General features: G+C 42.3%; 2 protein-coding genes across 2 annotated transcripts in view; both read left to right on the plus strand.

Annotated features, from left to right (window-relative positions):
- LOC147237278 (desmoglein-2.1-like) overlaps nt 1–5344 on the plus strand; it is a 13891-nt gene extending 8547 nt beyond the window's left edge. The window contains exons 9-14 of the mRNA XM_086146371.1: nt 1–46; nt 435–656; nt 744–968; nt 1363–1493; nt 2987–3286; nt 4058–5344. The exon at nt 1–46 is cut by the window's left edge and continues 97 nt beyond it. Of these exons, the coding sequence (XP_086002497.1) occupies nt 1–46; nt 435–656; nt 744–968; nt 1363–1493; nt 2987–3286; nt 4058–5191 (2058 nt within the window). The 3' untranslated portion in view covers nt 5192–5344. The remainder of the gene's footprint in view (nt 47–434; nt 657–743; nt 969–1362; nt 1494–2986; nt 3287–4057) is intronic.
- Nucleotides 5345–37927: 32583 nt separating this feature from the next.
- LOC147237279 (desmoglein-2.1-like) lies at nt 37928–57343 on the plus strand. Its single transcript, XM_086146386.1, has 14 exons — nt 37928–38053; nt 40351–40482; nt 42123–42281; nt 42479–42620; nt 47074–47234; nt 48386–48520; nt 49319–49504; nt 50230–50639; nt 50745–50887; nt 52248–52469; nt 52562–52786; nt 53775–53905; nt 54049–54354; nt 54519–57343. The coding sequence occupies exons 1-14, from the start codon at nt 38009–38011 to the stop codon at nt 55653–55655; spliced, it is 3534 nt and encodes a 1177-aa protein (XP_086002512.1). The 5' UTR covers nt 37928–38008; the 3' UTR covers nt 55656–57343.
- Nucleotides 57344–62220: the final 4877 nt, after the last annotated feature.

Raw genomic sequence — 62220 nt, forward strand, 5'->3', positions numbered from 1 at the left:
TTGGTTAATGGGACATACTTTGCAAAAGTACTCTGCATTACAGAAGGTACTGTCTTCTTTTTTTTTGTTCAAGATGCCATACATTTCAAAATAGCAGTCAGGGGAAGATTAAAACAATTAACAAAAAATGTTAATGTTGTCCACATAGGGCTGTTTAGCATAAAACGTAATTATGGTTAGAATATCCTCTGTGGAATGTAAAGTAACTCGGTGGTTGTCTGACTGGATAGAAGATATTCCTCTGAAAAAGAAAAAATCCACATAAAACCAAAACTTTATAGACTTTTTGTGTAAAATTGAGTTTTATTTATTGTTATTAAGTTGTTAGTAATTATTAATCTTGCGTTCTCAAGACTTTCAGTTCTTGGAAATAGGTTCATGAAATTAAAGAAATAATGGATCATCTTTCCTTCTGGTGTGCCTTCCAAATCCAGACATGCCCTCTAAAACAGCAACTGGCACCATAGCTATCCAGGTTAAAGATTTTAATGACCAATGTCCCACTCTGACGGATTCCATCCAGACCATGTGCAGTCATGATGGAGCTGTTATTGTAACTGCAACGGATGACGATGCATTCCCAAACGGCCCTCCTTTCACCTTTGACATCATAACAGAGGGCACACAAGGGAAATGGCAGCTGGAACACCTAAATGGTTAGGAGAACAGCAAGATGTTTCTAAACTGGATTGTGAAGAAATTCATTTGATATTACACTAAACCACATTTACAATTCTGGCTAGATACTTCAGTCATCTTAAGAGCCAAGGAGTATATGTGGTCCGGTCCCCGTGAAGTGAAATTATCGGTGAAAGACCAGCAGGGACAAGCATGTCCTGAACCTCAGAAAGTCAAGATACAGGTCTGTTCTTGTGAGGATGGAGAACAGTGTTCAATTGAAGATGTCAAAAGTCAGCTTGGACCTGCAGGAATTGGGCTGCTATTCCTTGGCCTGCTCATGCTGCTTTGTAAGTATACTGACCCTTAGTTTTATTAAGTTCCCTTATTTTTTCTTAGAAAATTAATGGGTGATGTCATGTATAAAAGTAATTAAAACTAACATTCTAAATATTGGTATATATATATATATATATATATATATGTGTGTGTGTGTGTGTGTGTGTGTGTATATATATATATGTGTGTGTGTGTATATATATATATATATATATATATGTGTGTGTGTGTGTGTGTGTATATATGTATATATACACACACACACACACACTGTCATCTACAATGTACTGAAGGAGTCATCAATTTTTGTATTAACTGGTTGCCATTTTAAACAAGCACCAAGAAAATATTCATCCAGAAGATGAAGATTTAAGTATGTTACTACAAATTTTTGATGTTTTACAGTCATCCCTCTGCTGCTGCTCTTTTGCGTATGTGGTGGATTTGTTGGGCTGCCAGGTGGGGTTACTGAGATACCATGTACCAAATCATCATTCCTCAGTAAAACGCTCCCAGAAGGACCAGGAGAGGATACGGTCAGACTACTTACATCGACTAGGCTTATCAAGACAGATAAATTGTCACGGATAGTTTTATCTGCTATTGATATCATGACATCATGTCAGTGTGAAAGCTGTTAGAAGTCACATGGTTAGCTATGGGCATCCAGGCGGAATGGTGGGGCAGTGGCCTCTATACAGAAATCAGTTCCCAGGTTCCAATACAATAGACACACAATAGTGCCCCCACCTGTCCGCATCTTCCTGGTTATCCTGTTTCTTCCCACAGTACATAAACATTCTGTTGATACATTCCTAAACCGCCTAAATGTGTGAGAGTGAGTGGAAGTGTCAGGGTCTCACAGCTGGGATCAGTTCGTAATCGGCGCCAGCTGCAGCAGCGGCCGCTAATCAAGATCCCTATAAAGGGCAGCGGCATGCTCTGCCTGGCGCCGGGGGATTGCGGTTGCCCAACGACCCCTGTCACGACCGGACCTAGCCGTGGTTCCTGGACTCCCCCCTTTGCCATGTTTATCCCCACGACCCCCTTGTGGCCCAGGCCTCCTCAGGACCTTCGGACCCTGACCCCGTAAGATCCAGCCTTGACCCTGTCCGAAGATCCGACCTTGACCCTGTCTGCCACCCTGCCTGGGGCCCGTCCTGCCTTGAAGGTGTGGTTCCCTGCCCGAGTCTGCCCCCGTGACCCGTGACCGAATCCCCCGGCCACCATGGACTCGGGGAACCACAGCCCCCCAGGCCGGCTCCCTGGGGCGCCAGGAGGCGCCCATTGAGGGGGGGGTACTGTCAGGGTCTCACAGCTGGGTTCAGTTCGTAATCGGCGCCAGCTGCAGCAGCGGCATGCTCTGCCTGGCGCCCGGGGAATTGCGGTTGCCCAACGACCCCTGTCATGACCGGACCTAGCCGTGGTTCCTGGACTCCCCCCTTTGCCATGTTTATCCCCACGACCCCCTTGTGGCCCAGGCCTCCTCAGGACCTTCGGACCCTGACCCCTTAAGATCCAGCCTTGACCCTGTCCGAAGATCCGGCCTTGACCCTGTCTGCCACCCTGCCTGGGGCCCGTCCTGCCTTGAAGGTGTGGTTCCCTGCCCGAGTCCCTGCCCGAGGTTGTATGTCTCTACATGAGACCCTGTGGTCAACTGGCAACCAGACCAGAGGGTAGCTTACCTCTCACCCAGTGACAACTGGGATAGGCCACAGCTCTCTGCAATCCTGAATGCAGGATAAGTGGAATAGATGATAAATCAATTCATAAACTAAGGGCATTCTGTATATCCCATTTACAGGCTGTTTTAATAGTATAAAATAAAAAATAAAAAATCAGCAAGGTTTGGATGAAAAACTAATTATCTATCTCATCTAGAGATAAGGCAAATGGCAACTGACCAGTGCAGGTTTATCAGCTATGGTTTAAATCCTTTGTTGTTATGTGTCCTAAAAGCCTATATCCTTTCACAGGCATTATTCTTTTGACTAGACTAATCTAACATTGGAATACTTTTTTGTCACAGGTGGTGCCCCTTATCAACATGGCGTCACAAATCGATGCACAGCCTGTAAAAATGGCTGGCGTAATGGGTACTGCCATGGGCTTGAGTGGAAGCATAGCTAACATGAATTCAAACAGAAAAAATGTTGCAATTTACAATTCATATGGCAACAGTTATTTGCACCAAACACAAGAGTCAATTTGGAATGGTGCCTCCACTGTGTTAAACAGAAGCATGGAAGAGGCAGGAGGAGGTGGAGCAAGAGGAGTTTATGATGGGATTGCTCTGCCACACTACTTCCTTGGACAATACTACTCTCAGGTGAGGATTAGGCCTCCCAGTCAGTCTTCCAGCTGCCAATTTTGCTGCAAAAGAAATAAAAAAAGTGCATTGTCATGAGATAAAAAGTCAGTTTTTGTTTTTTTAACATACAATTTTTATATTTAGATGAAGGGATACACTTTAATCAAATGGTTCATTGATTAATCACACTTCAGCCAACTTTAGTACAGATGTGTAAAATGCAAGCTAACAGTCATGGTTAAAGCTAAGTCGACACGAACCATCTGACTTTTTATGCTCAAATAAAATGTGCCTTGATTTTAACCTAACGTGGCGACACTGTTAACTGTGCTAATACTTTTGTTTTAACAAAAAACAAAACAGGAAACATAAGTTAGTGATAAACAATATTGAATTATTAAAATATTAAATATTATTGGGGCAGCATGGTACAGGAGGTAGAGCAATGGTCTTTGGAACCAACCATTCCTGGATTGATTTCCGGCTCTTCCTTGTGTGTTGAAGCGTTGTTGAGCAAGACACTGAATCCCTAACTGCTCCCCTGACGGATGGGAGCCTACTGCTCATCGTTCATCAATGATGGGTTAATTGCAGAGAAGTGCTTTCCCCACGTGGATTAATAAAGGATCAATTATAATTATTATAAATTGTATAATTACTGTGCACAAGACAAATTTAGCCAGCAACTGTGGTGATTAATCTGTTATTTCCATTTCCTCCCAACTGCAGAGTACGGCCCATGCACATTCAAACTCAGGAATTCAGACACACATTTTTTTTTTTCAACAGAGGGTGGCTGGTGAAACCATGGGCTTTCCAGAAAAGGATTCTCTCTTTTCGTATGGCTCTGAGGGCCAGGGCTCCCCAGCTGGTTCAGTGGGCTGTTGTAGCCTCCTGGAGTCTGAAAATGATCTTCAGTTCCTCAGTGACCTTGGACCAAAATTCAAGACCCTGGCAGAGGTGTGTGGTGGCAAAACCATTTCACCTGAATCAGCTCATCATTTAACTCCTTTACTAGATGTGTCCAACATCACTCAAAACAGCAAAACAATGTCCAGTCAGGTCAAACCAATCCCTGCCTCTGTGGCTAGTAGTTCCATCAACGCGTACACCTCAGTATCAAATGCTATGAGTGCTCAGCCAAACATAGAGGAAACCGCAATATCAGTAGGTTCCCAGCAGTTGAGGGAAAGTGCAGATATGATTAGAGAGGAAATGGCCACAGTACAGGACGGGATGACAAATCATGGTCAAATATACCTGGTACAGCAGCAACAGCCTGTTTACTACACCACAACCCCTGTGCTACAGTCAATGCAATATGTAGTCCAGCCACAAGTTCAGAACACTGTGCTGCTGGCCGAGGCACCTGTTACCAACCTACAAGGAATGATGTTAGTCAACGGTGCCCAGACTGCACAAGGGGTCATAGTTCAAGGCCAGTCAGTGATGTCATCTGGTCAAACACAAGGCCTTTTGCTGGTGGAGAATAACGTAGATCAGGAAAGTAATGCAAGCGTAATCAGTGCTGGAAATCTTTCTGGTGCCCAGACAGTAATGGTTTTTGAGGGCACTGCCCCCGCAGGATCACTGAAAAGAATGACAGAGAGTCAAACGCTGATCAAAAATGGCAGTGTGTTTCAACAGGAGGATATCTCAGCATCTCAGGGAGTCCTGATGGTTGAAGGGGCATCAGGTAGAAGAGACCGGGTGGCCCGAGAGGTTAGCGGTCTTTCTCAAAAGAGTAAGGGCTTGGGTTCTCAGAGAGTTATTCACAGTCAAGGCAACACCTCCACTGTCTCCCAAAGCAGAGTAGTGAGTTCATCTGAGATCAAACTCCCCACCCATCACAAGGAGAAGGTGCAGAAGAAAGTTGTGAAAGTTTTTCAGGACAGTAGTAAACTTAATCATGGATTTCAATGAGACTATTTCCCCTCATCTAGACTATTTCCCCTAATCTAGAAATCATAATATTTTTTTAGACTTAATGGAGATTCAGCTAATGTAGAACAGTCAATGGTAGAGGGTTTCTATTGTCTTCAGGGCGGAAATACTTGAGACATGTCAGCGTTATTAGGTGGCTGTTAATTTGATTAGAGCAAGATTAACCATGGGGATTATACATACACACCCCACCAGAGCCAGTGTGATGTTTTCGGATGTTTTAAAACTACATACATAGCTGTAGTAGTTGTTACAATGTGGATTGTACATTTTAAACCTATAATAACAGTTTAATCAACTTGTGTGTCTACTTGTGTCAACTTGTAATACTTAAATCCAAATAATCAAGATGCATGAAGTGAAGCTGATAAATACTGTCAATATCTTGCAGCAAGTACATTTTTCAAATCCTATACACCTACATACTGTACAAGAAATATACCCATTTTCTTTCAGTGCTATGTTTTTCATGAAAATTTTGAAATTGTTTCGTAATCCAAATAAGCCAGCTCCCATCAAAACCCTTGATCCAAAGCAGGTGTATGGAGTAACTGATCTTGAAAGGGAGAGAAAATGAATGATTATAATACCTTTCTTTTTTCTGCTATAGTATATATACTGTCTCTGTGTACTCTACTGATAGAAGAAACATGTTTATAAAATGTTAAATGTCTGCAGGTTCTCGGTCATCCAGGTCATGGTGAATTCTTGTTGAAATCTTCTTGTCATGGCAACTGGACTTGAATTTCTTCAATTCTGAACTGAAGAAGCTGAGAGGTGAAATGTCTTCAAGTGAAGAAATTCAACTCCAGTTGCCACAACAAGAGGATTTCACCTAAATGTTTAATGCTTTTCACTCACATATCACTAAGTCTGTTTGTGACTCTGCAAAATATATGCAGATAATAGAATGTTTTGCAAGGAAAGCTGGGATAGGCCTGTTTTTATTTGTTGTCCTACACCTATTTTTAGTTCATTATCTGGATCCACACAGCATATTTGGTAGGTATTGTTGCTTTGAACCAATCTAAAGTCTGGACTCTGTACAGCGGTAATTGTATTTAACACTCAAAATATAATTCCTGTTTTTCCCCAGCTTTCCCTAGTTGAAGAATGTTGAAAAACACATTTCTTCCTGTTACATACTGTATATTAACATAAATACTAAATAAGAGATTCAGGTATTAATAAACTGAATTCACCCTTTGAAATATCCTACAAAGTTAGAATAAAGAAACACAAAGAAAGGCTAATCGCTTATCCTCCATTCTCCATATAATATCCATATAATTTTAAAAATGTACAATACCTTTTAGTGTAAAAGCAGTGGTTGCAAGGCAGCAAAATGAAAAAAGAAACATTCTCTATAAATGCAATTTGTGTTTTTTTTTGTTTGTTTTTTACTCCTAACATGATGGAAAATAAAAGGTCAAGGAAAAAAATGGGTCTTCATCCTTTTTGACAGACTAAACACTACTATAACCGGGAGGTGACATCTGTATTGCTTAATTCCATTAGTAAGTTAGTAAGTTCCTTTGCTTGCTTGTTTCTGTGTTAGTCATATGCAAGGTACAGTGAATAGGCTGATAGTACTATTGCCCTTTATTAGCATACATTCTATACTGATACCAACATCAAAATCAACATTGTCAATTGTTTTCTGCCTCCATATAGCCATTCGGTACAAAAAGTTGGATTCACATTCACGATTCAAGATTCAAACATTCATAGCGTTCATTATTATATGTACAATGTGGACACTTCTCTTTCCTGTACAATGAAATTCTTACTTTGTTGTCCACAGTGCATTTGGATTTGTATTGACAATAAATAGGTTGTGTAGACATTATTATAAATAGGAACGATGTTGGCAGTGTAAGCAAAGTAACCTTTGTTGAGGACTTCTGCTATAAAATATTCTGTGACATCAACATCTAGATGAGATATTGCGTTTTTGGGAAGGGCACTGGTCTTTTAGATATTCACCAACAAGAAAAGGATGCTTTAGTGCAGACATCCTGTCTCAATTGAAGCCAGACAATTTAAGTTCTGATCGCAGAAGAGCCAGGGTTTGAAGGTTAAAGCAGTGTTTCCCAACCACTGTGCCATAGCACATTAGTAGTCATCAGGTGTACCATGGAAAAATGCCCACTTTTTACCAGATTGGTCCAAAAATTATTTATTCAACTACCGGTATATGTAAATAACGTGTCGTCATATGTCAATCCATGTGGGCAGCATGCAGTGACGGGTATAACAATTAAATGGTCTTCCACTAGATGGCAACAGGTCATGAATCAACCTGTGCACCTGTATAATTTTGTGTGTCATGTAATTTTTCTCATTGGCCGTGGCCAAAAAAAGGTTGGGAAACACTGGGTTAAAGCATCCACTTGTGCTTTCTGTGCAAATCCCTTCATTGTTTTTAGGAGCATATTCAAGGTTATCTTGTCATGAAAATATCTGTCAACAATTGTTTTTCCATTTTACCACAGCACAGGTGAGTGCAACATGAGTGTACAAGTACAACACACTTAGATTAGCACTTGGGCTTACAATTTGCAAAGTTTGTAAAGCTGCTTGTCCCTCCCACTTGCCTATAATAATAGTAGTTGGAATATGAAATCATACTGTTACATACTATAATTCTGCTTCCTGTCCATCTCTGGATGCCTAAATCAAACGCAGAGTAAGGAAGAAATCTGTTCACGAAAAGAAGTGCTCAGGGTAAAGGGTGCACTGCTGGAGTCAGGGACTGTAGCAGTGGGTGAAGGATTTAGGGTTCAATGCCAAACTAAACTGGCTTACAAACCATGGAACAAAGAACCAACTGGCATTGCATGCTGTGTTTATTGTAAACAATGATTCACTGGGAACAAGACTAACGAGAATTGGTTGACCATTGGCAAGTTATGGCAGACACACCTGAATGCTTTGGTAAGGAGAGAAACAACACATAACTTTCCATCAGGCTAAGATTTTCTGATTTACTGCATATATAACGGGAATGGCGGGCCCTTTCATTTTTAGGTACTGTATTTTCCGGACTATAAGTCGCGTTTTTTTTTTCATAGTTTGGTGGGGGGTGCGACTTATACTCTGGAGCGACTTATGTGTGAAATTTTTAACACATTATTACCGGTACCGGTATATAATTTCACATGTTATTTTCACATCAAACCACAAGAGGGCGCTATAGGCCTGTGGTAATAATTTCAACATTAGCGAAGAACTTAACAAAAACGGCACAGAAAAGGAAATCGTATTCTGCTGATTACAAGCTGCAAGTAGTAAAATATGCAGCCGAAAACAGTAATCGAGCTGCAGAGAGAAAGTTTGGATTTAGCGAGTAGCTTGTAAGAGACTGGTGAAAAGCGGAGGTAACTCTAACTGAAATGAAGACAACAAAAAAAGCCAATCGCGGGCTAAAAGCTAGGTGGCCACAGCTAGAGAAACGAATGCGCCGTGCAACTTTCGTGGAAGTTATTGAATGGATCGAAAAAGCATGGGCTTCGGTGACAACCGAAACCATTCTGGCAGGATTCAGAAAGGCTGGAATAGTTGGAACTGGAAGTGACGATGAGTCTGACGTAAGTGACGTAGAAGAGGAAGCGCCACATCTTCTACCTCCGAGGTTAGCGGAGTTGATGAGAAGTGACACCGAGGATGAGGATTTCATGGGATTTTAGTTACCGGGTATTTGGAGTGACACGGATGGTTTTGGTAAATTTCTTATCATGTTATTTATGCTAGAGTTATCGGAATAACTGTTATAACTGTATGTTATATTAACATACCACGCACTTTCTCAGTTGTGTCATGTAATGTAAGCATATCGTTCAGCCTGTTGTTGCCTCTCTTCTATTTTTATTCTAAATTGTTCGTCATTAAAATTTTAAATGACATGTCTGTTCTTGTTGTTGTATTTTATTAAATAAATCCCCCCCCCCCCCCAAAATGCGACTTATACTCCAGTGCGACTTATGTATGTTTTTTTCGTTCTTTATTATGCATTTTTGGCTGGTGCGACGTATTATCTGGAGCGACGTATAGTCCGAAAATTACGGTAGTCTTATGGTCATGTGACATGACGTGACACCGGTAGCTAACCTCACAGGATTCCTTTTGTTTTTTTACAATGCATTCTCACGGCAAAACGCCGAACGGCAACCTCCTGCACAACTTAGCGGTGCCGACGGTGAGAAAACAGCACGCCTAGATGGAGTTTTCTTCTTGGATTTTAGCAACTGAAATTCAGTTTAATGTGAAACAGAGGGAAAATGGCAATTTAGAACAACATTACTGAGGGACTGAATTTACAGAGGTCACTAACCATTTCCTCACGCTGACCTGGACAGAAAGCTGTGGCAAACTACAGAAGTCAAGACAGTTCTTGTAACCACTGTATTTTTCCCACCATTATTTTGAGGTTATAACACTTAAAACCCTCAACCTAGTGATGTTTAGTATGTGTTAATCTCTTGGCCATCAATTGCTCGCTATTCTGTTCTGTAGCTCCAACTATATTGTGAAACCACCTCCACTTCATTATTGTGTTTAATTCTACATTTACTCTGGTCTATTCTGTGGCTCCCGCTTGCCATTGTTGTGTAGTGAGTAACCCCTGGGAGTTAGTTCCTGTTGCTGTGCAGTGAATAACACTTGCCATTGTTATCTGGCTACGTTTTCTGTGGAGTGAATTCTCTCAAAGGTTGCTTGTTTATGGTTGGGATGTAAGAGAAAAGAATGCAGAAAAAGCATTTTCTTACTGGACATCCACACAGCCAGCCTGTACCACTCCGTTTGAAAAGATCGAGTCTTCCGTCTCCTAGTCTGAAGCAAATCCGTTAGCACCAGCGTCGGGCTCCCTTATTTATTATCTCCTGCTTTGACTGATAGTCCAGTTTAGAAAATTCTTCCAGTTTAGAAAATTCTTCCATCCTCCATTTTGGAAATAAAGCCAAGCAAGACGAAAAAGTAACTGGAATGCTGCACTTGACAGTAGCTTGCTATTGCTATTAGCTATTATTAATAGCTATTGCTATTGAAAATTCTATTATTCTTTAGCCAAGTAGTAAAAAGGCTCCCTTGGACCACCAGTGCCCCCTACCATGAGGCCCCGTCACTGCGTGCCTCACTTAGTGTGTCTTCCCTGCCGCTTCAGAGCTTTGTCTACATTGCCGATTGGATGTTGGACTTGTTTTCAGTGTGAGTTTGACTCAGGCTGGCTTTTGTCACTGAAGCTGTTCATAATTTATGGACAGAATTTGTAGGCGCCGCCAGGATGTCGAGGGGATTCGGTTTGGTAACCACATGATCGAATCGCTACTTTTTGTGACCTATGGTCATGAGCGGTGGGTAGTGACAAAAAAAACAAGATTGTGGATACAAGCAGATGAAATGAGTTTTCTCCTCAGGGTGGTTGAACTCTCCCTTAGAGATAGTGTGAGAAGTTTGGTCATCCGGGAGGAGCTTGGAGTATAGTCGCTCCTCCGCCACATAGAGAGGAGTCTGATGTGGTGGCTCGGGCATCTGGTCAGGATGCCTCCTTGGAGTGGTACTCCAGGTATGTCCATCTGGGAGGAGGCCACGGGGAAGACTTGGGGTCCCCTCAGAGAAGCTGTACCATATGGCAGGGGGGTCTGGACCTCACTGTTCCAGCTGTTCCCCCACAACCCAACTCTGGATAAGCACGGGAAGATGGATAGATGGATTAACGCATTATTCTTCATTAATTATTGTGGAAAATTCCTCTGCATCTAACCCATCATGGATGACGTTGTGTCGGCCCTGACACATTTTTTTCTTTCTTATAAAGTTTTACCACAGAGATATCTTACTTCTTCTTCTTCTTCTTCTTCTTCTTCTTCTTCTTTCGGCTTTTCCCGTTAGGGGTCGCCACAGCGAGTCAACCTTCTCCATCTAACCCTATTCTCTTTATCTTCCCCTCTCACACCAGCTACCTTCATATCCTCTCTCACTACGTCCATAAATCTTCTCTTTGGTCTTCCTCGAGACCTCTTGCCTGGCAGCTCCAATTCCAGCATCCGTCTACCAATATATTCACTATCTCTTCTCTGTACATGACCGAACCATCTCAGTCTGGCTTCTCTGACCTTCTCTCCAAAACATCGAACATGTGCCGTCCCTCTGATAGATTCATTCCTGATCCTATCCATCCTGGTCACTCCCAAAGAGAACCTCAACATCTTCATCTCTGCAACCTCAAGTTCTGCCTGCTGTCTTTTGGTCATTGTAACAGTTTCTAGTCCATACATCATCGCTGGTCTCACCACTGTCTTGTACACCTTTCCTTTTATTCTGGCCGATAGTCTTCTATCACATAGTACCCCTGACACTTTTCTCCACCCATTCCAACCTGCTTGGACCCGTCTCTTCACCTCTTTTCCGCACTCTCCGTTGCTCTGGACTGTTGACCCTAAGTACCTGAAATCCTCCAGCTTCTTGATCTCCATTCCCTGTAGCCTCACTGCTCCACCCGAGTTCCTCTCGTTCACACACATATATTCTGTCTTGCTGCGACTAACTTTCATTCCTCTCCTTTCCAGAGCATACCTCCACCTCTCTAGATTTTCCTCTACCTGTTGTCTGCTCTCACTACAGATCACAATGTCATCCGCAAACATCATGGTCCATGGGGATTCCTGTCTAACCTCATCTGTCAGTCTATCCATCACCATTGCGAACGAGAAGGGGCTCAGAGCTGATCCCTGATGGAGTCCCACCTCCACCTTGAACTTCTCTGTTACCCCTACAGCACACCGTACCAGTGTCTCACAGCTAGCATACATGTCCTGCACCAGTCTAACATACTTCTCTGCCACTCCAGACTTCCTCATACAATACCAGAGCTCGTCTCTTGGCACCCTGTCATATGCTTTTTCTAGGTCTACGAAAACGCAATGCAGCTCCCTCTGGCCTTCTCTGTACTTTTCTATTAGCATTCTCAACGCAAATACTGCATCTGTAGTACTCTTTCTAGGCATGTAGCCATACTGCTGTTCACAAATGCTGACTTCTGCTCTCTTCTAGTTTCCACTACTCTTTCCCATAACTTCATTGTATGGCTCATCAACTTTATCCCTCTGTAGTTGCTACAATTCTGCACATCCCCTTTATTCTTAAAAATAGGTACCATCACACTTTGTCTCCTTTCTTCAGGCATCTTCTCACTCTCTAAGATCCTGTTGAATAATCTAGTCAGAAAATCTACCGCTGCCTCTCCTAGACACTTCCACACCTCCACAGGTATATCATCAGGACCAACTGCTTTTCCACTCTTCATCCTCTTCAATGCCTTCCTCACTTCACTTTTACTAATTTTTGCTACTTTGTGGTCTACAATAATCACCTCTTCTACCCTTGCCTCTCTTTCATTTTCCACATTCATCAGCTCTTCAAAGTACTCTTTCCATCTTCCCATCACTCTTCTAGCATCTGTTAATACATTTCCCTCTCTGTCCTTAATCACCCGGACCTGTTGTACATCCTTTCCATCTTTATCTCTCTGTTTCGCCAACGTGTATAGATCATTCTCACCCTCCTTACTATCCAACAGAGCATACAAGTCATCATAAGCCCTTTGTTTTGCCTTTGCTACCTCTATCTTTACCTTTCGCCGCATCTCCCTGAACTCCTGTCTGTTCTCTTCAGTCCTCTCAGTATCCCACTTCTTCTTCGCTAACCGCTTTCTCTGTATACACTCCTGCACTTCCTCTCTCCTTATCTACTTTCCTTCCAGATGACACACCAAGTACTCTTCTACCTGTCTCCCTGATAACACTAGCTGTTGTTGTCCAATCATCTGGAAGCTCTCCCTTTCTCAACTCCTCCCTGAAAACCATGCAATACTCCTCCCTTTTCAGCTTCCACCATTTTGTCCTCTGCTCTGACTTTGTCCTCTTCATCTTCCTTGTCACCAGAGTCATCCTACAAACCACCATCCTATGCTGTCTGGCTACACTCTCACCTACAACTACTTTGCAGTCACTGATCTCTTTCAGGTTACCTCGTCTATACAAGATGTAGTCTACCTGCGTGCTCCTACCTCCGCTTTTATAAGTTACCCTATGTTCCTGTTTTTTCTGGAAAAAGGTGTTCACTACAGCCATTTCCATCCTTTTTGCAAAATCTACCACCATCTGTCCCTCTGCATTCCTATCCTGGATACCAAATCTGCCCATCACTTCTTCATCCCCTCTATTGCCTTCACCAACATGTCCATTGAAGTCTGCACCAATGACCACTCTCTCATTTCTGGGGAATATTCTGCATCACTTCATCTAACTCATTCCAGAACTTCTCCTTCTCCTCAGATTCACATCCCACCTGTGGGGCATAGCCACTAACAACATTGAGCATCACACCTTCAATTTCCAGTTTCAGACTCATAAGTCTATCTGACATTCTTTTCACCTCGAGGACGTTCCTAACAAACTCCTCCTTCAAGATAACTCCGACTCCATTTCTCTTCTTGTCAGTACCATAATAGTACAACTTAAAGCCTGCTCCTAAGCTTCTAGCCTTACTACCTTTCCACCTGGTCTCCTGGACACACAGTATATCCACCTTCCTTCTCTGCATCATGTCGACCAACTCTCTTCCTTTTCCTGTCATAGTCCCAACATTCAAAGTCCCTACTCTCAGTTCCAGACTCTTTCCTTTCCTCCTCTCTCTCTGTTTCCGAACACGCACTCCTCCTCTTCTTCTTGTTCTTGTTCTTCGACCCACAGTAGCCCAATTTCCATTAGTACCCTGTAGGTCATCAGTACCAATGGCAGTCGTTGTTAACCCGGTCCGCGACCGATCCGGTATGGTATAGTTTTGGTTGACTCGCATATTTGGTTTTGGCAAAAGTTTTACGCTGGATGCCCTTCCTGACGCAACCCTTTGCATTTATCCGGGCTTGGGACCGGCACAGGGAGACACTGCTCCGTGTCCCCCCAAGGCAGGCTTGGAGAGACACGGGCCAGTGCCGCCCTGAGGCTGCATTACCACAGAGATATCTTACACCACCTTTATATCAACTTAAAAGGATCTTTAGATCCTTTATCTGTTACTTTCACATTTCCATGTAAACATTGAGTAGCGACTTTATTCGAACACACAATATACCGGCAGCCATAGCCTGAACATTGTGCTCACCTTCGATTATCATTCAACCGGGCAGGAAGAGGAGGTGACGGAGGGAGAGAAAACAGAAGTGCGGTTGCTAAGCTGACGTCCTCACAACGATGAGGAGGTGGCCACACAAATTGCCACTTCCCAGCATCTTCCTCTCAAAAATCAACAGTCACTGCTCCCCAGACTTTGAATATATAACTGTTAAGTGCAGACCCATGTATCTACCATGAGTTTATTGTTGTCATAATGACTGCTGTTTGCATTCCACAGAGTGCTAATGCAAACATCCCATAACTAGCTGCACAATGCCACTAGGCAACCAACAGACCACCTACCCAGAGGTAGCCCATATTATTGCAGTGGATCGTAACCATGTCGATTTGAATGTAGTGCTCCCTAAATTCCATCAACATGTTAAAATGTGTCACCAGAGGTCAAAATACTGTGGACAAAGTCTACAAAACATCAAGCACAGCTACAGGGCCATACAGCTACCCTATCTTGGCCTATCCAGTCATGTGTCTTTGCTATGGTTGCCTACATACACCACCCTAAAGAAAAAAAAAAAAAAAAACTATAACAAAAACTGTAAAAAATTGGCTGCATGGTGCCTGTCAGCAGCTGCAGGACTGTTTTAAAGACACCAACTGGGACATTTCAAGATCAGGATCTGGAAAAGTACATCTTGACTGTGTTGCGTTACATCACCTGGATCTACAACTTCTGAACAGAAGTTTTCCCACAATTGATAAAACTGAAAGAAACACCTTTCCTGGGGGTATACTGTTTCAAATTGCTGAAGGGCTCTGCCAAGTCACAATGTGGGAAGAAGCCTGGTCTGGAACGGGCGGCTAGCATACACGGACGTGGGAAGAAGCCCGGACGGGAACGGACGGCTAGCATACATGACGTGGGAAGAAGCCCGGTCGGGAACGCCCAATTCTGGACTCAGGAGTGAAATCGAGATAATGGCTCTTACTTTGGAGCTAAAGATCCACCAGAAGGGGATGACTGGACTCTGGGAGTGGGGCCCATGTGGCAGGGCCCACACTAGACAACAATCTGGCACTAACAGTGCTGGTAGCAAGCTCCTCTTAAGCTCAGCCTCACAAGGCCTCATGATCCACAGGTGGGCATTGCACCCCAGCTGAAACCATTCTCCTGCTCAATCAGGTTCACTTGTGAAGGAATGAGGTGAAAGGAGCCGTAAACAGACACATAACCCTGGATCCCAAAAGAGACATCCATTGTGTAGGGTTTTATGAGCCAGGGGTTAAAAATAAACTTTTTTTCCCGTGATTATGATTGTTGCTTGTCAGATGTGGCTCTGCTATGAATTAATTAAATGTTTTTATGTGACCAAAAACTGTCAAAATTGTGATCAGCACAAAGTTCAGATTATTTTCTGTCACCAAGCTTTGTTTGATATTAAATAAATTAGTTGTTCAACTGTCCTTAGTGAGTTTCCTTCTGTATTATACTCCACAGCAAATTGCACCTGATATGAAACAGCCTTCAAATGTATATGTGATATTATGATTGTGACAGTGCTGTTTAAGTGCTTCATGTCATGTAGATTCAGTTACAGCAGTTGCCCTTTTCACACTACAATATTTATGTTATGTGCTAGGTTGGAAACTGACATATGATTTAAAACTGTTATTGTGACCCACCAGAATGTTATTTGGTAGTTTAGTTCACTGGCTTATATGTCTAATTGGATTATGTTTAAATGTTTCACTGAAACCATGAAAACCATCAATTAAAAACACATGGCCACATTATATCATGTACAGCGTATGAATATTTTGAAAGTGTCTCTCGGGATACAGAATTGCAGTGTTAACATGAACAAACAGCACATCTTGGTATGAGTAACATCTCCAAGCCAGTTAAACCGGTTTTTATGCTAAGCATATTCAAGATATGTGTTTATTGTCACATGTACAGTGTACAAACATGTTTCCCTGCACAGTGAAATTCCTACTTTGCTCTCCGCCGTGCATTTGGATATGTGCTGATAGGAAGAGTGTAAACATTATGACGAGCTGGGGTTTAGCAAAGAAACAATCGGGGTCAGGGATACATTTTTCTTTAGAGGATAGCTATAATTTAATAGACAGCGAACAGGGAAATCCAGGGGTGTCTCTCTCAGCGCCAATAGTTAGCTGGAGGGTGCACTCCCAGCGCAGATAAGTGTCACACAGTGAACACAACATTTTACAATCATTCAACCATGGAGTTCTTTAACATAGTACCAAGAGAAGCTCCCAACAGTCATCATTATTATCATTATTATCAAAGGATTCTGGGGTTCCCCTGGAGGGCCCCCTCCCCACGTTACAATATGAACGTGGGGTATGAACGTGGGGTATGAACGTGGGGTATGAACGTGGGGTATGAACATATAGATATGAATATGAACAGTGCAAAAGAACAGTGGCAGTGCCATAAGACATTTGAGTGCAGCTTGGTGTGCAACTCACAAAGTGCAGGTGCAAGGATGAGTGCAATTTAATTGGGCATTAGACTTATATTGTGCAAGTAGAAAGAGTGTCAGCTATTTAAGAGTCTAATGCCTCGTCAGCTAGAACAAGTTCTTTCATCGTGTCGCTCTACATTTCACACCCCTGTACCTCCAGCTGAAGGGTAGGAGTGTCACCAGTCCATGTTGGGGATGGGCGTGGTCCTTGGCGATGCAGCCAGCTGAAGGCTCTTTGTGAAAAAAATGTAATAAACATTAGTTAATTGAATTTATTAGGAATTATTACATGATTATTAACACACGAATGCTGTGTAGGCTTATACATTTTTTAACTCGCCTATAAGGGGAACAGGATTGTACTCAATGTGCGCAATGATGCTGCACTTTAGACTGAAGGATGGCTGGCAGGTCAGGGCTGAACTTGGTGGTTGAGATGCGAAGGACATCATGGAGATGGCTGTAGGTCTTTTTTGTTCTCAGTCTGCTTTTGTTCGGAGTTGACAGAGAAAATGTGTGCTCGCAGATTTATGTTGAGCTGAACAGACTCATCTTACTGTAGTCAGGAAAAAAACACCTAGTTGACGATAAAACGTCCGTTTAATTAGCAATAGCTATTGTTGGCCACAGCCACGCCACACAAGCCTGCAATACCTCCGTTCTCACCAAATCCAGGTAAACCCCCCCGAATTCCTTGCACCCCAAACCACACCCACAAAATTCCCAGCAACCCCAAAATCAAACAGAAAACAAGCGTCAACATAAACCCCGACATTCATGACTCGCTACACTACCCCTCTCTTAGTGGAGTCCTCAACCCTGAGGACAAAGTCTCTGAACCTTGGCGGCACACGTCCTCTCCTCCTTGGTTGCCCTCTCGGTGTGGTATCTTGGGCTCGAGTTGTATGCATATGAGAGCACATTGTGGCAAACACTTTGGACTCAAAATTTCTGCCCTGGTTGCTATGAATGGATTCCAGGACCCCTAGCTGACTAAACATCCCCTCAAACAGTGCATCTAGTATTGTCTCAGCTTCTTGATCAGACAGTGCATAGGTTTCGGGCCATTTTGTGAAATAGTCTGCTGCAGTGAGAATCTAGTGATTGCCTCGATTCGTTGCAACACCCAGCGCAGTTCAGCTATAACTGCGTCAAATGAACTGCCATGGGCGAGGATATCGTCCAGGTACACAAGCCACTCAGAGCGAGGCAAACCTGCTAACACCCCCTTTATAAGGCACTCAAATGTGGCTGGAGCATTGCAGAGTCCAAAAACCTTAAACTGCCACAGTCCAGTGCAGAATGTTGTCTTGGGCCTGGCCTCAGCAGAGAGTGGAATCTGCTAGTAGCCACTTTAGGTCGTGGGAGAACAAGGGGGACCCTGCCACTAGATCCAGGAACTCACTGACACGTGGGAGGGGATAATCGACACTAATACACCACTCGCCCCCCTTCTGAGGCACCATAACCAATGGAGATACCCAGGGGCTTTAAGATAGTTCAATGATGCCCGCATGCTGCATCCTGGCCAGTGCCTGCTCTGCTGCTTCCTGTCAGCCCAAGGTGAGGCAGCATGGAGGCTGTCGAATAGATGTGGCAGTGCCTGTATCTATTCAGTGTGGCACCAGGGAGGTCCGACCCAGTCCGACCCTTGTCACAGAAGAAGCAGTTGTGGAACTCTGTCAATAGCTGCCAAAGCTGCCCCTGCTGTTGTGTGTTGAGGTTCTCGGCACTCCTTTGCCATACCTCCTGCAGTGCTTTTGTTTGTTTCTCCTCCGAGCCCGATATACTTCCACAGCCCCCGGGCCTCAACGCTGGGGGCCCCAGGGTCCCTGCAGTAATAGCTGGGAGGCACGCGGCCTGCTCTGGCCATTGCTGAACTTCTGGGAGGCTTGTATCACATGTAGCTTCCCACCTTCTCTGATGGTCCCCCCCCAGGGTAGCAGGTGTGGGGTCCTGGAGGCAGCGCTGCTGTACACCGGATATCTAGAGGCCCTATAGTCACCACCAGCCCAGTACTAAAACTCAGGGTAGCCTTACCCAAATCCAATTGGCAGCCCTACTCTTGCAAATAGTCCAGCCCCAGAATACATGAGTCTTGTACATCTGCTACCCACATAGTATGAGTCATGGTCTGCCTCCAACTATGACCCCCCTGCAGGCCCCTCCCCTTTATTGGTGCTACCTCACCAGTAACTGTTCAGTGTCGGACTGCTGTGTCCTCCAGCTGCATCCCCACAGACACCACCTCAGGCCGCACCACCATGACTGTTGATCCGTGTCGACAAAGGCCAAACATGGAACACCCTCGATGCAGATGGGTATATGGCAAAAGTCTGAAATGGAAGTCCTTCAATCGTAGATTGATACCACCAAGAAGCCCCACAGGAGGTCTTTCCTTGTCACGAATCGCTGGGGCGGACTCGAGCAGGGAACCACACTTCAGAGCAGAGATGGGTGGTTGAAAGCACTTTTATTGGGTTGACATGGCAGGACAGGTTGCAGGCGGGACTGCAGAGGCTGGGTCTCACCGTGACGGGTTGCAGACGGGACAGGACGGGTTGCAGACGGGGCGGGCCCCAGGCAGGGTGGCAGACTGGACAGGTTGTGGGAGGGGACAGAGGTCACACCGGCCGACTGGGTCCAGTCGTGACAAGGGAGGGAACAGGGGTCACACCGGCCGACTGGGTCCGGTCGTGACGAGGGAGGGAACAGGGGTCACACCTGGGGTCCGGTCGTGGCAGGGCTTCACAGTGGTTTGTGAGAACCACAATCCCCCGGCACCAGGCAGAGCATGCCGCTGCCCTTTATAGGGATCTTGATTAGCGGCATCTGCTGCAGCTGGCGGCGATTACAATGGGGATCAGGTGTGAACCCTGACATTCCTACCTGAAGCTATCAGACTTTTTAATTCCTCTTCCTTCAACCGCAGGGCATCTTCAAATCTTTGTACTTAAGACCTTAAAACACTTCATAGCCTTGACTGTGACACTTTATAGTTTTATTTGTATTTCTTATTCCCCCTCTTTTTTTTACCGGTTATACAATTTCCTACTATTATTTATTATTCTTATGTTTTACTTGAAACTCTGGCACAACAATTCCCTTCGGGATAAATAAAGTTGTTCTTATTCTTATGCTTATTCCTACCACTACCAAGTCCCGCCCTCTGTCTCCGCAGTCATATGGGCCGTGCTGAACCGGTAGTGCACCTTGTTGTGGGGTCATGCAGTGTCCCGCCTACTGTTTCCCTGCCCCCGTTTCCCGCAGCCTTAGCCACGGCAGTTCCTTTTCAGATGTCTGATCTGACCACAGCCCCAGCAGAAGCGTGCCTTGCCTTCCGGCTGTAGCTGCTTGACTGTTGCCTGTGTTTGCTGGCGACGCTCCACAGCCTCTGTGAGGCCCTTGATCATTTCAGCCATGTCATCCACCCATGGGGGTCGCTGGACAGTCTTATCACACTCCTCAGGTGCTCTGACCAGAGGAGTGCCCATCACTAGCCCTCTCTTCAGCGCCTATTCCAGAGCGTCATTCAGGGTGTGGGGGTGAGGTAGCTGGGTGTGAACGCGCAGATCAGGAGGGGAAAGTGCTCTGATAAACTGGTCCCGCGCCAATTCAATCTGCACTGAGCTGGGCATGTGTGCATTTGCCTGCCGTGTCAGACTCTCAACATTGTTTGCCAGAGCTCTCAGTGACTCCCCTCTGCGTCTCCTATGTTCATGTAGCTCCAATCTCAAGAGCTCTGTATGAAATCACTGTCCAAAACGCCGCCCTAGCGCACCGATAAGTGCGCTGTAATCAGCTCTTTCACTTGGGTGCAAAACAAGCAGGAAAGACAAAGCATCATCCGTCAGACAAAGGGCAAGCTGGAGGGCTTTTTGCTCATCAGCCAAGCCATTTGCACGAGCTAACAATTCGAACTGAGCATGGAAAGCATCCCAGTCCGACTTTCCAGCGTATTTAGGAGTTTTTATCTTCACCAATGCTTTCAGTCCACAAGCGCCGCCATCTTTGTTTACATCCTTGCCAGACGTGTTGTATGATGCCATCGGTGCACAGGCAAAGTGCTTTTCAGGGTGCCTTCCTGGCCCCCAGTGCCTTCCTGGCCCCCAGCAGCCACAAAGCACAAAGCCACAAAGCACGGGTCTTCATAGAGTACGGATTCACTTTTCACGTCGGCATGTTTCTGATGACGAGTGTCAAACTGACTTCTCCACCCCGGTGTAGAGCCAGCCTTCCTCCTCCTCCACCATGATACACACCACATGATCCATCACGCCATCAGAACACTGCAAAAGCGAGGATAGCTTCTTCCACCGGTTGAACTTATTAAACAGTAAGTTTACTTCTGACACCTGTTGTAGCGTTTTAGTCAGGAAAAACACCTGGTTGATGGTAAACCACGCAGAATGCTTTCACGTGTGCATACACATGTGTAACAAGCTGCTCTCTCCCTTGTAGACTTTTGTTCAGTGTGTTGAGCTGTTCAGTAAGATCATCTAAAAATGCCAGATCTGCCAACCATAGAGGGTCACTCAGTTCATGGAGAGGTTGATTCTTCTCTTTTTAAAAACTTGTCGATTTCAGATCTCAGGGAATAAAACTGGTGCAATACGGCACCACGACTTAGCCAGCGCGCTTGGAGTGGTAGAGTGGGTCCTCGTATTCCGCATCTACACCTGATAGGAAAGCCTGTAATTGACTGTGGCTAAGTCCTTGTGCAGAATTGTGTTGATGGTTTTCACAACGATGTTCATCACATTGCTAAGCTGGACTATTTTGGCACAGAGAGCTTCTCGATAAATGATCCAGTGCCTCTTTACAGCCTCATCCCTCACTCTCTTGCACCTTGCAACACACCATAGAGGCCATTCCTTGGCACTTACCGGTCATAGTTGCAGCCACTATCGGTAATATCTCCACACAGCTTTTCCCATTGAAGTCCCATCTTTTCCGATGAAACCGACACAGCTTCAAAATGTCCTCTCCAGTCGTTGTGCCTTTTAGACTCCTGAGATCAAGCAACTCCACCATAATGCAAAAATTATCGTCAACTCCCCGCGAAAAAAATTAACAGCACAAGCTTTGTCTTTGATGTGCTGCACAACTGTGTTTCTGGACATACTGATGTTGCTGAAGTCCTGCAGTTTTTCCAGGCACATTATTCTCACAAACTTAGTGAGGCACTGTTTTATAAATTCACAATCTGAGAAAGGTTTTCGGTGTCGGGCAATGAGTTGAGCTATTTTCTAAGCACGAAAAAATACTGTTGTTGATTTCGCAGGCTTGCTATCATTTTTTCAACTTTATCTTCTCTTTCAACACCAGTATAAGAAGTGTAGGTCGGATGCTTTGTCTCGTATCATACTCTTTCATCACTGCAACAGTTTCACTGCAAATTAAACAGACACACTTCTTATTGATTTTTGTAAAGAAATATTAATTTCCCCACTGTATCTCAAATTTCCTGCACTCACTTGTGATTTTCCATTTCTTTGGTTCAGCCATTTTTGGTCATTGTTGGCATTTGGACACCCCTGGTGTAGAGGTTGGGGCTGAGGACACATCCCCGAGGAGTGCTCCTGTTCGTAAGGATGCCAACTGAGGTCCTGTTGCCTATCCTGATAGAGTGGGGTCTGCCAGTCAAGAAGTCCAGGAGCCTGTAACAGAGGGTGGGGTGCAGGCCAAGAGTAGAGATGTTGTTTGTTGTTTCGCGGGATATGCCGTGTTGAATGTGGAGCCGCAGTCCACCTATCCTGGTGTAGGAGTCTTTGTTTTCTAGGTGGGAGAGGGAGTAGTGGACGGTGGCAGCTATGGCATCTGAGATGGACCTATTGGGCCGATATGCAAATTGCAGGGGGTCTAGGGTTGCCAGGATGTTGTTCGGAATGTGGGCCAGCACAACCCTGTTGAAGCACTTCATGATGATTGGAGTGAGTGCTACTGGCCTGTAGTCATTCAGGCAGGTGGGTGGGCTCCTCCTGGGCAGGGGAACAATGGTTGTGTTCTTTAGGGAGGTGGGGATGGTGCTCTGGCTGAGGGAGAAATTGAAGATGGAGGTGAGAAGATCAGCCAGCTCATTGGCACAAGCTCTGAGAGCCTGCCCCGAGATGTTGTCCGGTCCAGCTGCCTTGCAAGGCTTGATTCTTCTCAGCGCTCAGCGTACCTGGTCTGATGATGCTGTTGGGAGACAGGAGGAGTGGGGGGGTCGGAGTTCCCATCCCGTGTGTAACTCACTTTTGTGTTGTGATTCGGGTTGAAGATGTTGATGTCGCAGGCTGTCTGCGGAGATGCCAATGCCGATGCCGGAGATGTGCTGCAGGCCTTGCCATTTCTGCTTAGCAGTGGGGTAGAAGCCATCCAGATTCTCTCTGTACCGCCTTTTGGCTGTTCGAATGGCCCTCTTCAGTCTGTACTTCGCAGTTTTGTACATCGTCTTATTGCCAGACCTAAACACATGAGAGCGGGCACGCAGCATGTGGTGTACCTGACTGTTCAGCTCAGGCCTCTGGTTGAAGAACTTCCTAACTCTTATGGTTGGTACGATATTGTCAACACAAGTGCTGATGTACCGAGTCACATACTCAGCGTACTCCTGTACGCTGACAAAGGAGTCTTCCTGAGTGGCTGTGGTCTTGAACGCATCCCAGTCAGTTGTAGAAAAAACAGTCCTGCAGGACACCCTCTGAATCCAGGGTCCAGAGTTTGATTTCTCTGGTTGTGGAGTTTTTCTGTTTCAGTCTCTCTTTGCACGTAGGGTACAGAAACAGAAAGATGTGATCTCACTATCCAAAGTGGGGGTGGGGTGCAGCCCTGTACGTGCCACGAACATTGCTGTACAAATGGTCCAAGGTGTTCTTGTCCCAGGAATGAATGTCCACATGTTGGTGGTACGTAGGGATTACGGTCCGCAGGCTGCTCTGGCTGAAGATGCCAGCTGCGATCACAACGGCATCAGGGTGCACCATCTGCAGTGCAGTGATGACATCATGGAGCTTGCTCAGCCCTGCCATGGGGTTAGCCCGCGGCAGGATGTAAACAGGGGCAAAAAACACATCAGTGTATTCCCTCAGTAGATAATAGGGACAGCATTTAAGCAGCAAAACACCACATCTGTTGAACAGTGCTTGCTTACAGTCCGCACATCTCCACACCACATGTTCGTCATGATCAGATACACACCTCTCCCTTTGGAGGCTGTGGTTCAGTCCCCTCAGTGCACAGAATGGGTCTGCAGCTGAACGACTGATTCCTCGAACTTTGCTGGAGAGGCAGGTCTCAGTGAAGATCAGGGTGTAGCACTCCATGATTTCATGCTGGGTTGTGATCCTTGTCCTCAGCTCATCCGGTTTCTTTCCCAGGGACTGCACGTGAGCTAACCACAGGCTATGTAGCAGTGGTTGGTTCGCTTGAGCTTTTAGCCCAGCATTTAGCCCATCCCATTTGCCATGCATGCCATGCTTGCGTTGCAGTGTCCAAGGCGCCGTTCTTGGGCCGGTCTGTCCACCTGGGCTCGGTGCTTTAGTGTACGATGACCTGTAAATTTTGGCTGTGTGATTGTTGCCAATATCCAAAAGTGTCTGTCTGCTGTAGGTTAGAGGCGATACAGGGTTGCAGTTGCCAAATGTAGCACATATTTCAAGGATTATGCTCTTTAATAAATGCGTGGGTTAGAAACCACAACAATGGAAAACCCCAAGCTGGTGAGTAACAATACAAACATTTTTGCTGATGTTGCCTTCACATTCTGCCCCCCGTCATGCACAGCAATGCACAGGTTAATGCATCACCTGTATAGAGTACCTGTATAGGATGCTTAAAGACGTGAAATTAAAGGGTTCAAGAAAACTTCCGACTGCTAAAGCAAACAGTAAGCTGAGAAGACTCCTGCAAATCTCCCAACAACACATCACATAGCCCCCATCTAGCTGGTAAGCTGTGTTCAGCAACCTCAGTGTCAATAAGAAAATTGGTGAGGGACCTTATGCTGTCGGCGAGGTCTGTTCGGTGCCTCCCGATCATGCTCGGTATATGAAATGGATACCTCAGTCTGGTATCCAGTCATTGCCTCACCCACTGCTGAGACCAATGGTTGATACAGCACCAACCTGTCCTGGTGTAGGACCGCCACACAGCTTCTTCGTTTTCTTCTTTCGGCTTTTCCCTTCAAGGGTCGCCACAGCAAATCAACTTTCTCCATCTAACCCTATTCTCTGTATCCTCCTCTCTCACACCAACTACTTTCATATCTTCTCATTGGTCTTCCTGGAGACCTCCTACCTGGCAGCTCCAATTCCAGCATCCGTCTACAAATATATTCACTATCCCTCCTCCAAAAAATCTGACATGTACTGTTCCTCTGATAGACCCATTCCTGATCCTATCCATCCTGGTCCCTCACAAAGAGAACCTCAACATCTTGATCTCTGTAACCTCTAGTTCTGCCTCCTGTCTTCCTGTCATCGTAACAGTTTCTAGTCCATACAGCATTGCTGGTCTCACCACTGTCTTGTACACCTTTCCTTTCATTCTGGCCGATACTGTTCTCTCACATAGTATCCCTGACACTTTTCTCCGCCCATTCCAACCTGCTTGAACCCCTCTCTTCATCTCTATTCCACACTTTCCGTTGACTGTTGACCCAAGTACCAGAAATCCTCCTCTCCACTGCTGTAGCCTCATTGTTCCGTGTGACTTCCTCTTATTCACACACATATACTTTGTCTTGCTGCAACTAACTTTCATTCCTCTCCTTTCCAGTGCATACCTTCACCTCTAGATTTTCCTCAACCTGTTGTCTGCTCTCACTACTGATCACAATGTCGTCTGCAAACATTATGGTCCATGGAGATTCCTGTCTAATCTCATCTGTCAACCTGTCCATCACTACTGCAAACAAGAAGAGGCTCAAAGCTGATCCCCGATGGAGCCGCACCTCCACCTTGAACTTCTCCAAAAGCACATCATACCACTGTCTCACAGCTAGCATACATGTCCTGATCCAGTCTAACATACTTCTCTGCCATTCCAGATTTCCTCATACAATAGCAGTCCTCATTTCTTGGCTGGCACCCAGCCATATGCTTTTTTTAGTTCTACAAAAACACGATGCAGCTCCCTTTGGCCTTCTCTGTGCTTCTCTATTAACATTCTAAAAGCAAATCCTGCTCTTTCTAGACATGACTTCTGCTCTCTTCTAGTTTCCACTACTCTTTACCATAACTTCATTGTATGGCTCATCAACTTTATCCCTCTAGAGTTGCCGCAATTCTGCACATCCCCCTTATTCTCAAAAATAAATACCATCACACCTCGTCTCCATTCTTCAGGCATCTTTTCTTGCTCTAAGATCCTGTTGAATAACAGAATCAGAAACTTTGCCTCTCCCAGACACTTCCACTTCTCCACATGTTTATCATCAGGAACAATTGCCTTTCCACCCCTCATTCTCTTAGATGCCTTCCTCACTTCACTTTTACTAATCTGTGCTATTTTGTGGTCTACAATAGTCACCTATTCTACCCTTGTCTCTCTTTCATTTTCCACATTCATCAGCTCTTCAAAGTACTCTTTCCATCTTCCCATCACTCTTCTAGCATCTGTCAGTACATTTCCCTCTCTATCCTTAATCACCTGGACCTGTTGTACATCCTTTCCATCTTTATTTCTCTGTTTCGCCAAACTGTATAGATCATTCTCTCACTCCTTACTGTCCAACTGAGCATACAGGTCATCGTACGCCCTTTGTTTTGCCTTTGCTACCTCTACCTATACCTTACGTTGTAAGGCAGTCCTCTCAGTGTCGCACTTCTTCTTTTCTAACCGCTTTCTCTATGTACTCCTGCACTTCGTCATTCCACCACCAAGTCTCCTTATCTACTTTCCTTCCAGATGACACACCAAGTACTCTTATACCTGTCTCCCTGATAACACTAGCTGTTGATGTCCAATCATCTGGAAGCCCACCCTGACCACCCAGACCCTTTCTCAACTCCTCCCTGAAAACCTTACAACACTCCTCCCTTTCCAGCTTTCACCACTTTGTCCTCTGCTCTGCCTTCATCTGCTACACTTTCACCTACAACTAGTTTACATCACTGAGCTCTTTCAGGTTACCTCGTCTATACAAGATGTAGTGTACCTGGGTGCTCCTACCTCCTCTTTTATAAGTTACCCTATATACCTGTTTTTTTTCCAGAAAAAAGTGTTCACTACAGCCATTTCCATCCTTTTTGCAAAATCTACCACCATCTGTCACCATCCTCTGCATTCCTTTCCCGGATAACAAATCTACCCATCACTTCTTCATCCCCTTTATTGCCTGCACCAACTTGTCCATTGAAGTCTGCATCAATTACTACTCTCTCATCTCTGGGGATATTCTGTATAACTTCATCTAACTCATTCCAGAACTCCTCCATCTCCTTGAATTCACATCCCACCTGCGGGGCATAGCCACTGATAACATTGAGCATCACACCTTCAATTTCCAGTTTCAGACTCATAAGTCTGTCTGACATTCTTTTCACCTCTAGGACGCTCCTAACAAAGTCCTTCTTCAAGATAACTCCCACTCCAATTCTCTTCTTGTCAGTACCATGATAGTACAACTTAAAACCTGCTCCTAAGCTTCTAGCCGTACTACCTTTCTATGATGTCTATCAGCTGAACAATCAAAGATGGGAAGGATGTTTAGGGATTTCAATAAAGAAGTGGAACTGGAACTGTTAAAAACTGTTAAAAAACTGTTAAAACTTTTATAATTCTGAGAAAATGCATTTGCAGATTAAAATTTGTCTTTACGGTTAGTTTTAAAAGTATTTGCCCAAATAGTGTTAACACATGTCAGGTTAGGATACATTAATGTATAATATGTTTTTGTTACGGTATTTCTTGTTCTTTTTCAATGTCCCAAAATCAGGCAAGACCAAATATTAAACATTGCTGTTCCTATGTTAAGTTACCATATCAGTTAGAAGTTTCAGTCAGAGTATACCAAAGTAGCTTTGCACATAAATATATATATATATATATATATATATATATATATATATATATATATATATATATATATATATATGTATGTATATATATTTTTTTCCTCATAATTTTTATTAAATTGTTCATATTCTCATCTCCACTAGATAATTATACAGGTCCTGGCTGACAACCTTGCTTAGCTTGTTGGTTCCTATTTATTGTTTGCAACTGAAATGGTTTTCAAAGTCCAATAGCTAATAAGCTGTCAAATTTTGAAATATTTCTTCAGTATTAATCAGTTCTGTTTTGGAAACACCCAAAACACTTCAAGAACTAATCAAGGCAATTGGTCAAGCCCTGGAGTGTTCCACCATCCAGGACAACCAGAGAACACTACAGGCTTGGTATGTGGTAAAAAGATGTTGTTTAATGAACCACATTGCACATATGATGTATGTTAATGTAAGAGAGATCAGGGTCAGATTTCTTGTTGAAAAAAGAATATCAGTATTAGTTCATGCCAATATTTATTTCCATACAATCTGAGAATGAGAACTGAGCTGAGTCAGAAGCCTCTGGAGTTGGTAGATCAACCACTCAGATGGCAGTGAGACGTAATTAAAGTTAAAAAAAAAAACATGTTCATGACAAAGATGCAGGAATTACTTAAGTCACCAGCAGTCCAGACAGATATTCACTGACACAGAACTACCCCTGTCTCAGGTCATGATGAGTCACTTTAAAGACGCAAAATAGGCACACCTCAAAACACCTGATTATATTGCCACACCCTGCTTTCTCTCAGTTCTCTCAGAATGTCACACACACCTAGATACTCTCTCTCAATTATCATATTTTTTTCAGCAATTACAGCAATCATTTATTATCAATTTCCCTTGCAGATGCTGTTGATATCACACTTTGAGAGTTGTATTAGTTTACAGGGGCACTCAGTGGATATTTTCATGTAGATCTGATATTAGCTGACATCCTAATTTTAGCACCTGTCACAATCAAAGAAAGACATAAGATGTTAACATGTTGCTGCTGTTGTTGTTGTTGTTATTGTTATTGTTGTTATTGTTATTGTTATTATTTTGTTATTATTAATAATAGTAGTAGTATTAGTAGTAGTTACGACACTAATAGTGTTAATGGTATTTTTATTTTTGTTGTTAGTAGTAGAATGCAGCCTCAGGGCGAAACTGGCCTGTGTCTCCCTAGCCTGCCTTGGGGGGGCAAGGAGCAGTGTCTCCCTGTGCCAGTCCCAAGACCGGATAACTGCAGAGGGCTGTGTCAGGAAGGGGATCCAGTGTAAAACTTTTGCCAAAACCAAACATGCGAGTCAACCATAACCATATCATACCGGATCGGTCGTGGACCAGGTTAACAACAACCGCATTGGTACTGATGACCTACAGGGTACTAGTGGAAATTGGGCTACTGTGGGACAAAGAACAAGAGCAAGAAGAAGAGGAGTGCCTGTTCAGAAGCAGAGAGAGTGGAGGAAAGGAAAGAGCCTGGGACTGATAGTAGGGACTTTGAATATCGGGACTATGACAGGAATGGGTAGCGAGTTGGTCGACATAATGCAGACAAGGAAGGTGGATATACTGTGTGTCCAGGAGACCAGGTGGAAAGGTAGTAAGGCTAGAAGCTTGGGAGCAGGCTTTAAGTTGTACTATGATGGCACTGACAAGAAGAGGAATGGAGTAGGAGTTATCTTGAAGGAGGAGTTTGTTAGGAACATCCTCGAGGTGAAAATAATGTCAGATAGACTTATGAGTCTGAGACTGGAAATCAAAGGTGTGATGCTCAGTGTTGTTAGTGGCTATGCCCTGCAGGTTGGATGTGAATTTGAAGAGAAGTTCTGGAATGAGTTAGATGAAGTGATGCAGAATATTCCCAGAAATGAGAGAGTGGTAATTGATGCAGACTTCAATGGACATGTAGATGAAGGCAATAGAGGGGATGAAGACTGATGGGCAGACATGGTATACAGGATAGGAATGCAGAGGGACAGATGGTGGCAGATTTTGCGAAAAGGATGGAAATGGCTGTAGTGAACACCTTCTTCCAGAAAAAGCACAAACATAGGATAATTTATAAGGGCGGAGGTAGGAGCACGCAGGTAGACTACATCTTGAATAGACGAGGTAACCTGAAAGAGATCAGTGACTGCAAAGTAGTTTTAGGTGAGAGTGTAGCCAAACAGAATAGGATGGTGGTTTGTAGGATGACTCTGGTGACAAAGAAGATGAGGACAAAGGCAGGGCAGAGGACAAAGTGGTGGAAGCGGTTTTCAGGGAGGAGTTGAGAAAAGGTCTGGGTGGTCAGGGTGAGCTTGCAGATGATTGGACAACAGCTAGTGTTATCAGGGAGACAGGTATAAGAGTACTTGGTGTGTCATCTGGAAGGAAAGTAGATAAGGAGATTTGGTGGTGGAATGAGGAAGTGCAGGAGTTTATACAGAGAAAGTGGTTAGCAAAGAAGAAGTGGGATACTGAGAGGACTGAAGAGAATAGACAGGAGTACAGGGAGATGCAACGTAAGGTAAAGATAGAGGTAGCAAAGGCAAAACAAAGGACGTAACAGAGAGATAATGATGGAAAGGATGTACAAGGTCCGGGTGATTAAGGATAGAGAGGGAAATGTATTGACAGATGCTAGAAGAGTGATGGGGAGATGGAAAGAGTACTTTGAGGAGCTGATGAATATGGAAAATGAGAGAGCGGTAAGGGTCGAAGAGGTGACTATTGCTGGTTACTTCAGAGATGCCAGCTTAAAGAGTAAAATCCTCAGTCAGACATTGTGGGGGACAAATTCAGTGGGGGTTTATAAAATCAATTCAAGTCAGGCACTGACCCACATGATCAAATGAAGTAGATGCATGTCTGTCATGCCATTATTTAGGGGGAAATGTTTACTTTTACTATTCCAAGTTTGTTTTGCTCATATTCTTGAATGAATTATTGTTTTGATGTTGCTCCACCTTCTTTGGACATATGCAGTATTCCTGCTTTTGTTGTCAAATTTTGGAGGAACATGTAGTTTTCCAAGATAAAAGCTGTGAACTTTGGTGTCTAAACTTTTGCTGAAATATATTTTCATACACATGAATGTTAGCATTTTTTATATTTTTTGACCAATATAGCAATGTCATGAAAAGAAAACCATTTGTTTCTGCTTGACTTACAGTACGGCCTTGGAGCCAGGAAACTACTTTTAGCTCATCTTATATTCATGGTGCACTTCCTAGCTGATCTAGTCGACCTAGATAAAAGTAACCCAGCTGAGGCATTAGATAGTGTAGAATATCATACCTACATTCAGACTTTCTTTTTTACTTTTTGGAATAACCCCTCTCGTTCTCAAAAACTTCCCTCCAGATTTTGAACTAAAGCATGGGAAAGGTTCCCTTAGCGTCACATATCAACGCATTAGACCCCCTTTCTCGTAATTTTTAAATCAAATCTGGAGTGTCATGTGTACATCAATATCTGTATCTACATCTAAACCTAACCTAAATTTTGTATTTTCCACATCTTTCTGTTCTAAATAAGAAATCATGTTCCTCCACTGACGCTGCATCTGAAAATAGACATTTCTCCAGGTTCATTGAAAAATTATGAGAAAAGGGTGCCTAAACATGATAGTATCTGACACAGGCTTGGGAGTGAGAATGTGCAGTTGTGTGACAACATCTTTGGACTTCCAGAGGTAAGGTGTACCACTGTAGGTATATAACAACCTCAGCATCTGGTCATTTACTCAAGTGGTCAGTATTGTGAAAGAATTGGAGCTGATCTGGACCAGAACCATGAGAAAACACTGAAAGACATCTGGGCTTTTTCTGACAGAATCATCTTGAATAAGCTACTGGCTAAGCCTTTTGACTTGAAAATCATACAAGTATACACCCCTGCAAGTGACAGGAGAGAAAAAAACTGGAGGAGTTGTATGAAAAGGGAGAATGACCAATGAAGCTTTGTAAATCCTGCTTCTTTACACCTTCAAAGCCATCCACAACCACAACCGTACACATCCATCTCCTTATGTGCCTGACCTCATTCACATCACCACTATTGTCCAGTCCCTTAGACCCCCTTATCCTTTCAACTGACTGTCCTCTTTGCCTGCCTAAGCTCTGTGAATTTTGAAGCAGAGCACCTGACCGCTCTGCTCCGAAATTAGGGAACTCTACAACCTGACAGCTGTAATTCCAACTCGATATTCAAATCTTCAAATCCAGACTTAGAACTCCCCTGTTCTTAGCTGTCCTTAGAGGGGCTGCTATAGTGCATGCCTACTAGGGACTCCCTCATTCTACTGATAGACTTCAACGCTTATATGGACAACAACAGTGCAACTTGGAAGGGCATGATTGCGAGGAACAACTCCACAGACCTGAACCTGAGTGGAGTTTTATTGTCAGACTTCTGTGCTCATTACGGATTGTCCATAACCAACTCCATGTTCAGGCATAAAGTTGTCAATATGTGCACTTGGCACCAACGCACCTTAGGCCGCAGTTCTTTGACTGGCCCTGTGGTCATGTCCTGGACACCCGGGTGAGGGGAGGGGTGGAGCTGTCAACTGACCACCACTTGGTGGTGAGCTGGCACTGATGGTGGGGGAGGATGCTGGTTTGGGACCTGGCAGACCCAAATGTAACATGAGGGTCTGCTGGGAACATCTGGAAGAGTCCCCTGTCAGAAGGATTTTCAACTCTCACCTCCAACAGGGCTACAACCATGTCCCAAGGGAGGCCGGGGACATTGATTCCAAATGTGCCATGTTCCATGCTTCCATTGTTGAAATGGCAGACTGCAGCTGTGGCCGAAAGGCAGTTGGCACATGTTGGTGACAGCAATGCTTGAACCTGCTGGTGGACCCCAGTGGTGAGGGATGCCGTCCAGCAGACGGCAGCTGACAGATACCAGAAGGCCAAGCGGCATGCAGCCATGGTGGTCACAGTGGCAAAAACTAGGGAAGACCATGGAGAATGATTTCCAGTGGGCTTCAAGGAGATTCTGGTTCCCCATCATGCGGTTCAGGAAGGTGAAGCAGTGCTCCGTCAACACTGTACTGGGAGCGGGCCACTGCTGACCTCAACTGAAGAATTGCAGATCGGTGGAAGAAATACTTCCGAGACCTTCTCAATCCCATTGAAACGTCTTCCACTGAGGAGGCAGAGCTGAGGGACTCTGGAGCGGACACACCTATTTCCGAGACTGAGGTTGCCAAAGCAGTCAAAAAGCTCTTCAGTACTCTCAGCAGGGCCCTGGGGGGGGGAGCATGGGTGTTTGCCCAACCAGTCTACATGTGTTTTGTGGATCTAAAGAAGGCGTTCTACCGTGTCCCATGGGAAATTCCTGTGGGTGGTTCTCCAGGAATATTCGGTACCGAACCATGTTATACGACTGTTCACTCCCTGTATAATCGGTGTCGGGCAATGGTCCACATTGCCTATTGTAAGTTGGATTCATTTCTAGTGAGAGTTGGATCCCGCCAGGGCTGCCCCTTTTTCACTAATTCTGCATCTACAGTTTCTAGATTCAGTCAGGGCATCAAGGGGATCCAGTTTGATGGCCGAGTCTGTGCTTTCTGCAGATGATGTGGTTCTGTTGGCTTCATCAGTCCATAATCTCCAGCTCTCACTGGAGTGGCTCGCAGCCATATGTGAAGTGGTTTGCAGCCAGGATGGGGATCAGCACCTCCAAATCCAAGACCATGGTTCTCAACCAGAAACAGTTGGAGTCCCTACTCCATGTAGGGGAAGAGGTCCTGCCCCAAGTGGAGGAGTTCAAGTATCCTGGGGTCTTGTTCATGAGTGAAGGAAGGATGGAGCTCACACGTTACCTTTCGATCTGTGTTCCTATACTCACCTTTGATAACGAGCTTCGGGTAGTGACCGAAAGAACAAGATGAGGCATGAGGAAGGAGAGAAGAGCTCATCAGCCACTGCTCCTCTTGAGAATTAGTTCTTGAGAATTAGAGGGTGAGCATACATATCCCAATGCAGTGCATTGGGATATGTAAAGCAATATGTAAAGCAAAATAGGGATTTCACTGTACAGGGAAACTTTTACAGTATGGATGACTGATTCGGCTTATTTTTTATTTGAGCTTTTCTCAAAAGCTCAAATAAAACAGCCAGCTGAAAGTGAAGTTCCTGATGAGATTATTCAGGTGTGGCTCCCTCCAAGTAACAGCCTCCTGTTCAATCAGCACAGTGACTCACTCACTTCTTCTTTTCAATTTTCACAGTATCAGGGAGGCTCCCAGTTTCTGTCAAACTGTCCTTTTCTGAAACATCATGATCAATGCAATATGGTAAAAGTTTATTTGTAACGACTGTTGTACTGGATCCCATCTAGCTGATGGGAGACTCTAGCTTTACCTGTGCACATGAATCATGATATCCCAAACTGTTGCTACTTGAATCCTTACACTTTATTCATTTTGTGGCACAGATTTCTTTTAAATTCACCAACAATAGTTGTGTCTTTATTCATTCTGCTTTTGCTTTTGTTTCCCAAACATATTTCTATCACTCAGTTTTATATAGTTTCAAACCTTGAGTTGAAGAATGTGATGCTGTGAGTTTTATCAATCATCATAACTTTATTAATACACTCACTTTTAGTCCATGCCATGTAGGAGTGGGGCTGGATCCTATTCTAGCTGTCAGTGGGCAAAAAGCAGAGTTCACACTGGATTGGTTTCTGGTTCGTCACGGTGCCACATATAGAGACATACAACCATTCACTCTCTTAGGCAATTGCAGCAATCTAGAAACATTATATTATATTGTTCCTATGCGTCAACACAACACCATTGTGCTGAACTGTCAATAACTAATACAGTAAAATAGAAAAAAGTTGGTAATCAACCTAGAATCACAAAAGTATATATGAATTCTGAAAGAATAGAAAAGCACAAATCGCTTTTCCCTTAATGTAATTGAAAGAATTTGAGAAATTGCTGCAATTAGTTCATCTGGAAAATTAATCCGAGAGCTATCATTATACTGCTCATGAATGTGCAGGTCCTTCTCAAAAAGATTGCATACTGTGATAAAGTTCATTATTTTCCATAATGTAATGATGAAAATTAAACTTTCATGTATTTTAGATTCATTACACGAAACTGAAGTAGTTCAAGCCTTGTATTGTTTTAATATTGATATGTCATCCACCCAATAAAAAAAAAGTGTTATTAATACAAAAAAGTCAACCTTCAAATACTTATGTACAGTTATGAACTCAATACTTGGTCGGGAATCCTTTTGCAGAAATTACTGCTTCAAAGCGGCGTGGCACGGAGGCAATCTGCCGATGGCACTGCTGAGGTGTTATGGAGGCCCAGGATCCTTCGATAGCGGCCTGAAGCTCATCCACAGTGTTGGGTCTGGTGTCTCTCAACTTCCTCTTCACAGTATCCCAAAGATTCTTGATGGGGTTCAGGTCAGGAGAGTTGGCAGGCCATTTGAGCAGAGTATTACCATGGTCAGTGAACCATTTACCAGCGGTTTTGGCACTGTGAGCAGGTGGTAGGTCGTGCTGAAAAATGAAATCTTAATCTCCATAAAGCTATTCAGCAGATGGAACCATGAAGTGCTCCAATATCTCCTGATAACTAGCTGCATTGATCCTGCCCTTAATAAAACACAGGGGACCAACACTAGCAGCTGACATGGCACCCCAGAGCATCACTGACTGTGGGTACTTGACACTGGACCTTTCCTTCTCACCAGTCTTCTTCCAGACTCTGGCACCTTGATTTTCGAATGACATACAAAAGTTGCTTTCATCAGAAGAAAGTACTTTGGACCACTGAGCAACAGTCCAGTGCTGCTTCTCTACAGCCCAGGTCAGGTGCTTCTGCCGCTGTTTCTGGTTCAAAAGTGGCTTGACCCGGGAAATGCGGAACTCTAGCCCATTTCCTGCACACGCCTGTGCACAGTGGCTCTGGATGTTTCTACTCCAGACTCAGTCCACTGCTTCCACAGCTCCCCCAAGGTCTGGAATCTGCCCTTCTCCAGAATCTTCCTCAGGGTCCGGTCACCTCTTCTGGTTGTGCAGCATTTTCTGCCACACTTTTTCCTTACCACAGACGTCCCAATGGGGTGCCTTGATACAGCACTCTGGGAACAGCCTTTTCAATCAGAGATTTATTTCTGTGTCTTACCCTCTTGCTTGAGTATGTCAATGATGGCCTTCTGGAAGGCAGTCAGGTCAGCGGTCTTACCCATGATTGCTGTTTTGAGTAATGAACCAAGCTGGGAGTTTTTAAAAGCCTCAGGAATCTTTTGCAGGTGTTTAGAGTTAATTTGTTGTTACAGATGATAAGGTTATAGCTCGATTAGAGTACCTTTTCATGATACGCTAATTTTTTGAGATAGGAATTTTGAGTTTTCATGAGCTGTATGCTAAAATCATCAGTTTTAAAACAATAAAAGACCTGAAATATTTCAGTTGGCATGCAATGAATCGAAAACATATGAAAGTTAAATTTTTATTGTTACATTATGGAAAATAATGAATTTTATCACAATATGCTAGGTTTTTGAGAAGGACCTGTATAGGCATTACCACTCATTACTAAATGAGTGGGTCTTTTCTTTCCTTCCATCCATACCACATAACTGTACACATCAATAACAAGTGTATAAATAACATTAAAGTTAAAGTTAATTTATAAAAAGTCTTGACGTGGACGGTTGCAAGGTGGTTTGTGCATGATACAGTCTCTGTTTGTTTTTTGATTTGGTGCCTGTGCCATGTTAATCATGCAGTCATTTCATTCTACATTTCTGTCCCCGACAAACTGTGGCTCTGCAATGTCTTCAGTCTAAAAAACATGACAACCATCTTTGAATCTGAGTTTTCTGGAGCCACAGCCAGAGACCTAACCACTTGTTCACTTAACTTATTATGCCTCAGTTACAGACTGAGACATTCCTGTGTGCATTCTACTGAAACCTTGCACTCACCTTCATGACAGTCTATAAGTTAACATAATATCGTGATTAGCAACAATATTAGTAACACTATTCACATGCTATATCTCATTAATCCCAATCCTGCCATGTGAACAGAGTGAGATTGTTTTATGGCTAGTAGGGGTTGTGATGAAATTCATTCAGAAACATCCTAAAAAATGTAATATCTTTAGGGGGGACCAATATATAATTCTAATTAATGAAGCTAAAGAGGAAACAAGTTGGTACCATATGAACTGAAATAATATTAATAGACAAATAGACAGAACATATGACTGTTCTATCCCAGATAGCTGAACTGTGGATGAAAACATCTGTGTCTGCATTTCAGTGAAATATTTGCTGTCTGAAGAGTTAAAAGTCTTGGCTCAAATTTCTGTTCTAGTAGACATGCTCTCCCTGTCTTCAACAACAGCCATCATATGTGTACTTATGCAACTACGTCCTGTTTTTTGTGTACTCTATGCATTCATTTTTCATTTTCTTTGCACGCATTGTCATTGGTAACCATTCCAAACACACCCTCTCTATTCTTGGAATGTTTAATGCATTCTCACACATATGTCTCCTGGCTGCTCTGAAAACATTTTTTTCTCAACAAAAAAAGACAGACTCAGCCTCTCAGTTTATGAACTACATCTATCTTGTTGCAGCCATCCTATTTGTGCCCCAGCCAATATCAATGATGTCAAAAGTATGTTTGACAAACTACTGTATCAATACCAGAAAAATATGAATGTGAGATTTAAATAATCTCTGCCTGTTTAGGCCATCACTTCACTCACACACACACACACACACACACACACACACACAAACACACACACACACACACACACACACTCACAGACACACATACACACACACTTAAATCAGCCAAAAAGAACTTGTTTTTTTTTTTCCCAACACACTTCAGGGTGGTCGCTTTCTGAGACTTTAATTTTGGTTGGTGAAGCTCGATAAGGCATCAGGCAAATGAGACATGCCACATATCTGTACTGAATGTTCCTGAGTGAAAAGTATTTCTGTGTAGCTGCAGGCTATCTCTCCCAGACACAACGTACAATGAAGGGAGGAGGCATATAGTCAATTACTCCTGCTTCAAAAGCCTCGTCCTTGGTATCACCGTCTCATTGGGATATTACTGGCCAACTTGGAAGGGACACTAGAGTTTTCCAAAGCCATGATTTGGGGTTCCTGGACAGGCTTTGTGTGGCTGTTGTTGGCGGTGAGTTAAAGGATTCCCCTTGTCACTGCTAGCTTCTAAATTTTCTTTTCTATTTATGTGTTATCCTCCACAGATCTTGATAATGTGTTATGTATGTACTATGCATGCAGATCTAAACCATAAACATATGCAATTGACTGCTGCTTTTACTGTTACTGATTCTTAAAGACTAATAAGCAAACGTTTTCATTGTTCATTGTTGCGTTCTTCCCTTGATATGCCTTTTTGAGATGAGATGAGAGATGAGAACAACTTTATTAATCCCGAAGGAAATTGTTGTGCCAGAGTTTCAAGTAAAACCATAACAGTAATAGACAATAGTGGACAATTTTAAACACAATTTTGTGCTTTTTGCATTAAAGTAGCCCTCCTAATGGCTCCCAAGAAGGTGAAAAGATGTGCTGTTACCCCTAAGCATATTACATTAGATCTAATGGGATGGTTGTGCAGTGGTTAGCACTTTGCGCTCACTGTAAGAAGTAACTTGGTTTGATTCTGACCTTCTTTGTGGATTTTGCGTGTTCTGTCTGCATCCTCCCATAGTCCAAAAACAGCATGTTGATTAGAAAATCATCTGCACAGAGACATGGCATGATTTCAAAATAAAGGCATATCCTGAAACAATTTAGTTTGAGTCAATAAACTATTATCCATGAAAGTGTTTGTTTGGACTGATAAGTGATAGTTCCCAAATAAAAACATTTTCTTGACTCAAACCATAGTTTTAACCTTTTTTTCTCTCTTAAATCAGTTAAAAGGGAGATGTGACCTTTCTAAATTCATTTCTACTAATGCCAGGATCGGGTGAAAACTGAATCGTCCAAGTATTTTTTTTTTGTTAGTCATTACCTCTTATTATTTGTTTTAATGGTATTTATTTAAAAGAATATGTTACGAAGAATAGGAACACTCAAGCCAACACAGAGTTTGGCATCTGAAGTGTATGGCTTGGCAAACAAGTTGTGGTAATAACACATGGGACATGCAACAATTCTATTTAACTGATTATGACTCTCTGATTCTACAATGCATCACTGTCATCCAAGAAAAAACTAAGACCACACAAACACACACACACAGATGCAATATTTACAACCGATATAATTGCCAGTTGCCCATATAAGTGTGCATTTATTCATAACATGCAAAATATCATTCTGTATAATACATAAAATAAAATTGATATTATTGTTTAAACTTCAAAACAGAAAGTCTGATCAATAGATATGAGTCACCCGTCACTGTGTAATCATGTTAATCAGCTTGGAAATGCTTGGCTGCAACGCAAGTGAAGTCACGTTGGCTATGTTTTTCTTTCTTTCGATTATGAGTTTTTGGGCAACAAAGAAAAACTGAATTACTTTTTTTCGTGCCACATTGTTCAATCTTTCTTATTTCTCTTGGATATGTTAGATTAATGTCTGATAAATATTTTGTCATAATTTTTGGATTATACAGATGCTGCTTTTTTAATGACTGAATGACAACACAGAGCATTGACCTTTGAGATACTTTCTCAGGCAAATAATGAGCCGTGGAGACTTGTTTTCATACCCCTACATGTGACAACCTGCATGAGACAGGTTTCATCTCCCTCCCCCAAAAAGCCACTCCCTTCAGTTTTTCCCAAACACACCCTTTCTCATGCAATGCTCATACACTGACTGAATATGTGGATTAGCTGAAGTAAATTCCCCAGGTGTGGCAGGGTGTGGCAGACTGTTGTCTGCACTACCTCCATCCCACAGAATTAAAATGGTGACGTATTTGCCTAGCACATTAGCAGCTCTCTACAACAGTTCAGGAATGCAACTCTTGGTACAAGAGATTTTGATTTGACTCCTTTTATTAGCATCTGTGTAATAGTAGTAATATAGTATCATACAATATAATAATACTGGCTATGATGTTTTTATAACAGACTCATGAATTAATGGTGCTACTACACAGGTAAAACATTGTGCAAAGATATGATGATTCATGTGGTTATAATGTCCTCTAAATTTTAACTTTTTTCAATAAAAAGGATACAATGTGTCCCCTTGTGTCATTTTAATCAAAGTCAGGGTTAAAGGTTAACATAGGGCTGAGGAACAAAAACACATGCCTTAACAGCGTCCTGTGATTTGTAATTTTGCTAATATGTTTTGTACTGTTCATCTGTCTCCCTTCTCCTTTGTACATTTTTGGAAATTTTCTGAATTTGTGTGTCTGTGACTCAGCTACCATTCCATAGTTTTGAGCTGCCACCTCACTTCAAATATGTTTGCCCGTTTATAACATTAATTTTCTCACAGCTCCAGACCACATATCTTATGGTGTATGCTAGCTCTGGCCATACCCTGGTGAGGAAAAAAAGAACCTGGATACCCCATCCAAAAAACCTGACAGAAAATGTCGACCACACTAAGGACCCTTTTGTTGCAAAGGTGAGTCATTGATCTTTAACTGAATTTTCTTGCCATCATGCCAAGTTGGAATCCAAGTAGGATTCTCACTGTAACCAGTCAAACCATGCTTCTAGCTGTGTCTGATGTGTCAAACAATCAACATTCACGTTAGGTGTGCTAACAATCTTAACTCTTTGATTAAGTGGAGGGACTGCACCAGTATAAGGTTGGATGCTTAGTTTTTTTTTGTTTGTTTTGTTTTGTTTTCCTGAATTTGGAATGACAGAAACCTCTAGTCTTAATGATTAAATGAAAATGTACATGCTGACCTTAACTCGAGATGAGATTGGTAGAAGGAATACTTTAGAGACCTCCTCAATCCTGTCGAAATGCCTTACAATGAGAAGCAGGGCCAGGGGACTCTGAAGTGGACACCTATTTCTGAGGCTGAAGTTGCTGAAACAGTCAAAAAGCTCTTCAGTAGCGGGGCCCCGGGGTGGATGAGGTCTGCCCTGGGTTCCTCAAGGCTCTGTATGTTGTAGGGCTATCCTGGCTGGCACGCCTCTGCAGCATTGCATGGATGTTGGGGACAGTGCCACTGGACTGGCAGACCGGGTCGGTGATCGGAGGGTATTCATAACTTATGAACAGAATTTCTGGGCTCAGGCAGGGCGTTGAGGGGATCGGGTTTAGTGGCCACAGGATCGAGTCTCTGCTTTTTGCAGATGATGTGGCTCTGTTGACTTCATCAGTCCATGATCTCCAGCTCTCACTGGGGCAGTTCGCAGCCAAATATTAAGTGGTCAGGATGAGGAACATCACCTCCAAATCCAAGACCATGGTGCTTAACCAGAAACAGGTGGAGTGCCCACTCCAGGTCGGGGAAGAGGTCCTGCCCCAAGTGAAGGAGTTAAAATATCTTGTGGTCTTCTTCACGAGAGAGGGGAGAATGGAATGGGAGATTGCCAGGTGGACCAGTACAGCGTCTGCAGTGATGCGGCCACTGTACCAGTCTGTCATGGTGAAGAGGGAGCTGAGCCAGAAAGCAAAGCTTTCAATTTACCAGTCGATCTGTGTTCCTACCCTCACTTATGGTCACAAGCTGTGGATAGTGAACGAAAGAACAAGATTGGGTATACAAGCGGCCCACAGGGTGGGCTGATTCACCCCTGGAGGTAGGACAAGAAATTTGGCCATCAGGAGGGGCTCAGTGTAGAGTCGTGGCTCTCCCGCACACAGACTACAGGCCAGTGGCACTAAATCTGATCATTATGAAGTGCCTCGAGAGAGTGGTCCTGGCCCACATTCATAACGAAATCCCGGAAACCCTAGACCCCCCGCAATTCACTTATTGGCCCAACAGGTCCACCTTAGGTCCACCTCAGATGCCATACACCCTCCACTACGACTCTAGGTTGGGGATCCCCCCAGAAGAGCTGGACTATGTGGCTGAGGAGAGGGAAGTCTTGGCCTCTCTGCTCCAGCTGCTGCTCCTGTGACTTTGCATAAGCGGCAGAAGATGGATGTTTGAGTGTTCAGAATTTCCTTTTAAAGCTTCTTATTTTTTTTTCGTCCTGCCGTTCATTTTTATAAACCGCAAATGCAACCACAAATGAATGCTATTTTGATGTTTGACATTGTATATGGTTACATTCTTTTACTGTGTAAATCTGTTTCAGATTTATTCTGACTTTGATGATGGCACTGGGAATATTGATTATTCGTTAGAAGGTGCTGGCGTTAACAAATATCCCTTCAACGTATTTCAAGTCAACCCTCAAAATGGAAATATCCGTGTGAACCAAGTGCTTGACAGAGAGTTCATCCATATGTATAATGTGAGTGACATAAGCTTAACTTGTTTTGTTGGTGAATTAAGAAATTGCAAGTGTAAGATTATTAAAACATTGTATTTCAATACAAATAAAGAATTTTGGCAACAACATATTCAAAAGTACAACATACTGTCACTTTAAAAAAAAAGAAAAAGTTAAAAACAGGTTAAGATATCTAATTCTATATCTTGCTATTTCAGCTGTCTGGTGTTGCAAGGTACAAAAATGGCACACTGGCAGAGGATAATATTCCTATCCAAATCAGAGTGTTGGATGTGAATGATGAAATTCCAGAGTTTGGTGTCATCAGTCCTGGGACAGTGGATGAGCTCAGTGGTGCAGGTTAGTCGATTTCTTCCCCTTCATTTATTTCCCTTATGTGGGGTACTCATCATAATCCCGGTATTGTCATTCTACACCACCAGTAACAACATAGTATGGAAAAAACAAATGTTTCTACTCTTACTCACATATAGTTTGTGTAATACCTGTATAGCAAAATCATACATTAAGCAACTCCCATTGCACCCAACCAGGGTCTGTATGATCAGAATCAAACTCTCTACCAATCAACAGTAACAGTTTGGATGCACTGATATATCTATGTTTGGTTTCTTCAATTATTCTGTGGGATGGCATAGCTTAGCTTTTTTTGGTGTTTGTTATAATCTCAAAAAGCAATCAAAGTTGCATTTATTTTAGTATTCATTGTGCCATATTGGTTAAATATGGCATGGAGTTACATCCCTGTAGTGAGTAATTTCCATAAGAGAGGGTTTCTGGAATTGACTTCCCTGATCACTCCAAATAAAGATATTTTAGATATAAAGATAGAAAGCAATTTTAGGTTGAAATCAACCCTGATACTTAACATTCCAAAGAATTCTGTAATTTCATTTTTTAGACACATCTAAATGTCAATAGCTTAAAGTCAAAAAGCCAGATGCCAAAGCATGTAGCTCACCCAGTGTTTCTCCAACTTTTGGCCATAATCATTTCACTCAGCAGCCCACGCCCAAATATAAACAAAGTGTAAGAATCTCCGGTATTGATGGTTGATTAGGTCTTACTAGAAACAGCAGGTCTGCAAAACAAAGCATCAGCATTGAGTCAGCTGGACCAGGATTTCTTCTCTCTGTACTTGTCTTCAGTGAAGGTTAGTCAATTTTTTTTCCAGGTATCCACGGTTTATGGCAGAAATGTTCAATGTGTGTAAGGGGTATGGTTTCAATATTGGACTGCTGGACCAAAGAGTGATCGATCAGATTCTGCTTGTAACCAGGATCAATGAATGCAGTGTGGCTGAGTGTGTCGCCGTTAAAAACAAGAATAGCAGGGAGCACAAGTTGAGGAGAGGTACCGGTTTTGAGATGGCCTACTAGCCTTCCTGAATCTACTGGTAAACCCTCTCTCCTTGGCCAAATGGGATAGAAGGCAACAAAATGACTAGAGGATCTGCACTAGAGGCACTGGTTGGGTAGTTTTTGTCACTGATGTTTCTCCGAAGACAGGCGGGTCCAACCAACCTACACTGGTTCTAGACCCAGAGTGGTGGACATGTGTCTTTGATGGGGGGCTGAGGGAATAAGAATGGTTAGTCCCATGCATGACCCGTTGTTGGCTTCCCTCCCTCAGGAGATTATCAGAGCACATAGCAAAGGGTCCGACCATCTAGGGTTTCTGGCTCATCCAAGGGAGCCAATTTATCCCTCAATGAGCCGTTGAGGGCGTGAGAAAAGTCATTGTTCAGCATGGGAGAGTTCCATCCAAATCCAGCAGCAAATTACCCAAATCAGTTCACTGACCCTGTCTGGGCATCCTGACATTCCGGGATCGGGCGGTGTGATCGAGATCCTGGCCAACGGTCAGCTTGAACTTTTAAAGACTTTCTTGAAGGCACAACCAAAGCAGGATCGGTCCTGGAACCAGGCCTCGGCCCACTTTATGGCCTTGCTAGAGAGGAGGCCAAGGATAAACAAAATCTTTGTGTGATCATGGGAGAAGCAATGTGGGGAACAATTAAAGGCCAGGGTGCACTGTAGAAGAAATCCCCCACAACATCCTACCTTGCCTGAGAATTTCTCTGGCACGGTTGAGCTAACATCTCAGGAGGTGGTTAGGGCCTGGGAGCCTCTGTAGGAGGAGGGAGTGAAATGGAAATGGACTGGGCTGATTCAAGCACTGGTTAGTGTTCCCTTGTTGTAGGCTGAGAGACCTAAGAACAGCGTCATGAGAGTGGACAAGAGAACTCTGTTCAGCAATGGCTCTCCAGAGAGCATCAGCTGGGTCCGAATGGCCTAATTGTTCTGCCATGTTTAAGGAAGGTGTGCCTGAACCAAACGCAGGGACACTCAGGAGCTAGGGCATCTCATGAGGTTTAGTTGGCGAGGAAGGTGAATAGGGAGCTGTGCTAGGACTGGGTTGTCTCCTGGGGGATGTCACAGTAGTCTCAGGAACAAGGAGCTGGCAAAGAGAGGCATCAGGAGTCACAGGAACTAGGATCTGGTGAGGAAGCACAAGAAAAAGCATGCAGGAGGGAGGGGTAATGAACTAGCAAGGAAGAACCAACAATTCGTCACCAAAGGGCTGGTGACAGGCTCCTCTTATCCTCGCTTGACAAGCCTTGACGAGGCTTGATCAGCCCTAGGTATGCTTAGAGCCTCAGCTGGTCATCCTCAGTCACCTGGTCAATCTGGTGACGGGGGCTTCACCCAAAGCCCTGGCCCTGGATCCCAACAGTCATACTTTAACATGTGGAAAAGCTACTCGCGATAAAATTTCTATTATCCTTCGTCATAAACCATGGCTAGTTGCCGAGTCTTCATTGGCTGTCTACTGGTTGTCTAATCTTGCATCTCGAATCTGGGAGATTCAAGTGGCAATTTTTCATATTTTTCTGTAAAATGTTCACATGTAGTGCAAATGGGGGGGGCAAAAACATTGTGCTTGAACTCAAACAGGACTGCTTTCCTTCAACTCTTGATGTTAGTGCTTTAAAGCCTAAAGAAAAAAACAAAACAAATAAAACAGATTAAAAAAAGGGTAAATAAAAAAAGCTCACAATTAGTCCCATCTGTGATATTGTCTGGTGAACTATCCGTGTGCCCCATTTCCAATGCTTTTAGCAACTTATGCCACCGTGAGTAAACAGTGAGTGGTGTTTTTCAGTGTGTGTGTGTGTGTGTGTGCTTGATCATTCCACCCAGTTGTCATGTCATAAGTTGTCATCTTACTTTTCAGATTTCTTGGCTTTTTTTAATCTAAAGATCAGTCACCACTTGCTTTGAGTAGTTTGATTGCCTGCACAGCGAAGCTTCTCCTCTCTTCAAACCAAATCAATCTGCAAATGTTGCAGTCTGCTTGACACATTTACTTCATGACCAATGGTGATCATTCAACCATTCAAACACTTGAACACAGGAATGCATACTGTTAAGTGATATTTTAGAAGATCATTCATATCTGGAGTGAGCATGTGGATTTCCCCTGTGACAGACTAGCTCATAGACTCTACTTTCTCAGAAGGCCGCAAGTGTTTGGGGTCATAAAAGAATTAGATTATAATGCTGGGTTGGCAAGTATTATATGTTATGGTAAGGGAGCATGGAAATAAATCGTGATTGCAGCTATAAAGATAGCGGGGAAACATTACCACTCCCAGTCCCTCCATGCAGTATAATATATGAGCAATATAATATATGAGGGAGCATTTGTTAATGGATCAGATAAGTGAGTCAACCCTCTCACGTCTTCTTTCAGGAATATGAGCCGTGTCTGTTGGGGGGATGGGGGAGGGGGCGCTAGCAGGGTGCTTGCAGATGTAGGAGCAACTGATTAACAATAGACCTTTATTCCCACTTCTATTTCTTTAATAAATAAACAAACAAACGACTCTCGAGGCAGAGAGTGCCCCCCCCCCCATGAACCTGCTACCCTTGTCCCTCCTCCACCTCCACTCCACTCCTCAACACCTGACACCTGTAAGGTGATGGGATGGACTCACTGTTGTGGACATCTAATTTTTTGGTAATTCTCCCTTGAAATACATAAAATTTGGGCAGGAGGGGGGTTTATGGCTGTGGATCCTCTGCCCGTCAGTCACTGTCTCTGTAGTTCTTATCTAGCATTGCTTTTATTGTATCCTTAGGCCTGCAAAGATTAATGTAATTTTTAGTATTTTTATGTTATTGTTTTATTGGACCTTATTCTGCACTCACATTCACTTTTAGCCATCACTACTACCTTTGTATTTTTATTTGTTTTCATTTTACACTTAATTGCACTTTCAGCTTTTATCTATCGGCTAGTTTTGTATCTGTGGTTTCCTTCGGACTATCCTCGAAATTCACTCACAGGAATATAAAAAGGGAGCCTATCACAGCTGTCATTGGGCAACAGACACAGTACATCCTGGACCAGTCACCAGTCAATGTCAGGGCCTCATATAGAAACAAACAAGCATTCACTCTTTCATTCACACATTCTGGGCAATATTTCTAATTTATCTAATTAACCTCAAGCATTTTGACTATGGGAGGAAAACGAAATAGACAGAACACGCAAAGTCCACAAAGAAACACTCCTTTGGAAATTGAATCAGGGGCCTCGCTATTGTGAGGCAGAAGTGTTAACTGCTGTGCCACCTTTTCACCATTTATTTATTTATTTATTTCAAGTGAAAATCAAGTCTAGTTGCCATGACAAGAAGATTTTGATTTTGAATTCACCATGACCTGGATGATGGAGAATCTTTTTGTTTGTTTATTTATCTATCGATTCATTTATTTCTTTACAGGGACATTTGTTATGAAAGTCACAGCAACCGATAAAGATGAACCAGGGAATAAAAACTCTATGATTGCCTACTCCATTGTGAGTCAAGACCCAGATGATGACATGTTCTCTATTGACAAAGATGGATCTGTCTATGTCAAAAAGTCGTCCCTGGACAGAGAGGTATGTGCACCAGCAAGTTATGCACTCTTTTCTTCGCTCTTTAAACTGTTGCATTCTCAGTGCCCCTCTTCAGAGTGTGTGTGCATTTGTGTTTGTGTGTTAAGTGTTAAGTCAGATTATATTTATTATTATTATTATTATTATTAGTAGTAGTAGTAGTAGTAGTATTAGTATTATCATTATTATTATTATTATTATTATCTAACCAGGTACAAAAAGAAAAATGGGCAGAAACCTTGGACAGAGACATGCTCTAGGTTGGCAGCCTTCTGTTTCAACCTGTTGGGAAATAAAAAGAGGGAGCGAGAGAGAAGGCAAGAGATACAAAATATTTTGTTATGGAGACAGAGTGGGGTATGAGGGTTGGGAGGGACAGGCACAAATGATCTCTAACTAATAATAACAATAATGCTAACAGTTATATGGTAATAGGTGGCAATTGCACTTTAATAGCAACCATATTGATTAAAGAAATAACAATGGTGGATGCCCTGCGAGACACTTCAGTAGATAAAGCCATGCCCGCTGAGAATCTAAAATGTTAGAGAGGCAAAGGACCTGGGAGAAGATATGAGGTTACTATCACACATTGAAGAAGGAGCATGAGTTCAGGCAGATTAGGAAGAGTGAGAGGTATGCAAGAAGTACGTCATGGGATAGCCATGTGTTTGTGTGTGTGTGTGTGTGTGTGTGTCCCACAACACCCTTACAAGGAAGAGTGCAGAGCCATTGCATTTAGGAGTTTCAGGCAAATCAGTTATAAGTTAGTAATTCCCTCTGGACCTTTCATTTTTGTACACAACCTAGCAAACATTCAACATTATCAATTTTACCGCAGCATATGCAGTAAATTTTACTTACTGCACCATATCAAAACGTTCATAAAATTCATATTAAACAACTTATCGTATGTCTCTATATATGGCCCTGTGACTGGTCCAGGATATACCCTTTCTGTCACTCAAGCACAGCTGGGGGTTGGCTCCACAATCAGCTGTTTAGACAATTAAAGAATGAATTAGAGTAGCTACTGACAACACAGCTGCTTGACATACGCTTGGATTTTATCAAAGGTCAATATCCTGTCTGCTAAAAGGTGGCCTGTCTGCTGACTCTCTGTAAGCCATTCATGTTTTTTTTTTTTATCATAGAAAACCAGCAGCTACAAGCTGAAAGTTAAAGGTCAAGACCTTAATGGTGAAGCAAACGGAAACAGTGCAATCACCACTGTTTTCATCACTATCCAAGATGTTAATGACAATGTCCCAATGCTTGAAAAAGACAAGGTAGTATCCTCTCTATACTGTTTGTTTCAGTGCTGCTCTATTTAAGGATCCCTCTTTTCATTTCCTGTCTAATTTTTTCTTTTCTTTTCTTTTCTTTTCTTTTCTTTTCTTTTCTTTTCTTTTCTTTTCTTTTCTTTTCTTTTCTTTTCTTTTCTTTTCTTTTCCTTTCTTTTTGACTGTTCCCTGCAGCGATCCCCACAGCAAATCACCTGCCTCCATTCTGTGCAAAGTATTTTTATGGCAGCTGGATTTGAATTTCCACAAGAAGTTGCCACAAGAATATTTTTACCAGAATAAACCTTGACCTGGATGGCTGAGAACCTCCATAGACATCATCCTCCATCTGAACTGATCCTCTCCATCCTCTTCTCTCCTACCAAATAATTTCATGTCTTCTTTCACTATATCCATAACTCTTTCGTTTGGTCTTCCCCTTGACATCCTGTCTAGTAGTTCCAACCTCTGCATCCTTCTACCGATATATTCCCCATTTCTCTTCTATACATGTCTGAACCATCTGGCTTCTCTAACTTTATGCCGATAACATGCTGTCCCTCTAATAACGTCATTGCTGATTCTATCCATCCTCGTCTCTCCAAAATAGAAAATGCTGTGTGTGAAATCATTGCATCAATTTGAATGTCTGACATTCCAAAAAATCTATATACAGGAAATCTATGAAAATCTATAAATCAAATTGATTGAACACATTTCCCTTGAAGTTAATGAAATGCAAGTTGAAAATGCACACGATAACGATGATAATGATGTATTACATTTGCGTATTTTACTTTGCAGTATGAGGGCAGCATCCCAGAGAACGTTCAGGGTGTGGAAGTGATGAGATTTAAAGCAACTGACTTTGATTTGACAGAAACAGACAACTGGATAGCTATCTTTGAAATAATCAAAGGTAATGAAGCTGGACACTTCAGCATCAAAACTGACCCGACGACTAATGAGGGCATCTTAATGATCGACAAGGTACCTCCCCATTAGTAATCAATGTTTTGCTGTTTTGCTGTTGTGCCCCATTGTGCTTTGAGATAATCAGCTCGTGTGATCAGACAAATGTAAATGATAAAATAAATGAAAACCCTAAGTGAAACTCAAAAAAATAATGAATTGTGGTAATTGTACACCAGAAGAAGGCTGGTTGATTTCCGCAATCCGCAATACATACCTAAAGTGTCACCGAAAACCATGGTGGAAAGCATCCTCCCAAACAAGTGACTTATGATGAAATTATCAATTTACTGAAGCAGTGGTCCTCAACTCTACAGAAGAGTAAAAATGAGTATCTAATGCAGGACAGGTTCTTTTACTGCTTTTGGATTGGATCAGGTTATATAAAAATGTAGCTATATCACAAAAAGAAATGGGCATCTTATTTAATTCCATTTTATTTATAATCAGATTCTATATGACTTTTTGACTCCAACTGTCACTGTCTTGTGATACTTCAGCCTTAATATGAAACCCACAAAGCTAGCTTGAATGAGTTAAGAAAAAAAAACAAAAAAAGATGTTTTTGGAGAGATTGGATTTCTTATTTTTAGGTATATTTTATTAATTGACAAATGAAACCAAAGCTAAAAACATTTATGCTGTAGCCAACTAACTATACCTCTAAATCAGTCTGGTGTTTTTTTGTAATGTGATTAATAAGTGAGGACAGTAAATGAAATTTTGTCTGTGTCATATGCTAGGCTGTCGATTATGAGGACGTAAAAGACCTCGATCTTGGAATAATTGTGAGGAACAAGGCTTCTTTTTATCATGGCTCTGGATCTTCTGGAACCAGTGGAGGGGTTGGAGGTGGAGGAGGTGGAGGAGGTGGTGGGGGTGGAGGAGGAGGAGGAGGTGGTGGAAGTGGTGGAAGCGGAGGAGGTGGTGGAGGAGGATATGTGACGGGAAATAGTTGGTCATGGCAAGGAACCACATATAAAACCTATCCAGTCAAAATCAATGTAAAAAACATACCAGAAGGGCCTCGATTTGAACCACATGTCAAAGCTATTCCCATCTCAGAAGGAAGCCAATCCTTCAACATCAGAGACGTTATTGTCCACTATCCTGCAATAGATCAAGACACCGGGAAACCAGCAACAAAAGTAGAGTGAGTGACAATATCAAACTATGAACGTTAAGCTTTTTCATACATCAATGCAATTTACAACTATTTGTCTAAACTCCATATTGAAGGTCTTCATTTCCACTATAGGTACGCCAAGGGTTTAGATCCAGATAACTGGCTGTCTATTGATCCAGAAACTGCAGAGATCAAACTGAACAAAATGCCTGACAGAGAATCACCGTCCCTGGTTAATGGGACTTATTTTGCTGAAATTCTCTGCATTACAAAAGGTAATATTTAACTCCACATATCATAAAATTCAAAGTAACTTTTCAGTAATTCTTTATCATCTGGTAAATGCTTTTCCATGAGAGCAGGGGTACAGGCCAGCACACATACAGATGAACACAAACACAAAGAGGAACATTGCTTGACCCATTTCAATAATTTTTTAAGTCACTGTATCCAATTTACCCAAGGATATGAAGTTAGTTGGTGTGAGAAAGTTGGATACAGAGAATAGGATTAAATGGAAAAGGTTGATTGGCTGTGGCTACCCCTGAAGGGAAAAGCCGAAAGGAAAAGAAGAACAAGATTATTATCTTATTGTTATTATTATCATCACTAATAATTGTGATAAAATATCAATATTACGTTATTACATATCAATGATAATTATTACTACTTATAATAATAATGATAATAATAATAATAATTAAAAATAAAATAATAATAATTAAAAAAATAAAATAATAATAATAAATGATATAACAATAATAGTAATAATATTATCATTGGTGTTATTATAGATTAATTATATTGTTATAACCATGTGTTATCATCATAAATTAATTTTATAATGATTATTATTATCATTATAGCACCACCTCATCGCAAGAAGGGCCCTGGTTCAAGTCCCACAGAGGGCCTTTCTGTGTGGCATTTGCATGTCCTCCCTTTGTCTGTTTGGGTTTCCTCCTGGTTCCCTGGTCCCCCCCCCACAATTAAAACACATGCAGAGGGTAAATTGGAAAATTGATCAGGTGTTTGAAAGCGTGAATGGTTGTTTGTCTCTATATGGAGATCTGCGATTGACTGGCAGCTGGTCCAGAGTGTTCACTCAATGACAGCTGAGATGGGCTCCAGCCTGTTGTATTTTTCCATTTACAATTATTTTTATGGATGGGGTGATTAAACCTCTCAACTTTCAGTTAGTTTACTGGAGCAATGACATTGAAGTAGAGAATAACAAAATACCTTGATGAATGTTTGCTTTTATTTGTTGTTACGGTCACTTTGGGAAACATTTCTGATTCCTTTATTGTCCTAAACTGATTTAAAAAAAACCCTGCCGAAAAACAGCTTCCATGTAAGGTAAGGACTTTGGGTATACAATGATATTCAAATACCTTTCAGCTGTTGATAGATCAAACAAAAAAATGCCCTGATCCTGTCAGCACCCCATAATTCACTTGACACAAATGGAGTGAAAGGTCCTTCAGTAAATAAATGAGTAAAGAAATAAAGAAATTAAACAATGAAAACCATTCATTAATTAATTGCTGGTGATGTTAAGTATCTGTCTCTTCAAACAGGAATGGCAAATGAGAATTACAGTGAATGATCTTTCCTGCTTTCCTCTGTTCGTAGATTTGCCCACAAAAACAGCCACGGGAACTGTGGCCATTCAGGTTGAGGATTTTAATGACCACTGTCCTGTGCTCATCAATAAAGTCGAAACCATTTGCCTCACGGATTATGCTGTTATTGTGAGCGCAAAGGATGAGGATGTATTCCCAAATGGACCTCCTTTCCATTATGAAATTATACCAGAGGGCACCACCGGGGAATGGCATGTGGAGCATCTTAATGGTATGGGAACAGAGAGAACATTCAAAACTGTGACTTGAAAAGATGAATTATAACTCTGTCTGATATATGCTGTGCAACACGTTTTCTTGCAGATACTTCAGTCATCTTAAGGGTTGAGAGCCAATTGTGGCCTGGTTCCTATGAGGTAGAATTACTCGTGAAAGATGAGCAGGGTGAGGCCTGTCCAGAACCACAGAAAGTGAAGGTTTTAGTCTGTACCTGTGATGAAGATTCAGAGTGCGCAAACCACAGCAAATCATCAAAGTTTGGATCAGCAGGCATTGGCCTTCTTTTCCTGGGCCTCTTGCTACTACTATGTAAGCATGACACTCAAATCTCACCAACACTGTGATCAGAACTGAGAGAAGATTTTACAAAACAAATAGATAATCCTGAGACTTGCTGACTTTCATTAAAGCACTGTTACTCACATGGAGCAGTCAAGCCAGTCAGATTTTATTTATGAAATAAAATCACAGCACAATTATCTCATGACACTTTGCGTGTCGAGCAATTCTAGAGCACACTAAAAAGGTTTAAAGAAACCCTACCAAGCTGGTTATAATTACTGGCCAGTGATATCAAACTTAATTATTATTTACACATTATTATTATTATCATTTAAAGCATGGCAGCACGGTTAGCGCGTTGGCCACACATCACGCGGGACCCTGGTTTGATTCTGACAAGGGGACCTTTCTGTGTGGAGCTTGTTCTCCCCGTGTCTTTATGGGTTTGCTCCGGGTTCTCCAGTTTCCCCCCACAATCTAAAAAGCAGCTAGTTAATTGGAAGAAAATTGGAAAAAATTTAATTGGAAGAAAATTGGGAAAAATTGCTATGAATGAGTGAATGATTGTCTGGAGATGTGATTCTGCGATTGACTTGTGACCAGTCTCGGGTGCACCCTGCCTCTCGACTGAAGACAGCTGAGATAGGCTCCAGTGACCCTGAGTGCAGGATAAGTGGCAGACGGTGGATGAATGAATTGATAGTTTAAACCATAAAAGATGTTTGAGAGAGTATTTCAAAGATGAATGTGATAATGATGATAGATATTTGCTTGTTTTATTCCACTGTATTTTTCTTTTAGGTTTGTCTCACAACTAATGACAAAAGCAACTTTTAAAAGTATTACAACAGCATGAGTAAAGCACATTTCTATTCTGCTTGTAAATATTATTGTCTTAAGAAACATTTTATGGTAACAAATGGCACCTTTATTTTGAAGTTATCAGAAGAGCACCGTTTTGCACAATTTTCTTTATTAAGAACCAGCATCTAAAACATATTTTTTACCCCCACAGTCCTCCTCTTGCTGCTGCTCTTCTGCCAATGTGGCTCTCTTGGGGCTCTGCCCGGGGGCTTTACTGAGATGCCTTTTGATACAAAATCCCATCTCATTAATTATCGCACTGAGTGCCAGGGGGAGAATACAGTATGTGCACCACAATTCTTTTACCATAAATAATCATAGCTGTAATAGGCCAAAATATTTCAATGAAAAATGAAATTCTTCAGTTCAGATCATTTTGAACAACAAACTTTCTTGTCTACTTTTATATCCTCTGCCTGTTATAGGAGGTCCCACTGATTGGCATCCCTGCTCAACTGGATAGAGACCCAATTAAAATAGGCATGGCTAAAAACGTCAAGGCACTGGCACAATCCTCTGGGTTGTACATAGGGAAATCCTACACTACAATTGATGGGATGAATGGGGCTGTCCACCCAGAGGAGTTTACAAATGGCTATACTGAAAATACTCTGGGAATGACTAATTGTCAAGGTGGTTCTGTGTTCACTGAGTTTGAAAGCAAGAAGTCAGGGGCCCTTTTTGATGAGATCGCTCTGCCAAGACACATTCTCAGCGAGTACTATTCCCAGGTAGGAAACTCTTGAATTTTGCAACCCTTCATGTAATTTTTTATTTTGAAGATGTACTTGAACTATTGCGGGCCATTTATAAATGTCCTTGCTACTTTCGCAGTAGGAAGGAACAACACAGTGGTCGTTATCATATTTTTTGTTTGTTTGTTTTTCTACTACAGAAGTTAGACAGTGGGACCCTGATCTCTACAGCTAAGGACACTATTTTGGAGTATGACTTTGAGGGCCGGGACTCCTCTGCTGGTTCAATTGGCTCCTGCAGCTTCCTGGAGTCTGAGAATGACCTGGAGTTTCTAAATGACCTTGGGCCAAAGTTCGTGACCCTGGCTGCGGTGTGTGGTGGCACGACTATCCCAAGTGAACTACCATCTCCTCTGCCAAGTGTGCCTATCACTGAAAAGACCTCAATGTATAATTTAATGAGTGCTATACCCAAGCTACAGCCAGAAACAAAGATATCAGAGCATTTCCAGCAGGTGAATGAGAGTCCTGCTACTGTCAATGAGGAAATGATCACAGTTCAGAAAAGAATGACTGATAAAGGCCAGATGTTCTTGGTACAGCAGCAAAATCCTGTTTACTATACAACCACTCCTGTACTGCAGCCAATGCAATATGTTGTCCAGCCACAGGTGCAGAGCACCATGCTGCTGGCTGAGGCACCTGTTGCAAACCTCCAGAGCATGGTTTTAGTCAATGGAACCCAGACTGTACCTGCTCAAAATGTGGTTGTTCAGGGACAACCCATGATGTCAAATGGAACACCCCCAGACAATGGTATGGTGTTAGTCCATGGAACTCAGAGTGCACCTCAGGGTATTGTAATTCAGAGACAGGCATTACTGTCCGGTGGGCCAGCCCAAAGCACTGGCTTAATGCTGGTCAATAGCAGTCCAGCTGGACCTCCACATGGTGTGGTTGTTCAGGGACAAACAGGAATGATAAGCGGAGAGGCACATGTCCCGGGCATGGTTTTGGTGGAGAGTAGCACTGTCCAGGGCAGCAGTAGCAGTTATGGCCACACTGGATCAATGCTTTCTGGTTCCAATTCGATGTTGCTTGTAGAGGATAATGCCCCTGCAGCATCAATAAAAAGGTTGGGAGAGAGTAAAACCTCCATCATTCAGAGTGTCCCTTTGCAACAGGAAGGGGGTTCAGCATCTCATAGAGTTCAGGTGGCTGGAGGGTCATCTAGCAATGGAGGACAGCTGGTACAGGGGACAGGTAGGACATCCCATAGCATAGTCTCTAGCTCTACCAGAGTCCTACACAGCCAAAATAGCACATCCTCTGGCTAATAAAGTACAATAATTGGTTCTACTGCTAGCAGTGGAAGCAAAATCTACATGTGAGAAAATACAGTTGAGCACAAGAAAACAAGCTGATTTAAATGTGGGCAAAAGACCTTTTTTATGACACTTTAAATGTCTGGCATGGCAATTGCTCTTTGTGTGTGCAAGTTGTAGGTGGAGGGTTTTCTGCAGCAGTTTCCCCAGGAATGAGCTGTATGACTTTGCATGTGAAACTTAATTTCTTTGTGAAATTCTGCCATGTCTGTCAGGTTTAACCTTCATATTATGTGAAGGGTCAATTTGACCCATTTCACCCATTGACCCAATGGGTCAAATTGACCCTTAACATAATATGAGGGTTAAGTACAGTTACTGCAAAACCTGGCATGTTTACAGTCTAGATTTTTAAAGGGCATGGCTTATTTACAATTGCACACCACGATATTACTTCTACAGGTATTTTTGTGTAGAAAATTTTTAAATCAGTATTTCCCTGTAGTACTGCATTAGGTCATTTCTATAATTTTGAATTGATATTCTCATTAGCTATAATTTTTTGAACATTTTTTAAACACTATTCTCTTGATCCATACTGAAGTAATGTAATACCCGCAGTCAAACATTTTTTTGCTAAAGAGATAAAATAAATAATAATTTTGTTTTTATATGGCTTGATTTTGGATTTGTTTGTTTGTTTGTTTTTTTTTTTGTAAATTTTAGATCTTCCCACTGTCTATAAGCGCTTTATAAGGGATATTTAATTTGCCACAATACACACAGTTGATGACATGCTTTCGCATGCTTGTTGCAATACCACTTACAGACATTTAAGAGAAGTGGAAATAATTTTTCGCTATTAGATATCGCCCCGTCCTTACTGTTAAAATTGAAAATTTACAATTATTTGTAAGACAACTAGTGATGCTTACGCTGTGCTCCTGCAGCTTCAAATGGGCATGAAAAACCCAACCCAAATAAATTCTGTACCAGTGCCCTTGAAAGAAATATTTTGACATCCTCATGCAACTGGTTATTCTTGAACCCTGCTTTGAGATTAATCATTTCCATTTGAATTTTAAAGCCTTCCGAACATTACATCCTTGATCAGCTCATTACAAGAGGCTCGTACTAGCATCTGGGCAAGCATGAGTTAATGAATAGTTTTGTGGTAGGGTTTTAACTGCTGTTTTCCTGTCGTGCCTTGGGTAATCACTGTATTCCAATGCCATTGCTATTGTTACCTTGTTAACTTGCTGCTCACCTAACTCTATCTACTTTTCTTTATTTTCTTAATACAAACGCACCGCCACGTAATTTTTTACACAGGACATTAGCTATTTGTGTCTTATCAATTTCTGTGTACCTTCCCTCTGACCCCGGTCACATGGTAGCACCAGCTGATAACCTTCGGACAACGACTGCCACCATTTGGTAGTTTTTTGGGGCCGCTGCCATCTTTGTAGACCTTCAACCCACCCACCCACACACATACACACACACACACACACACACACACACACACACACATATCTTGGATTGTCAAATAAACCTTATTATATCTCAAAAGGGGAATTTCTTGGTATTTTGTGTGCGAATATTGTACAAGACTGTGTGACAGGGTCAGTGCTCGGACTAACGCCTTATTCATCTAAAGTATTATGATTGTTAAATATTGACAATTCAGATAAATACCTATTTCTTGAGACTGTGTTCCACTCATTAATTATTATTTTTCAGCTTTGCTGGTGGTGCCCCAAACTGGTGCCACAAATGGTGCCCCTTGTGAGGCTAGAGAAGAGCAGTGCACAACATGTGTAATACGTAGATGCTTATTTTGATGCTCTCAAGGGATGTCATCAAAAGACAGTGCCTCTATATCATAACAATGCTAGTTACATCAGCTATGTTATAAAGGTAATAATGTCTGACTACATCGGGAGTTCAATTATTCAGTGGATGTCTGTGTGTGCCCAACTTCTGGCACAATGCATATATACAGTAATTGTGTCGTCAACTGAGACCAATGCTTGCCAGCTAACCCCCAACAGAAAAGGAGGACCTGCAAAGATATGTTGTTTATGTACATTTGGCAGAGACCGCATGTGTAAGTGTTCTCTAGCGCTGAAAGTCCTGACAGGTTAGTACAGTTCTCTCTTTTCAATGATAGTTTATCTTTCTCCTAACACTTATCCCCTCCACTGGCTGAATATAATAGAATAGAATGTGCCTTTAATCAGCCCAGAATGGAAACATTTCAATTTCAATTGGAGAACCAAGGACATGGCTGGGTGGCTGGTCATCAATGGCCTTATATGCAGCTGCCCCAGCAGGTCTTCTTTTCCTTTTAGTTCCTTCATCTAATCCCATTCTCTGTATCATCTTCTCTCACACCAATGTAATGTCCTCTTTCACTATATCCAAAAATCATATATTTTTCACCTTCCTCCAGGTTCCTCTGGGACTGAGAATAGGGAGTTTGAATATTGGGGCAATGACAGGAAAAGTAAGAGAGTTGGTTGGCATGATGCAGAGATGGAAGGTGGATATACTGTGTTGTCCAGGAGACTCGCTGGAAAAGTAGCAAGCCAGTATGTTTGGAGCAGGTTTTATATTGTACTGATATGGTACTGATAGAAGGAGAAATGGAGTATGAGTTATCTTAAAAGAAAAGTTTGGTAGGTATGTTCTAGAGGTGAAAAGAATGACAGAATTATGTTAGTGCAGGAAATACGGGTGATGAAAATGTGATGGACACGTTTGGTATCCAAGATGGAACAGGCTTTGGCTTTGCAAAAAAGATAGAAAAGGCTGTAGCGAATATTTTTTTCGGTAAAAGAAAAGGAACACAGTGTAACCTGTAAGAGCAGAGGTAAGAGCATGCACGTAGACTACATCTTGTATAGACAATGTCATCTGAAGGAGATCAGTGACTGCAAGGTAGCGGTAGGCGAGAGTGTAGCCAGACAACAAAGGATGATGGTTCGTAGGATCACCCTGGGTGACAAGAAAGATGGTGTCAGGGTATTAATTGATATAAGATAGGACACAGGAAGAGCAGAGGACAACATGGCAGAAGCTCGAAAAGGAGGAGTGCTGTATGGTTTTCAGGGAGGAGTTCAGAAAGGCTCTGGGTGGTCAAGGAGATCTTCCAAATGACTGAACAACTACAACTACTGTGATCAGGGAAACGGGTAGGAGAGTGTGTGATGTGTCATAGAAAGTAAATTAGGAGACCTGGTGTTGGGATAATGAAGTAATGAGGATTATGTACAGAGAAAGTGGTTAGGAAAGAAGAAGTGGAGCACTCTGAAGAGAGCAGATAGGAGTACAGAGAAATGCATCGCAAGGTAAAGATAGAGGAAGCAAAGGCCAAACAAAGGGCCTATGATGACTTGTATGCTAGGTTGGACAGAAAGGAGGGAGAGAATGAATTATACTGGTTGGCAAAACAGAGCTCAAGATGGAAAAGGCGAACAGCATGTTTGGGTGATTAAAGATAGAGAGGGAACTGTATTGACAAATGCTAAAAGACTGCTAGGAAGATGGGGCAAGTACTTTAAAGAGTTGAAGAATGAGGTGACTATTATGGATCACAAAGTAGCAGAGATTAGTAAAGGTGAATTTAGGAGAGCAATGAAGGGAGGAAAGGCAGTTGATCCTGATAATATATCTGTGGAGCCATTGTTGTGCCTCATGTACAGACTTTTAACAGAAATCCTATTTCTGTTACTCAACAACCGCATGAAGAACACACAGGGGATCAAATCCTTTATTCTGAGGATCGACCCTTATGCTGTAATGAACTCATCCTCATCTTCCCGCTGACTCCGGTACACATTCTGGAGGCGAGTGATAAGAGGAGAGGTCCTACTACAAGGGGCGCTCATCCCAGCCCCATCACAATACAATGAAGTACACACTGTGACATCACCCACCTATATATAACAGTGCTTTTTGAGCTGAAAGGACGCTCTGATGCAGTGGTCGTGATCCAATGGCTTCTGAGCATATACGGGTCATTGTAAAGGCGAAGAAATCAATTTTATCAGATAGCCAACTACTTTATCCGCTACAACCCTTGTAACGGAAAAGATGGTGAAAAGAAAAAAAGATGACTATTAACGTGCATTCCAGGCTGCGTGGACAGAGGAATTTGCATTTTGGATCTGCAGCATGTCTTATATGCAATGATAAAATTGTATTGATGAAACGGTCATATATAAACTGGCACTTTGAACAAATCCATGCAGTACCAGGGGTCGCATTTAAAGTAAGATGTATTTATTTTATTATATGTTAAAAATACTATATGGCTCTCAATGAAATTTATGTAGAAATATTTGGCTTTTATGGCTCTCCCAATCAAAAAGGTTCCTGACCCTTGCTCTAACGGTTACTCTCTAACACACAAAAGAGGTGGCTGTATAAAGATAAGATACGATAAAATAAGATAATATTTTGATCCCCACAGGAGAAATTTGTTTGTCACAGCAGAGCAACAATAACAGTATCAATAAATATGGATATAAGTATCAATAGAAGAGAAAAGTGACAACAACAACAGCAAGGATAGAAACAGATAACATAATGACAACAACAAGGATACAAATAGATATCAGAATGACAACATTTGGTCACATAGACGCAAAAACATTTTTATCCCATCTATCCCGTGGCTCCAAGCTCAATGTCCCAACGCGATTACCGGAACTGCAGACTGCACCTGAAGATCTTCGAGAGACAACCATTGTGAGTGCTGCAACTCATGTTAAAATTAATAATTTATGATTTCATGTTAATAAATTATTTAGATCACATTATGTTAAAGAAGCAAATATGTGTGTTGAAAGATAAATCATGGTGTAACTTCTGCATGTACTTAATTTCTTCTGTACTTTATGTTTTGCCCCGGAACTAATGTTTAGTACCTGTGTGCTACTACGGCAGATGCAATTGATGCTCTTACTGCTAAATGTGACCAAAGGTGTCAAGGACCACTCTCATAGAAAGCGGCTAATGAGGTGTTTTCTTTGTATTAGTGATGCAATTGTTTATGTTAACAGTACGTGACATTGTTTCTCACGGTAGGAAAAGAAGAAGAAACAAAATAAATGCTAGTAAGAACTGATCCGTGTGTGTGTTGTGACGAGAGCTACAGTGGAACTAATCTGGTCATCATGGGTATGAGAGATGAAAGGAACAGCGTAACACCACAACAAGAGTCCACTGCAGCGCATCAGAGAGGGGAGACCCATAAACATTGTCAGTGTAGCAATGGGGATTAGAATGCGTTGAAAGTGAAACTTTTTTAGGTTAAGGCAGCACGTGCTCTGCCTGTCTTCAAGCTAAAGTGGTGTGAGAAATGGCTCAACATTAAAGCTGCAATCGAGGATTCAGGTCTAGTACCCTTCAAAACTATATTAAGCCCACATGTTTTGCGATTAATCTGAAGTGAAGATGTTTTATTTTTCATTCTCAGAAGGGTTAAAGGTAGAAAATGATATAACTAAGTGAATGTTAGGAATTGTGTATTTTGTGTTTTATTATCACAAAGGTAAAAGTAACTTTTTAAGTTGAAACTAAAAGTGATTTTTTTTTTTATGGAGAGTAATTAAGTTTAGAGGGATCTGCTTATGTGACATTTTATATTACCTGATGAATTTGTGGTATACTCCATTTTTGATATATTTCCCTTCTAATCAAGGTTTATACTGAGATAATTGTGTTTTTGTGTGTATTGTCCAAATATTTTCACTTGTTCTATTTCCATTAAGCTATTAGTTTGATGAGTTGCTAATACAGTTCTTTGATGTCATTTGAATTTAGAAATTGAGTTAAGCAGACAAGGATGGTTTGCACCCAGTGATTGCATACAGAGTCTTTGTAGCTATTAACATTTAACCTCCTATAAAGGCAGATGGTGCCCACAAAGTTGGTAGAAAGAATACCACCAAGTTCGACAGAACATGCAGGGATTTTTTACAAGTGTAATGCTCTGTCATATTGACTCTTGAGTGTAGGACTGAAACATTGAGGAATAATGTTGCATTTCAGACCGGTTGCTGTTCAAAATACAACCATATTAAGAAAATAGAATTATCTCAACCATCAAACAAGAAAAAAAATAGCTTATTGATCCACTTTGTACCTAAGCCTTCTGATCGTTCCTCTTAAGCAGCAGCCAAAACTTGTATTTGCGCTTCATTTGGACACATGGGAAACAGCAACCAATCTGAAATGCTACATTTTCCTTCATGTTTCCTTCAAACTGATAGTCTTGTAACATTGTATGTATATGATATGTTAACAAGACTTGTAATTTACCTTTGAAAAAATGTCCGCGTGGTGAGCCTTCAGATACTGGCTGAGGTCGTGGGTATTCTTTCCACCTACTTTGTGGCCGCGATCTCCCTTTACATTGCGTTCAGGTTTTTTGTTTCTCCTGGATTAAATTAAAAATATGTCCATATGTCATCTTGTCATTTCCAAACATCAAGCCCCTTAATTGATGCTGCCACCGTGGTACGGAGCAAATGAAAATTAAAGGCAGTGGCTGGACGTGCATTTTACA

The sequence above is a fragment of the Fistularia commersonii genome, chromosome 1 (genome assembly GCF_037954325.1).
Source record: "Fistularia commersonii isolate RoL2024-O1a breed Wild chromosome 1, RoL_Fcom_v1.0, whole genome shotgun sequence".
Taxonomy (NCBI): Eukaryota; Metazoa; Chordata; class Actinopteri; order Syngnathiformes; family Fistulariidae; genus Fistularia; species Fistularia commersonii.

Excerpts from the sequence above, each read along its gene's own strand:
- LOC147237279 (XM_086146386.1), top strand. The coding sequence starts at position 38,009 with ATGATTTGGGGTTCCTGGACAGGCTTTGTGTGGCTGTTGTTGGCG. Across the intron at positions 53,906-54,048 it reads AGTGCCAGGGGGAGAATACA|GAGGTCCCACTGATTGGCAT; the intron begins GTATGTGCACCA and ends TGCCTGTTATAG. Across the intron at positions 54,355-54,518 it reads TCAGCGAGTACTATTCCCAG|AAGTTAGACAGTGGGACCCT; the intron begins GTAGGAAACTCT and ends TTTCTACTACAG.